This window comes from Raphanus sativus, chromosome 9, assembly GCF_000801105.2.
Source record: "Raphanus sativus cultivar WK10039 chromosome 9, ASM80110v3, whole genome shotgun sequence".
Lineage (NCBI taxonomy): Eukaryota > Viridiplantae > Streptophyta > Magnoliopsida > Brassicales > Brassicaceae > Raphanus > Raphanus sativus.
Window position 1 is genome coordinate 10783986 of NC_079519.1, and position 64233 is coordinate 10848218.

At 34.1% G+C, this 64233-nt stretch overlaps 7 protein-coding genes and 1 long non-coding RNA gene across 11 annotated transcripts; 2 read left to right on the forward strand and 6 right to left on the reverse strand.

Moving 5' to 3' along the window:
- Nucleotides 1–4475: 4475 nt before the first annotated feature.
- On the reverse strand, nucleotides 4476–8069 carry LOC108824235 (probable copper-transporting ATPase HMA5). Its single transcript, XM_018597608.2, has 4 exons — nucleotides 6122–8069; nucleotides 5894–6016; nucleotides 5296–5775; nucleotides 4476–5116 (listed from the first exon to the last, which is right to left on the reverse strand). Exons 1-4 carry the CDS (start codon nucleotides 8015–8017, stop codon nucleotides 4694–4696), a joined length of 2922 nt encoding a protein of 973 aa, XP_018453110.1. The 5' UTR covers nucleotides 8018–8069; the 3' UTR covers nucleotides 4476–4693.
- A 10625-nt stretch (nucleotides 8070–18694) lies between these two features.
- Nucleotides 18695–20332, reverse strand: LOC108825991 (notchless protein homolog). 3 transcript variants are annotated; one of them, XM_018599354.2, is made up of 7 exons: nucleotides 20210–20332; nucleotides 20023–20104; nucleotides 19850–19939; nucleotides 19645–19770; nucleotides 19530–19571; nucleotides 18992–19384; nucleotides 18695–18890 (listed from the first exon to the last, which is right to left on the reverse strand). In XM_018599354.2, exons 1-6 carry the CDS (start codon nucleotides 20273–20275, stop codon nucleotides 19335–19337), a joined length of 456 nt encoding a protein of 151 aa, XP_018454856.2. In that variant the 5' UTR covers nucleotides 20276–20332; the 3' UTR covers nucleotides 18695–18890; nucleotides 18992–19334. The 3 variants fall into 3 exon arrangements, with proteins under 3 accessions (XP_018454856.2, XP_018454855.2, XP_018454854.2); XM_018599353.2 differs by having other exon boundaries at nucleotides 19500–19571; XM_018599352.2 differs by having other exon boundaries at nucleotides 18992–19571.
- A 12111-nt stretch (nucleotides 20333–32443) lies between these two features.
- LOC108826230 (DUF21 domain-containing protein At5g52790) lies at nucleotides 32444–35424 on the forward strand. Its single transcript, XM_056993590.1, has 13 exons — nucleotides 32444–32651; nucleotides 32789–32865; nucleotides 32968–33051; nucleotides 33293–33406; nucleotides 33519–33605; nucleotides 33694–33833; nucleotides 33920–34007; nucleotides 34087–34160; nucleotides 34238–34368; nucleotides 34483–34640; nucleotides 34711–34757; nucleotides 34866–35142; nucleotides 35243–35424. The coding sequence occupies exons 1-13, from the start codon at nucleotides 32471–32473 to the stop codon at nucleotides 35285–35287; spliced, it is 1503 nt and encodes a 500-aa protein (XP_056849570.1). The 5' UTR covers nucleotides 32444–32470; the 3' UTR covers nucleotides 35288–35424.
- Nucleotides 35425–40952: 5528 nt separating this feature from the next.
- On the forward strand, nucleotides 40953–43677 carry LOC130500040 (uncharacterized). Its single transcript, XM_056994737.1, has 2 exons — nucleotides 40953–41461; nucleotides 42637–43677. Exon 2 carries the CDS (start codon nucleotides 42640–42642, stop codon nucleotides 43675–43677), a length of 1038 nt encoding a protein of 345 aa, XP_056850717.1. The 5' UTR covers nucleotides 40953–41461; nucleotides 42637–42639.
- Nucleotides 43674–45070, reverse strand: LOC130500041 (uncharacterized). Its single transcript, XM_056994738.1, has 5 exons — nucleotides 44988–45070; nucleotides 44578–44629; nucleotides 44424–44505; nucleotides 43725–44344; nucleotides 43674–43680 (listed from the first exon to the last, which is right to left on the reverse strand). The coding sequence occupies exons 4-5, from the start codon at nucleotides 44339–44341 to the stop codon at nucleotides 43674–43676; spliced, it is 624 nt and encodes a 207-aa protein (XP_056850718.1). The 5' UTR covers nucleotides 44342–44344; nucleotides 44424–44505; nucleotides 44578–44629; nucleotides 44988–45070.
- On the reverse strand, nucleotides 44988–46907 carry LOC130499479 (uncharacterized). The gene is made up of 2 exons (XM_056993592.1): nucleotides 46065–46907; nucleotides 44988–45972 (listed from the first exon to the last, which is right to left on the reverse strand). Exons 1-2 carry the CDS (start codon nucleotides 46701–46703, stop codon nucleotides 45121–45123), a joined length of 1491 nt encoding a protein of 496 aa, XP_056849572.1. The 5' UTR covers nucleotides 46704–46907; the 3' UTR covers nucleotides 44988–45120.
- Nucleotides 46908–46915: 8 nt separating this feature from the next.
- Nucleotides 46916–48642, reverse strand: LOC130499480 (uncharacterized). The gene is made up of 4 exons (XR_008938342.1): nucleotides 47529–48642; nucleotides 47297–47435; nucleotides 47159–47217; nucleotides 46916–46930 (listed from the first exon to the last, which is right to left on the reverse strand). It is a non-coding gene; the product is annotated as an uncharacterized LOC130499480 (long non-coding RNA).
- Nucleotides 48643–55886: 7244 nt separating this feature from the next.
- LOC108828745 (heavy metal-associated isoprenylated plant protein 13) lies at nucleotides 55887–59060 on the reverse strand. Of its 2 annotated transcripts, XM_018602519.2 has the most exons (3): nucleotides 58435–59060; nucleotides 56631–57065; nucleotides 55887–56480 (listed from the first exon to the last, which is right to left on the reverse strand). In XM_018602519.2, the coding sequence occupies exons 2-3, from the start codon at nucleotides 56640–56642 to the stop codon at nucleotides 56076–56078; spliced, it is 417 nt and encodes a 138-aa protein (XP_018458021.1). In that variant the 5' UTR covers nucleotides 56643–57065; nucleotides 58435–59060; the 3' UTR covers nucleotides 55887–56075. The 2 variants fall into 2 exon arrangements, with proteins under 2 accessions (XP_018458021.1, XP_056851389.1); XM_056995409.1 differs by lacking the exon at nucleotides 58435–59060 and having other exon boundaries at nucleotides 56631–57772.
- Between the last annotated feature and the right edge of the window lie 5173 nt (nucleotides 59061–64233).

A 64233-nucleotide genomic window follows, 5' to 3' on the forward strand; every position in this document is an offset into this window, starting at 1 on the left:
ATAATTATTTTATTTCTAATTCACCAAATATATATATTAGATCTAACAATATATATAAACTAATAAAGGATAATTTTAAAAGTATAAGCCGCGCGTAGCGCGGTAAAAAGATCTAGTTACAGTAATTTGGTTAGTGAAAGCTCACTAATATAAAATATATATTATGTATTTTTTAAAAAAACCTGTATTATACGTATAAAGATACATAAATTATTCTCCGCGTACTCCCTGATTTTTTCCGCTTTTTCAATAAATCGCTAGGCCCGGATACACCGCACGCGTAGCGCCTAACGAGTTTTCGAACAAGAGTTTTTAGTCAATTTTCTAACAAGATAATTGGCATGATGTATGCCTCCACGCGCTACTGATAGTTGGCAAGATAATTTTCTTAACCCGACTCTAGTTGTGTCATTATCTCTGCCACCACCATATCCAGCTATCTCATAGATAACACCACCCAAAGTATTTTTCCTTTTTATAATTTTTTTTTTCAATTTATTTACTCTCTTAAAAGACAAATGAAACATTGCTTTTACAGAGATACAATCTCCATTTCTAACCAATGTTCTGTAGATGATGATTGATTCATGTGAGTATATTTCCACTTTTTATGCCATTTTGATCTTGTTTGTGATAGCTTCTCAATTTGTTCTAATAATTTTCTTCTCTCCAAATCCTCAATCTATTTTTTTTTAATTTTCTAAACATGGATAAGATAAGTAGTTTCAGATCTTCAACGCATATCTGAATGATGAGAATGAAGAAAAAAGACAGAGATCTATTTCTTTTTTGTTTGGGGTTATTATTTCTAACTGAGAAAAACAAAGAAGTTCATTTGAAATAAGGGAAAATTGTTTTATTGGGCCAAAAAAACAGTAACTATGTCCCATTAGTCTAATCTTATATTGGTTATGTCTTATTAGACTAATTTTTTTTTAAATGGCACTACTGCCCCTAATTTCAATTAAAATACGAAATAATAATGAAAAAAAATATTAAGTATTAAATTATATTTTCAAACGAAAATGATTAAAAGAATATATTAAAATCCAAGAAAAAAAGAAAAACGACGAAGACATTTTTGCATCAGGACCGATCGATCCCATAATCATCCGATCGATCTGAATCAGTCGATCCCGATAAATGTCCAGAACAAAAAAAATTGCGGACCATATTCTGATCGAGTGAAGCCCAGGTTAGCCGATCTGCTACAGCTCGATTGACAGTAGATCGATCGGTCGTATATTGGAGACCGATCGATTCCGTGTCCAGGTTAGTCGAAAAATAATTTTTTGGTTTTACTCGGTTAAGTCCGGTTGGATTCCCACTTGATTTGAACCGAACAAGCACGAATCTACACTATTAAAACTCGATTTCTAATCTATCAAACCTATTTTTCTCTGCTCCTTGGAGAACAAGGGGTAGAATATCATATTCCCAAGTTTATAAACCCTAACTCATTCAATTTCACTCTGATTTTGACGATTCTTGAACCTAGCTGAGAAGATTTTGTAATCTCTTTCTGAATTTATCACTATTTCAGTCGATTTACAAAGGTATGAAATTCTATCACCAGTATTAGAATTCAAAAATATATCTATAAAAGAGGCAATTTTTGAATTTGTTAAATTGTTTGTTAGGATGATGATTAACGAAGATTTCACACACAATCTATTATTTTAATGATTCATATTAGTTATTGATAGCTATTATATTTTAACTATGTTTAATTTTCAGGTATGGAGTTGGAATTGCCGAGTCGTCAATACGGTGAAGGCTTGGAACCTCAGGTTAAAAAGATTAATAACAGCTGCCGTTTGAAACTGCTCGAGTTGCTGAGAAAAAAAATGGAACCAGAATATGATGAAGTGATGAAAGATCCCCTTTTCTCGCATATTATGAATATCGAGAAAAATAATCTGAAGTTTTCGGCGAGGCTAGTACACTCTTTCTTGTGTTCTTTCTTGGACATTCTGATGAATTGATCAATCCAATATGTAGATAACGCAATTCCAAATCTGCATCCGTTACCTTTAAACCAAAATCCTCAATTACAATTTTCTGAAACTCTTCAATAGAGGAGCTCAATTGGAAACCATGTAACCTTCCTCCTATCTTTGCATCAACAGAAAAACTCCAACCTGAAGGTACAACCAATTCCCAAACACCACATGAACCATAGACATGAATCATGGTAGAATGAATGTGAAATTTTTGTGAAAATTTGGTGATCAATCAGTGGAATATAGAAGATGACGTGAGATGTTTTTATTTGGGTAATCACGTTTTTTTTTATTAAAACGATTTTACTTTTTTTTTTTTTTTTACGATTTTGTTTTTTAAAAAATATTATTTCTATTTTTTTGTAAATCGATTTTAATAAATAAATAAGGAAACAGAATATTCTCAAAATATTCTCTTCTAATATTATCCTTATCCGTAGAACCTGTATTCTAAAATAGGTAGAATAGAGTAAATATGTTAGAAATCGATTTCTACTAGTTTTAGATTTATAGCAATATGTAGATTCTGATTTCTACAGGTTTTAGAATTTTAGTAAAGTGTAGATTTCGATTTCTACGGATTTTAGAACTATATGTTAAGCGTAGAATGTGTTTTCTAAAGATTTTTAGATTACTATTATTTAAGTAGAACACGTATTCTAAACAAAGTAGATTCAATGAAAAAAGTAGAATACGTTTTCTACTATGTAGAATGTCAATTCTACTTTTTTAGAACAAAATATGAATTTATGATTTAAACATTTTTTGAACTTAAAAAATATATCTATAAGTTGATATAAGTATTTCATCAGCATTTACTATTTTCTGAATTTTTTTTGTTTGCTAAACTATTTATTTAATTTATTTTAGAAAATATTAAAGGGTGTTAGAGGAAAAAATGGTACAAAAAAGAAATTAGACTAATGAGACATAGTTGCTGTTTTTTTGGCCAAAAAAAACAATTTTCCCTTGAAATAATTTCTAAAAAGACGGTGGATTTCATGGTGAGTGCGTTTCAATCTCTTACACAATAAAATAATTTTTTTTTGTCATCAACTTAAAACAGATTCAATCGGACACTGTTTTATAAAATATACAAATCAAATCATTCGCTTAAACAAATTTATAGGTTTTCATGTCATGTAAAAAAAGAAAAAGCCAACGTGATAATCAGGGTTCTTCTATTTAATATTCAAAATAAAACAAAATAAACACATACGTGAATACATCATATTGGAACTTACTTGGTCCTGGTAGATGATGACTTCACGGAAAAATGCAAATTTTGTAGAGAATATACAATATGAATTGTTTATATAAATTTTTAACAAATATATAAAGTTAACAAAATAAATTAAAATCTATATAAACTTCATGATAAAGTCAACAAAGCTTATAATGTATTTATTTTATAATACATTTTATTGTAAATTTTTAAATAATAACATATTTATTTTAAAACACATATTTATCTTTAACATAAATTATTATAATATTCTTCTTAGTTTTGAATTTATATCTTAATTATTAAAATATCTAATTTGGTTAAAAAAATATAGAGAAATTCTCTAGGATAACAATAAAAAGGTTTTTGTCACAAATATAGCATACAAGGAAAAAAATGACCAAAATATTTTATTAAAGAGATTAATTTACACTTGTACCCATATGGTTAACTAATTCAAACCTTAGGGCTTAGAGTTAAGAGGTAGAATTTTGGGATTAAAATTTAAAATTTTATAAATAAAAAATAAATACTAAAAATTTGAAAAATAGTTTTAAAAAGTATTTTTGAATTATAAAAGAAAATTTGAAAAACAATTTCCAAAAACAAATTCCCAAAAAAAGTTTATAAAAAAATTTCGAACTGAAAACATATAATCTCTGAAACTATTTAAAAATAATAATTTATTTTTTATTTTTTATTATTTTTATTTTTATTTATATATCTAGGACATAAAAGTCTTTTGCCTTCTTAAATGAAACATTTTGGTTATTTTCTTCTTTGTTTGCTATTTTGTGACAAAAACATAGAAAATGTTTATTTAGGAGAATTGCCCAAAAATATATTCACATTAAAGAAAGTGTAGTTTTCAAAAACATTAAAGACAATATATTTTTTCAAATATCAAATCCTAAATAGAGTATTTTGCAAATTATCTTCCAATACGTTTAATCACCAGTTCAACAAAAAAATATAACCAATTTAAAATAAAATATATAAACCAATTTGGCTTATATTTTAAATCAAATCCAACATATATACAAATATTAGTAAACTAAATGTCAGTTACTTTTTCATCTATCTAAATCTTACATTTTCAATTTTCACCAGAAAAATAGTTTTGGTCAGTTTAAAAGTGTATTTACTTCTTTTATTTAAAATCGCAAATTTTTTGTTTTAACGTAAAATCACAAAATATATTTTGTCAAAACTACAAAATAGCATATGCTTACCAAAACAGTAAAAACTTTGTTTTCTCTAAAATCAAGAACAACACAATTTAGACAAATGATATCTTGAAAATGGTTTTAGTGGCAATTTTCCAATATTAAGACTGCTAGAAACTTGATATGTTCTACTACAGGTATTTCTTATCTTGTTTTCCTTAGCTACAGACCAATAACAAATAAAATTATAAAAGTTTTGTTGGGTCGAAGTTTTCCAGTGATTGGTTAGTTTTGATCTTCTAAACTCGCTCAACCAGAACCTCAGAGATCTCCAGATTATCGAGCATCTTAGGCCGCTTGTAGTTCTTCAACAAGAGGGAGGAACATACAACACTAACAGAAGAAGCCGCCATTGCAGCACCAGCAAACCAAGGAGGCAACCTGAGATGAGTCCATGGGAAAAGCACTCCAGCAGCAATGGGTATCCCAATGAGGTTATACCCGAGAGCCCATACATAGTTGAGACGGATTCTTGAAAAGGTTTTCCTTGAAAGATCAATGGCTGTGATCACGTCTTCTAGATTGCTCTTCATCAGAACTATGTCAGCAGCTTCTATGGCTATATCGGTCCCTGCACCGATAGCCATCCCAACGTCAGCTGCCACAAGGGCTGGGGCATCATTGATTCCATCACCCACCATCGCCACAACATGACCCCCTTCCTGCAAAACATGAATGTTGAGCAAACATACCAAACATAAATGTTAAGTTAAACTGACTTCCAACTTAAAACTAATAGGTAATAAAGAGAATGGTCAATATCTTCTATATACTAATTAATATCCTTTCTAACTCACATATCATTTTCCAAAATGTCAGATTAGGTATGTAGCTTATGTACCTGTAGCTCCTTCACTTTCTCTGCTTTCTGTTTGGGTTTGGCTTCTGCCATAACAAAGTCAATACCAACTTCACGAGCAATGGAGTTTGCAGTTCCCCAGTTGTCACCAGTCACCATGATGCTTACGATATTCATGGATTTTAAAATGGATATGACTGCTCGAGCACTTGGTTTTAGAGGATCCGAGACAGCCAAGACTCCTGTTAGTTCTCTGTTGACAGAGACAAGAATCCCTGTCTGAGCCATCTTTTCAGCTTCTGCTAGCATCTCTTCAGCATCCTTTGGAATATTAACTCCGTGTTCAGACATAAGGTTCTTGTTTCCAACCATAATCTCTCTTCCCTTAACGGTCGCTTTTACTCCGTTTCCAGTGATAGACAAGAAATCATGGACTTGCGGCCATGCAGGGTTCTCTTCATCATCTCTGAATTTCTTGGCATGGTTGACGATGGCCTTTGCTAGAGGATGCTCACTGTTTACCTGGCAAAAGAATTGTGATACACATTGTTTTTTTTTTTGACCCAAGATGACTAATTGATTTTAGCTTAATAAATTTAAGGAACTCAGGCATGTGTGTTCAATGGTTACAAGAAACTACCTCAGTTGCGGCAACAAGTTCATAGAACTCTCCTAGTGTCATGTTTTTTAGCAATTTGGTTTTAACAACCACGGGTTTCCCCATTGTGAGAGTTCCTGTCTTGTCAAAGACAATGCAGTTCACCTACACCGACACTGAAACCGTTAGGTGCCTTTGTTTCAAGAAAAAAATATGTTTTCAAATCAAGAGAAAGACGTCTACAAGCTTAACAAGTTATTAAGCACTAACCATGTGTGCCCTTTCAAGGGCTTGACCACCCTTTATTAACACACCTTGGGATGCACCAACCCCAGTACCAACCATAACAGCAGTTGGAGTAGCCAGCCCAAGAGCACATGGGCAGGCTACGACCATGACTGATATCCCAAACTGAAGAGCTAGTTCAAAGCTATCCATAGAAGCAGGTATCCAAGATTCAGAGTACCAGTGGAGCTTACCAGCAAAGAACCACGCAAGCCAAGTTGAGAGTGAGATGGAGATCACCACAGGAACAAAGAATCTGGAGATCTTATCAGCCAACTTCTGTACTGGAGCCTTGGCTAGCTGAGCAGACTCAACAAGCCGAACAATCTGCGCAAGTGCACTCTCTGAACCAACCCTTGTAACCTTAACGTGCAACACTCCGTTTGCGTTCAAAGTGCCTCCTATAACTGCATCACCCTTTCTCTTCGCCACTAGCTTTGCCTCTCCAGTCATCATGCTCTCATCCACATGACTTTTCCCCCATATGACATAACCATCTGAAGCTACTTTGACACCAGGAAGGACCTTGATAACATCGTTCTTCTGTATCAACCGACCATCAATCTCTTCTTCGCCAGTCACCTTTCCTTCACTGTCCAAACTCAACAATATCGCCGTATCCGGTGTTAAGTTCATAAGCTTTGAGATTGCATCAGAAGTTTTCCCTTTAGCCATAACCTCCAGATACTTGCCTAGCAAGATGAAAGTGATGAGCATGGAACTAGTTTCAAAGAAATCTTCCCCCTTGAAATCATGAGAGGTTGCAGCTCTCAAGACTGAATACAATGAGTAGAAGTAGGCAGCGTTTGTTCCCAGAGCAATCAAGACATCCATGTTAGCCGATCCACGGCGTAAGGCTTTGTAAGAGCCATAATAAAACTTCCAACCTATGAAAAACTGGACAGGAGTAGCGAAAGCACACCTTATGATCTCTCCGGTGTTGAGCATATTGATGACCTTGAACATCAGCAAATGATTAATCCAAGGGATGTACATAAACACCATGGCTGTCAAGAACACTGGCACCGTGCAAACCAGACTCCAAATAAACGACTTATAGTACTGATTAATCTCCCCTTGCCTCTGAGACTCTCTTCCTTCCTCTCCCACAGAGAATATTGTCGCTTTGAGTTTGGTCTGACCAAAGACCCTAACGAAGTTCCTTGGCCCTGTAACATCATGCTTGTACAACACGGAAATGATCTTGTCTGTTCCCTGATGGAACTCAACACTTTGAACCCCAGGAAGAGCTTCAAGTAATGTTTTGATGGATTCATCAACACACTCACCAACAATCTTTAAATCAATCTTGCTCAAGTCCTCGCCTGTGCTTATGAGTAGTGCTTCAAACCCAGCGCTCTCTACCTCGTCAAGTAGCTTTTCATGGCCAACTAGTCTCCGATCATAATGAACTTCGGCTTCTTCAAGTGCTAAGGAAACATGGGCTCTTTCTACACCGTTAGTTTCTCGCAGAACTCGTTCTATGGTTGAAGAACATGAGGTACAAGTCATACCGTTTATTCTTATACGGCATACTTGTATGGACGTCTCATTAGCCTCGTTTTCTATCAGTGATGCCTCGAGTCCAGCACCTTCAATAGTCTCACGAATTTTCTCCACGTTGATAAAGCTAGGGTTGAAAAGGACCTGAGCTTGATTGTTCAGCACGTCAATGATGGCTTCATGAATCCCCTGAAGCTGCTTAATAGCCTCCTCGACAGGTCCAGCGCAAGCAGCACAAGTCATCCCGACGACGCGGAACACTGCCCTGGAAGTGGCCTCCTCTTCTGACGATGATCTGCATCCGCCGCCGAACTTGTTTTTTTGCAGCAAAGGATGACGTGTACTGTACGTTTCTTCCCCCATGGATGTGATCGCCATTTGGTTCGTCACTATGAGAAGGGTTTTATGAATATATTTTGATGCAGCTTCTGTTACTCTCCTCGTTCTATTTATAAACAAGGTAAGCAAGCGTTGGTAACAAAACCAAAAATGTCACCATCTTATTTATTATTTTTAAAAAATGTGAAAGTTGCCAAAAATAATATTATTTCTTTCAAGATATAATGGAAATCAGTACAAAATGAAAAAGAAAAAAAGAAAAAAATAAAGAACTAACATAATTTGTATACTAGCTTTTGGAAAATTAACATAAAATTACTTAATAAAACAAAATATATCGTAAAGAATGCAAGACTTTAAAAGAATCAAAGTTATCTGAATTTTGAACACATAGAATTTTCAAAATTGGGACTATTGACTTTACATATAGAACTTTCATAGTTGAGGCTATATGGTGCCTTCTTTCAAAAGTTATGGTCCTTCACAACAAAGCCAACTACATGGTGACTTCTCAAAAGTTATGGTCTTCCACAACAAAGTTAACTACATGGTGACTTTTCAAAAGTTTTCTAATCCATTCAACCAATACAATTTATAGGATCCACGCTTACGCCAAAATTTAATGAAGAAAATCAACATAAATATATAAAGTTAAAGATTATCTCAAACGAATTCTATCAAAAAAGATATTTAGATAACAATGTTGATAAGAGAAACAAAAATAAAGAGTATAAAGAGACTATTCAAATAAGTTGGAATTTCAAATAAAATTTACAAGAAACATGAAAATAACACATTGTCTGAAAGACAACAAAATAATGATAAAAAGAATAGAATATGCATTCATCAATATGAGAATATACTATCTAAATATATATAAAATATCTATTGCATAACATATTCATTTGAATTTTAAATTATTTTATATCGTTAACTATTAAAAGTTTGTCGGAATTTTGATTTTTATATTTTGTTTTTGTTTTTTTTTCCTTTGTTTCAAAAATTTTTTTAAAAAAATTTAAATGAAATTTTGACAAACCTTTTTAATAGTTAAAGATATAAAAATGCAAATGAATGTGTTTATGCAATCCTCTATATATTATTTGAGGAGCATTATTTAAGTTGTAACATTTTGTACTATGCCGAGGTATCATCGTCACAGCTCTTCTCAGCCCTTCTAATAAATATCTAAATTTCCTAGAAAAATTGTATGGACCGTTGCCAATAAATTATTTGACCATTTCTTTTATATCTAAATTTAAAATTACAATATCTATCTTATTAAAGTAGAAGTACTTTAAGCTTTTTTTTGGTAACATGGATAATATTCTTTAAAAAAATTAAATTTTGTTTGGTAACAAAGATAGTAGAGAATTTTGTCTTTTCCTTATTTAAATGATAGATTTAAGTATTTAATGTCTTTTCCTAATTTAAATAATAGATTTTTTAATAGAATGAATCTTAACCAAAACAAATTTCCTAATATATTTTTGTTAACATTTCATAGTTTTCAATATTTATTAATAAAAATAATAAAATAAAAATCACACATCAAAATCAATTTATATATCATATAGATAAAATATAAAATATTTTATTTATAAATTGTTAGTATAACACTTTTATAATATAAGTCCAATTAGTTATAAATATTAGATTTTATATGATACACTGTGATATAATAGACAATTAAAATCACATAATATAATTATTTAAAGTAATATATAAAACTTTTGTTTTAAAATGTTATACCAACAATTATGTAATACATATTAATTTACACACACACACACACACACATATATATATATATATGTATATATTATCATTAGAACAAAGAAAAAAATTGAAGTGAAAGCAAATATTTATACGGCCACGGATAAAACTATAGAAATAAACAAAAATGGCGTAAGATTTTTTTTTAACAAATTTATTTTAATTTCAAATATGTTTATATATTTTATGTATTTATAAATTATTTTATTTGTTATTAAGAATGCTAAGATTTTGGAATTGGAAAAAATTATGACCCATCTCTATGTTATTTTAATTAGGAATTTAAAATTTATATCAAAATATTTTTTTAAACTTTTAATTTTTATTATAACTACAAATGTTAATTTTCAATCTAAATTTATGTTTAAATATTACAAATGTATCATTTATAAATAAAAAACTAAAAACATAAAATAAATACCCGCCCGGTTGGGCGGATCAAGATCTAGTTTCATATTAATTTCGGTACCATTTATGCACACCCGATTCTTCTGTGCATGTGAGTTAAATATATGCACACAATATATTGGCGTTATATTTATATGGTAAATATATATTATGTTTTCCTAATTTAAAGTTGTACACATAAATTATCATTATTGCAGATTAATGACTATATATTCACTTAAGTAGGATGAAATATCATTCTAATTATAATATTTATGTTTTAACTAGATAGTTTCAAATAAGTCAATAAATTATAAATGATTTTCATGTATTAATGATTGTGACATTAAAAAAAATAGTTTTTCAAACGAAGCGAATTTTCGTTATTATTCCATATTTTTCAAACGAAGCGAATTTTCATATTTATAAATACACATAAAGAGAGAAGTAGATGGTAATTAATTTAAATGTATAATTTTATAAATATACCTAAGCAGGAAAAAATAACGATCATATTTTACTAATTTACATAAATAAAAAAATTTGTAAATACATTTTATTATTATTAAATATAAAATATTATGAAAATTAAACTTAATAGTGTAATTACAAATACAAATTAGCAATTAATGAAGATAAAAAGACTTTGCATAAGCTGCCAAATTCTAAATCACCTACTATGTGGTTTCCTATGTCATACATATAAATAATAACTTTTAATTAAATTTGTTAATTTAGTTTTAGTTTTCAGTTTTATCGATTAAAAAATTAGAATATAAGATTGTTTTTTAAGAAGTCTTTTAATTCACGTTCAAATTTCATTGAAAATTTTAATTTCTTTTCTGATGAGGACATAGAACCAGATATCAACATTCTCACACTTAGACAAGCTCCAAGAACAAGATCAGGAACTAGAGGTGTTGCTGCCAGCTTTAACAAAGCCATAGAAGTTCTTCTCATCAAGAGCAACATCAACACCAAGCTAGAAGCCATCACAAACCGCATGGATCAATTCACTATAACCGGAGGAGAAGCTAATAAAGATGAAGTTTATGTTATACAAGTTGGTCCAAAGGATGATGATAACATATGGTCCATTCTTCCTCACAAAGGAATGGTTTCCTTATCTGTCATCACGCCTAAGTGAAACGGTGAGCATTGGGAAGAGAAGAGTAAGCCTTCAAACGACATCACTTCACAAGATCAAATAAGGCTCCTCTCCAACGGCTACTTTCTTTTCAAACCTCATCCGCATCAAGGTAAGTAAGGTAAGTCCATTTACATTATAATTTATATCCTATGGTTTATCTTGCAGGGTCTTGTTCCATTTATTTCTTTTATTTCATTTCGTTGAGTCAGGCCTTGTTTAGCCTATGCTTTCTTAAGTCTAAGATCGAGTCTATGTATTGTTTTTGCTTCAAGACCCCTAGAAGGGCACAACTGCATTGGCGAGTATATAAGCCCCTATAAGCAGTCATGTATCTTCAACATTTATAAAATATATGAGTCAGTTTGCCCCTAGCAAATACAAGTCTTTTGAGAGTTTGTGAGAAGCAATCTTGAAAGCAATATTGTGATTTATCAAACTCCCATTCATAGAGTTTGTGGTTTCACTTCGATCCATCTTGATTGTGTGAATCAATCATCTCCACTCCATCCATCCATTACTTTGTTCTTGTGGGGTTGTTTATACGAATAAACCACTTGAATCCATCATCCATCTACATGCCATCTCTCACCCATAGATCCATCAAGTTGGTTATACGACCAAGTGGTGAATCCCATCCTCCATTGTGGTTTCCTAGTCTCCATTCAACCGGATCCATCCATCTACTCATCATCAACACTAGATCCTTCCATCTCAAACCATATCTCATCAAAACAGTTCTTGGATTCACTCTTCTATCCCACTAGCTTGAGAAGGCTCCCCTGGTGCCTATATCATTTTGGTATCAGAGCTTAAACGCTCCAAATCAGGTTGTTTCTTTTCTCTTTAGATAGATCATTTAGTTTTATTAAAGAAAAACCCATAAAATTTTATTTTTGCTTTAGTTCTTGTGTTTCACCATTGTTGTTCTTGAAGTTTCTCTAGTTTATAAGCCGAAAAGAAAAAGAAAGAAGTCGAGTTTGTTGTTGTTTGATCCGCTTTTGATTTGAAAACCCAAAGAGATTTGTGTTTTTCGATTGATAGCATTGCTCTTTCCTATTATAGTTGTTTGTGCATCAATCATAATATCATCCAGCATTTAGTTTCCCTTTTTAGAAATTGTTTGTTTCTTGTCGAAAAGTTTCAAAAAAAAATATATAAAAGGTTTTCTTATTTTATTTATACATTCGTATTTCATATTTTATAAAAAAAAAGGATTTCGTTTCATATCATTGTTCTTTCCATATTTGAATCATATTGTTGCATTCATATCACATTGTTGGTCCATCTTTCATTTGTTTTATATCATTGCCGAGTTTCAATTGTTTCATTTGCAATAGTAGTATCATCTTTGCAAATTGTATTCTTTGAACTTGTTTCTTTGATATCTTTCACTTGATCTTGAGATTCTTTTCAGGTTAAGACATGGGAGACACTAGCTCAACTTCAGCTGATACCGCAACTACTATGGCTCAACTCCTAGTTGCAATGCAATCCATCAGTGAAAGGATGACTCGCCTAGAGCAAGGACAACAAGCTCAAGCCAACCATCCGGCTCAAGGAGCAAACAACAATCCTCAAGGCCAGCAACAACCACAACAGCAACAACAAAACAATCCCCAAGCTGAGGATGATTCGGATAGTGACATGCCGAGTCTAGAAGAAGAAGAACAGAGGCCCCCTCCTAGAAGAAATGCTAGAGATAGAGGAAGAAACCGAGGAAGAGGTCATGATCAAGAGCATGATCAATGGCAAGGAGGCAAGGACTTGAAGCTCACGCCACCAACCTTTGCTGGAAAGGTTAACCCTGACGCCTACATTGATTGGGAGACACGCATGGAGTACATATTTGACTATTACCACTACTCCGAGCTAAGGAAGATCTCTCTAGCTGCTGCTCAGCTCACTGAAACCGCCTTGACATGGTGGGATCGAGAGCTATCCGAGAGGAGAAGGCTAAGGCGTGCACCCATTGCTCTTTGGGATGACATGAGAGCCATGCTGAGGAGGAGATATGTGCCAAGTTACTACTACCGTGACTTGCAAAAGAGGTTCAGAAAGCTCACTCAAGGTTCCAAGTCAGTTGAGGAGTACTATGAAGAGTTTGATGCTATGAGGAACCGCTTAGAAGTTCAAGATTCTGAGGAAACCTTGATGGCACAATTCTTGGATGGACTCCAAGATAGGATAACAAGAAAGGTGGAGGGACAGAACTATGAGCACTTCCATGATCTAATCCACTTTGCTATCCAAGCAGAGCAACACATCAAGCGCAAAACCGCAGCTACAAGTAGGAGTAAGAACACTTGGACTCCACCAGCTCAAAGAAATGACAAGGGCAAGTCCATTGAGGTTGAGAGCCGGTTCAAGAGGAACTCCACTACTGATGCATCTAAGGGCAACAAGGCTGAACAAAGCAAGCCTAGTGCACCTAGAAACCGAGACATCACTTGCTACAAGTGCCAAGGTAAGGGACATTATGCAAGGGATTGCCCTAATCAAAGAGTCATGATCCTTAGAGAAGATGGGGGATATGAGACTCAAGAAGAGGAAGCAGAATCGGATGCTACTGATGAGGAGATCACTGATTATCCAGATGAGGGAGAGATACTTGTGACAAGAAGAGTACTTAGTGCAATGTTCGAACCAGAAACTATTCAAAGGGAGAACATCTTTCATACAAGATGCACCATTGAATCTAAGGTATGTAGCTTGATCATTGATGGTGGTTCATGTACTAATGTTGCTAGCAAGTATTTGGTTGATAAGCTAGGTCTCAAGACAACCACACATCCAAGACCTTATAGATTGAAGTGGTTAAATGATGAAACCGAGCTAAAGATTGGTGAACAAGTGGAAGTCTCTTTCAGCATAGGCCGATATGCTGATAAGGTAATTTGTGATGTGGTTCCTATGCAAGCTGGTCATCTTTTGCTTGGCAGGCCTTGGCAATTTGACAAGGAGACCATACACAATGGACGCACCAACTACTATAGTTTCACTCACAACAACCGCAAGCACAACCTAGCTCCTTTAACTCCACAACAAGTCTTTGACTTGCAAAAGGATATGAGCAAAGGAAACAAGGTAAGTAAGACTAATCTTTATATTAGTCCATCTAAAGTTTTAAAATCTTTAGAGAACAAAACACAGGTGCTACTAATGATCTTTAAGGAATGTGTTTTGACAGATTATAAAGATCAAGAACTTCCACCAGAAATTGTGCAACTACTTGAGAAGTTCCCTGACCTTTTTCCAGAAGATATTCCTGCTGGTTTACCACCAATAAGAGGGATAGAACACCAGATTGACTTAGTACCTGGAGCTCCATTGCCAAACCGACCAGCCTATAGAGTCAGTCCGGAGGAAGCCAAAGAATTGGAGAGACAAGTGCAAGACTTGATGGACAAGGGATACATAAGAGAAAGCCTAAGTCCTTGTGCAGTTCCAGTTCTTCTAGTGCCAAAGAAAGATGGGACTTGGAGGATGTGTGTTGATTGCCGAGCCATAAACAACATCACCATCAAGTATAGGCATCCAATCCCACGGTTAGATGACATGCTAGATGAACTCAGTGGTGCCACTATCTTCTCAAAGATAGATTTGAAGAGTGGTTATCACCAAGTAATAATGAAAGAAGGAGATGAGTGGAAGACTGCTTTCAAAACCAAGAGAGGTCTTTATGAATGGCTAGTCATGCCATTTGGTCTTACCAATGCTCCAAGCACTTTCATGCGCCTCATGAACCATGTTCTAAGGGAGTACATCTGTAAGTTTGTAGTTGTATACTTTGATGATATCTTAGTCTATAGCAACAGCTTAGAAGATCATCTTATCCATCTTGAAAAGGTTTTAGAAACCTTGCGCCAAGAGCATCTTTATGCTAACCTCAAGAAATGTACTTTTTGCACTGATCAACTAGTTTTCCTAGGCTTTGTTGTTAGTTCACAGGGTCTAAAGGTGGATGAAGAAAAGATCAAAGCAGTGCAAGAGTGGCCCACGCCAACTACAATAGGCCATGTGAGGAGTTTCCATGGACTAGCAAGCTTCTATAGAAGATTTGTCCGAGACTTCAGCACCATAGCCGCCCCATTAACTTCAGTAATCAAGAAAGATGTGGGTTTCAAATGGGGAAGTGAACAGGATGAGGCCTTTCAAAACCTCAAAGATAGTTTAACTAATGCTCCTGTTTTAGTTTTACCTGATTTTAGCAAAACTTTTGAGATTGAATGTGATGCATCAGGAACAGGTATTGGAGCAGTGTTAACTCAAGAGGGAAAGCCAGTAGCATTCTTCAGTGAGAAGTTACATGGAGCTACACTCAACTATCCTACCTATGATAAGGAGTTATATGCACTAGTGAGGTCATTGGAGACTTGGCAGCACTATCTACTCTCTAAGGAGTTTGTGATCCACACTGACCACGAGACACTCAAGTACTTGAGAGGACAAACTACCTTGAAGAAGAGGCACGCAAGGTGGCTAGAGTTTGTGGAATCTTTTCCTTATATCATCAAGTACAAGAAAGGAAGGGAGAACATTGTAGCTGATGCTTTATCAAGAAGGCATGCGCTTATATCTTTGATGGAAGCCAAAGTAATGGGGTTTGAGCACATCAAAGAGCAGTACCAAGAAGATCCAGACTTTGGAGACATCTACAAGCAATGCAAGCAAGCCGCATTTGGATCTTTCTATCAGCATGATGAGTTTCTATTTAAAGATAAGAGGTTGTGTATTCCACAAGGTTCCATGCGAGACTTGATCTTGAGAGAAGCACATGGTGGTGGACTTATGGGACACTTTGGACGTGACAAAACCTTGAGTATAGTGGCAGAACACTTCTATTGGCCACACTTGAGAAGAGATGTTGAGAAGCTATGCGCAAGATGCATTGTTTGTCTCAAAGCTAAATCCAGGTTACATCCTCATGGTCTTTACATTCCTTTACCTATTCCTGACCTACCTTGGGTAGATATTTCTATGGACTTTGTTCTAGGATTGCCAAAGATCAGGAACAAGGACTCCATCTTTGTTGTGGTGGACATGTTTTCTAAGATGGCTCATTTTATTCCTTGCAATAAGACTAATGATGCTACTCAAACTGCTGATTTATTCTTTAAGGAAGTGGTTAAGCTTCATGGTATTCCTAGAACTATTGTTTCTGACAGGGACACAAAGTTCTTGAGCCACATTTGGAGGAAGTTAGGTACCAAGCTATTGTTCTCTACCACTTGCCATCCTCAAACTGATGGACAAACTGAGGTTGTTAACCGCACTCTATCCACTCTCTTGAGAGCCACGGTTGGTAAGAACTTGAGGAATTGGCTTGATTGTTTACCTTTCATTGAATTTGCTTATAATAGAGTTCCTCATTCAGCTACTAAGCTTTCACCTTTTGAGATTGTGTATGGTTTTAAGCCCATGACTCCTTTAGATCTCTCTCCTATCCTACCACAAAAGGATCAAATGGTGAGTACTGATGGTGAGACTAAGGCTGAGCTTATGAACCCTAAACAATAATCAATAAATTTTAAACCCAAATGTTAATATATTTTCGATTGAAAATATTTTTGAAAAGTGGTACTTAACTTGTGGTACTTTAGACAACCAAATCACAAAATGTTTAATATATACAAAACTAAAACTTTATTTGTCAAATTTTAATTTACAAAAATAAAATCTAACTCTAAAAATACCAACATTACTTAAACATATATTACCATACCTTAACCAATCGACAATCATGATTTACAATATATATTCACTCATCTATATAGAAAACAATTCAATTTTATAAAATTTAAATTCACATGACTTATAATTTTTATATTTACTTGATTTCAATTTATTTTTTTCATCAAAATAATTTTTAAAATTTTCTTATAAGTTAATTTAAAATTAATTACATGAGTGAATTTTTTGAGAAGTCTTCTAATACAAGAATTTATTTTATTTAAAAGATTTCTCAGGGTTATAATTATAAAAGTGTGTATTTTTTTGTTTAGTCGTACAAATATAGTTGTAATTCTATTTTAGGTACTTTTGTATGTGATTGAATTTGAAGCATATATTGTATATTAATCAAAAACATGAATAACTAGATTTTGTTAAACATTAAAATATATATATATATATATATATATATATATATATATATATATATAAATAGAAGCGATCATCTGGGGCAATGCAATGTTATGAGAAATTTAAGACAGTTGCACGTCACATTTTCAACAAATTATTTTCAATTGGTGAAGATAATTTTAGAGTTAGAAGAATGTACTACCTTTGCAAGTTACTTGAAAGATACATGATTCTGAAAGAAAGTTTCAATCACTCAGATTTTATTTATGTACCCCAAACGCATAATGCAAAGACATACATTCTTGCATATAGTGCCATGAAAAAACCGTCTTTTATTGTTAATATGGATACGGAACTACAAATTTGGTTTGCAAAGTTTAATTGAATCTGTGTATGTTGCTGAAAAAATAAATAAATATAGATTAACAATAAAAGAATTAGACATAAAAAAAATGGTAGTTCGAGTGGGCAAGCCCACTACCATCCCCGGAGTGGAATGTCAAGGTCCCGGTGGCCCGTGTAATTGTTTGCAGCCGCAGGGATTCGAAGCCGGATTATTGAGCATCATAGCACTACGCTAGCCCTCAGCCGGACATCGTCCTTACCACTAGCCCACTTACACGGGTTTAAAAGAATTAGACATGCTAATTTTAATTTGTTAAGTTATATTTATAATTCACTTGTACGTTTTAATATGTATATATCTTATTTTATATTTTGTTATTAAATAGAGAGAAAATTAATATTAATAAAGATAACTAGACGTAATAATTTCAGTTCATTAAGTATAATTTTAAATTAATTTAACGTGGTGATTTCTTAAATAATAAAGTATTAGAAATGAAATAAAGCATGCACCTTTCATTTCTAATTACAATCACAATTGTTTTTTTCAATCTAGTTTCTTTTTAAGACCACTTCAATACCAACAAAATAGGATGTGCCAATTGCTTTTCTGAATTTTGTTTATCCTATTTTTAAAGTAGTTGCCTTTCTAAGACCATCTTTTAATACCAACAAAAAAAGGAAGGACCAATTGCTTTAGTGAGATTTCTTTTTCTTTTAACGTCTATCTTTTCATCGCACTGGATTCGGAGATATGTACTGGATCAAATCATATAATGCAATTAGAAGCTGCACCTCACGTTCTGGAGACCTTGTTTCAGATTCCATATTTAGTAAGCCGTCTCACATTTTCAAAACATAGGTCGACTATGCCCTCGACCGCTGAAATCTCCACAGAACCCAAATAAGGCTTGACTGCAGGCAACTTGTGCCAAAATTTCCACGAAATAAGACTCCAACATACAACTTGCACAGTATTTACTAAATTTAAATTTTGCATTAAAATGTGAACATCATAAATTTTAAAACAAAGAAAAATCTCCAAAACATCTTATATTTAAAAATGGTCCATAATGCTCTTTTTTTTCTTTAACCTTTCCATAGCTTCAAAACTCTATCTTTACCACCAGAGACTACTTTCTCACCATCTGGACTCCAATCCACCGCGAAAACCTATACCCAACCAAAGAACCAAAAAGGGTCGTCAGCAAAATCAAAAGAGGAAAGACATTGAGATTCTAGTAAAATTAATAAGTTTCTAAAGGTGTTAATACCTCGTCTGCATGACCAGGAAGATCTTGTTTTAACGTTTTCGTCCTGATCTCCCAAATCTGTGTGTGAGAGTAACAAACTTTCTGATTAAGAATCTGAGGAGCATATCCAGTAAAGAGCAGGAATGCCAAGGGTTTTTTGCCTTGAGAGTAGAGTCTTTACTGCCACTCAAAAGCAATCTACTGTCTGCAGACCAACTGACTTGATAAACAGGCCCAACATGGCCCCGGAAAGCTGTAACGAATTGTCCTGTGACTCCGTTCCATAACCTAACTGACTATCAAACGATCCCAAATCGTTGCATCACCATCTTTGCTAGAAGTCACAAATCGACGGCATGGAGAACTAAGGTGGACTGGTTCCCACGAGATACCAGTGATCCATTTCTTGTGACCCTAAGAAAAAAAAAAGGTAATTAATTTAGTGAGAAACCAAAACATATACGGTACATTCATGTGAGAGGATTGCCGTCTAGTTCTCCTTTCTTAGGATTCCAACAACAGAGTTCACCTGATTTACTACCACTCACGAGATGCTTACCATCCGGAGACCAAGCAATTGAGAGAACCCAATTCTTGTGTCCTGAAAAGATTAGAGGTTAGGATGAACTATTATCACACACATCTGAAGAACGATGGTGAGGAAGTTTTCGAACCTTTGCAAGTAAACAAGGGAGTTTCAGTGTTGAGATCGCAAAAGCCGGACAGTAGTATCACCTGAGCCCTTGCTAACTGCTTACCGACAGGACTAAACGAAACACAAAGAACAGCTTCCGCGTGACCTAAATGTTAAAGAACAAATTGACACACAGTTATATCTTGAGCAATTAATGAGATGTTTCAAAAAAAAAAAGAACATACCAGCAATAGTTTGTGAGCAACGGTTAACCGGACGAATACGGAACACAGCTTGTTGTTGATAGACTGTAGACAAAACCTTCTCCACAGACACTGAAACACACACACACAGAGTTTTGTTGGGATAAGACACACCAAACCAAGATTGATTCAAAGAGTGTGTTTTTCTATAAAACTTTTGTTTTTCTCCAAGTAAGTTCCAACAGGTACAAGAAGCTCTTCGTCTGATACATAGAAACTGTAAGGCAGCATCTCCTCCTGGATGATAATTAGCAAAGAAATCATCATTACAAAACAGAGGTGTTTAAGAGATTCTGCAAAATCATTTCTTTTAAGCGAATTTAGATTTAGAAAAGGTGTTACGTTGTTGAGGAACTTGTTAACGAGCTGAGGAAGCTGCAGAGGACCAGCAGTCTGAGGAATATACATTGAAGAACCTAAGTGAGTCCTTCTGGGTCTGTTAACAGCAGTGCCGTCTTAAAAAATTAAAACAAAGATTTTCTTATAAATTTTTTCTCAACCTTTATTTATTGTAATTTCTTAAATTAAAACAAAAAAAATATGGTATCTAAAGAATTTTTTTTTTAAAATTGGTATTTGTGTAACATTTTTAGAATTGTATATGTCTGCTTTCCATTGCATTACCGGAGAACCAGCAGATACACCTCTAGTTATTTTCTTTCAATTTTTTTAAATTGTTATGTATATATGACATAATGGGACATCACTTCACATTTTCTTGGTTTTGGTCCAAATTTGTACATGATCAAGATGGATCACCTATCTGAATCTGATTCTAATTTTCATAGCATATCATTGGTCAATAGATTTTTTTAGAGTCACATGATCTCATGGATTTTTAGAAATGTTACTATCTTTTCGAGCGTCCAAATCAGTGTTGAGTTTATTATTCTAGATATCAACAATGAGCATGGACTTACTATTCCGGATCCGGATTCGATCTAAGATCCGCTCCGGATCTGATCCGAAAATATGATATCCGGAGTACCCGAATCCAGATTCGGATAATATAATTTTCGATCCATCATAACCGAATCTAAATATCTGAATTTTTAAATCCGGATATCCGGATATGTATTATTTTAAAAATATATTAAGTTTTTATTAATAATTATATTTGATATTTTAATATTTATACATAAATTTAGATTTATAAAATTATATTTTAATTTTAATAATATTATGTACATATATATATATTTATTAATATTGTATGAAAATTTAACTTATGTATTAAATTAAATATACTTTTTGTTTCTTTAATTATTTAGAGTTGTAGTTTGAATACTTTTTGTTTCTTTAATTATTTTAACGAATCTGGATCTGGATATTCACGGGTAATAAAATATCTATACATTGTATATCCAGATTATGGATATCCGGAAGTCACAAATCAGGATCTGGATACTAAATCCACATATCTGACGGATCTGGATCTTGATATTTAGACAGTTCAGTTTCTTCATGAACTTTATAATAGTGCATATTTTATAATGAACTAAATAAATAAAAAATGTAGTTCAGTTGTGTCTGATATTTAGACACATTGTTGATTAGGGGTGGGACGGATCTTGATATTCAGATCCATCGCACCCCTAATCAACAATGTATCTAATATCAGATACAGCTGAACTATATTTTTTCCTCACATATCCAACAAAATTTTGGACCTTGCTATATTAGAGATATCTAGTCCTTCTCAAATTTTGTAATAGTATGTATTTCATACTAAACTACATAAAATTTTAAAAGTAATAAATGAACTTTACACGTTTTTTCTTTTCCTTCATAAACTTTATAATAGTGTATATTTTATAATGAACTAAATAAATAAAAATACTACATGATCTCTCAAAATCGACTCTCAAAAGTGTTAGTCGATCATTAATTTATCAAAATGATGTTGTTTATGATAAATATTACATGTACTCTCAAAATCATACTTATATATTTATTGACTGTCAAATTTTAATATAAAGTTAAATTTTCAAAAAGCATTTTAATTTTAATTTAAATTATTAACTTATTAATATTAAAAATTATATACATAAACAACACAGAATTCTAAATTTTACATTACATTTCAATTTTTAGCAATACTATAAATTAAATATTTAATTTAATAATAATTAGTTAAATTTATAAAATAATGATTTTAAAGTTAAATTAAAAACATTACATATTTATTTTTTTAAACTGAAACACTAAAAATATAATCACATTTATTTGATTAAAAACAACTTAATATCAGTTAATGTTTACAAATCATTACAAGAGAGTTACTTTTGTCTACCAGTTAATATGCTCTTACTTGTCCAGCAGTAAGAATTTATTTGATTAAAAAACAACTTAATATCAGTTAATGTTTACAGATCATTACAAGAGAGTTACTTTGGTCTACCAGTTAATATGCTCTTACTTGTCCAGCAGTAAGAGAGTTCAAACCTTTCAGAAAAAATAATTTTTAATTGTCTAGAAGTTATTCAAAATGACGTTATTTTGATAAATTAATAGACGACTAAATACGATTCTGAGAGTTTAAATTAAAATACTACGTAGTATTTTAAAATTACTAGTTTTACAGAATTTATCAAAACAACATAGTTTGATAAATTAATGGTTGAATAACATCTTTGACAGCCAATATATATAGTTTGTTGAATTGGTAACCATGTGTTTGACAATGTTTATGGTTTAGCAACAAAAAGCTCTAACATGTTATATCTTTAAAGGTTAAATTCTTATTTAGATTGATATTTTGTTTTATTGATTAAAATTTGCATATTAGTGTTGAGTAGTTTATATTTTGCTAATTTAGATATTTGATACAATAATTGAGACTCTTTTGATTATCAAGTTAACAATTAGGGTTTGAGTTTTGTGGTTTAGGGTTTCGTAAACTTAAAAGTAAAACATCTGCCAAGTTCAACTTTTATTCTTTTCGAGTTACATGGTCATTTTCTGGCCATGTTTACAAGTTATAGGGTCAAAAGGGCAATATAGTCATGAATTGTTTCTCTCACATAGTAGATATGCAAATGGCAAATAAAAACTTCAGCCGACCCATTTCTACGTTTTAAAACTATTCGACTCTCTTTAAAAACAGACTCTAAAATTCAGTCTACTTAATGAGTGTACAAAAATCATTATTATTTTTTGTTTAAACTGAATTATCTATGATAAAATGTGAAATCACATACTATAACTATTAATAAATAAAAAAGAAATTTAATATTTCATATATAAATTACTAAAACAATAAAGAAAATAAGAAAATAAAATTGTAGAGAAAGAAGTTTACTCTCATCGAATTTAACCTAATTGAATTTAACCAAGTAAATTCTAACCTAATCAATTTTAAACCAAACCTTTTCCTTGTTAGACAATATTTATAGTTTAGTAACAAATGTTCTATCGTTTTTTGTCTTTAAATGTTAGATTCTTAGGGTTAGATTTTAGAAATTGAGTTTTTTTTTGTTTTATTGATTTAAATTTGTATATTAGTGTTGAGAACTTTATAGTTTGTATATTTGGAAATTTGATACAATAATCGAAATTTTTTATTATCAAGAAAATATTTAGAATTTGAGTTTTGTGGTTTAGGGTTTTATAGACTTAAAATTCAGTCTGCTTCATTGTAGACGTCTTTTCAGTCTACTTTAGTTGGTGTTTACAAAAAAAAAATTAAAATTAATTTGAATTTTATCAATAAAATGTAAAATAAATACTAAGTATATTAAAATAACAAAAAATTAGAATCATATATTAAAATTATTAAAATAATATAGAGATAAAAAATTGTCTACTTAACTGAAATCAATTTAATTTAGACCAAATTTTAACCAAAATCATTTTAGCCTAACCAAATTTAAATCAAAAATGTTTTAACCTAACTGGAAAAGTGATTTGACATATATACACTTGTGAAAATTGGTAAAAAAGAAAAAAAAAAGAAACACTAACCGACATTGTCTCTCTTTCTCTCTCCCACGTGTGGGCGATTTCCGGTGATTTCTTCAAGCATGTGGTTTCTACACTGGTCTTTGTTGTTGTCTGTTTCGTCATTTTTGTTATGTAATCTTTTGATTTTTTCTTTGTTTCAGATCTGAGCCGGCGCAGTTGAATCTGCTCTCGTCCATTTCTATGCTTCTGCTAGGACTCAGGGTGAATGTAAAGTTGTCCTTGACTTTTTGCTGGTTCTGAATAAGATGCGGTTTGTCCGAGAGAGAGATATAGATATTGAATGTGATGATTTATTAGATATGAGTTGAGTACAATATATACATGATACAAGAGTGGAGAGCAAGGAAGAAGTTAATGCAGAGTATATACACTTTACATATATAGAACAATATGATTGTGTTGCCTTATCACGCCCCCTCAAGCTGGAGGAACTCAAGTTACACCAAGCTTGATTCTTGTATGTTGAAAGTGTTGTCGTGACAGAGGTTTGGTAAGGGCATCTGCAAGTTGATCTTTTGTTGATACGTGGGCGACTCTGAGAATGCCTGCTTGTATCTGATTGCGAACGAAGTGGTAATCCAACGCGATGTGTTTCATCCGAGAGTGGAAAACCGGATTTGCACACAGGTAGGTAGCACCTATATTGTCACAGTAGACAACGGGAACAGCTGGTGGTCGGAAGCCAAGCTCAGTGAGGAGTGATGTGAGCCAGTTGAGTTCAGCGGTGATGTTTGCGACTGCGCGGTACTCAGCTTCAGTTGATGATCGAGCTACACCTTTCTGTTTTCTTGATGACCATGAAATAGGATTGCTTCCAAGGTAGACAACGTAAGCGTTTGTTGAGACGTAGTCGTGAGTGTCGCCAGCCCAATCTGCATCTGAGAAGCCATGAAGAGTAGCAGGGGAATTGGCGTTGATGAATAAGCCATGTGCAGAGGTGCCAGCGAGATAGCGGAGCACACGCTTTGCTCCCTGCCAATGATCATCGGTGGGCTTGTGCATGAACTGCGAGAGTCTGTTAACAGCATACATGATATCGGGCCTCGTGAAAGCTAAATATTGGAGGCTTCCAACCACTGATCGATATTGACTCGGATCCTTGAGAGGAGAACCACTGCTGAGGGTGAGCTTAGGAGACGATGGAAGAGGAGTAGCCACTGGTTTTGCATCTGTCATATTCTGTTTGGCAAGAAGATCAAGTATGTACCGACGCTGCATTAGATGGAGACCCTTAGCTGTTCGTCTTGCTTCGATTCCAAGGAAGTAATGAAGATCTGTCGGGTCTTTGATGGAGAAGCGTTCAGCCAGGGATCGCAGGACTTGGGATATAATGTGACGATCATTTCCAGTGACCAAAATATCATCTACATAAACGAGAACATAGGTCATTGAAGCACCTGAACGACGAATGAACAGAGAGTTATCCGCAGCAGAGTTGGTGAAACCACTGTTGAGAAGATGTTGTTTCAACGAGTGGTACCAAGCACGGGGAGCCTGCTTTAAACCATAGATTGGTTTGTTGAGTTTACAGACATGGTGTGGTCTGTCTTTGTCTACGAACCCCGGAGGCTGCGTCATGTATACTTCTTTAGTCAAGTGACCTTGCAAGAACGCATTGTTTACATCCAATTGCTTGATACTCCAGTTTTTCTTCACAGCGATGTCAAGAACGGTTCAAATGGTTGTGGACTTGATTACCGGACTAAAGGTTTCTGCATAATCCACTCCATACCTCTGATTAAATCCGCGAGCTACAAGCCTCCCTTTGCGGCGTTCTTCTTTTCCATTCGGGAGATACTTAGTTGTGAAGAGCCAACGACACGTTACCAAGTTCTGGTGAGGACTCGGTGGAACCAAATCCCAAGTATGATTGCGAATCATAGCATCAAACTCTGTTGAGGCAGCTCGCCCCCATCGTTCATCTTTTAGAGCTTGGTGAATGGTTCTGGGTTCAGTAGATGGTGATTTGAGGAGAGTTGCGTTGAGGGTAAGCTTCTTTATGGGTTTGATTATATTGTTTTTGGACCGAGTTTGCATTCGGTGAGCGTTATTTGGAACTGTGGTTTCAGTGTTTGTCGTGGAAGAGGAGGGAAGGTTGGTATTTTGGATTTGAGAAGAAGATGGATTATTTGTGGGCTGAGGTTGCTGTTGGGTTATCTGATCACGGTTTGGGCTTGAAGTTAGTGGATTTGGAATAGGTGAAGTGGGAGTTGGGCTTTGGGTAGGCAAATTTTGTGGTGGGTTTGGCTGGGCCGTGGGTTGCGGCCCATTTTGAGGTGGAGCAGTGGGCTCAGAGTTAGAGGAGGAAGAAGAAGAAGATGACGATTGAGAGATAGAAGGCAATACCTGAGTGTTTGGCGTTGGCGATGTCGGAAGCACTTGATGATCCAGGTGAAGTTCCAAGCACGGGGGGTGAACCGGAATTGCATGTGAACTCGGGCCAGAGGTTGTAGTTGTCGGTTCAGCGTTTGAAGAAGGAGAGGCGAGATCGGGTTCTGAGAATGGGTATGTCGATTCATCAAATTGGACGTGTCTGGAGGTGTAGATCCTACCAGTGTCCTTAAGAAGGCAGTAGTAGGCGCTTTGTGTGAGGGAATAACCCAGAAACACACATCTCTGAGATCGAACATCAAGCTTATGGCGGTTATACGGGCGCAACCATGGATAGCAAGAGCATCCAAAAACTCAGAGACGATCAAGATTGGGTTTGTCACCGAACAACTTTTCATATGGAGAGTGAAGCTCAAGTACCGGTGTCGGGAGTCTATTGATGGTGTAGACAGCAGCAGCGAAGGCAAACGGCCAGTAGGACTTCGGCATGGAGGCTTTGGAGAGCATAGTGAGACCAGTTTCGACAATGTGTCGGTGTTTTCTCTCTGCCAAGCCGTTGTGCTCGGGTGTGTGTGGTGGGGATGTGAGGTGCGAGATGCCATGTTCTGAAAGGTAAGACCTCAATGCCAAGAACTCTCCTCCATTGTCGCTAAATAGTGTAACGATTTGTTGCTGAAAACGTTTCTCAACAAGGCTTTTAAACGCAATGAACACTTCTTTAACTTGAGATTTGCGTTGTAGGGGATACATCCATGTGTATCTAGAGTAGTGATCGACAAGAACAAGGTAGTACTTAAAGTTGTCTTTAGAGAGAATAGGACTTGTCCAGACATCACTGAATATGAGTTGTAAGGGTCGATTTGAGGTTAGACTTGATTTAGAGAAGGGTAGTTTATGGCTTTTGTTGGTTAGGCAATGAGAACAAGGCGGTAAAGGATTTTGATTGATAGATAAAATAGGTAACTTGAATTGAGAAACAGCAGTGTTTAAAATAGGTAAAGAGGGATGGCCTAGTCTAGAGTGCCAAGAAGATAGAGTAGCCTTAGGACTTGGGTAGGTAAGCATGGCCGTAGGTTGAGTAGAGGAGATCGGCCATTCATAGAGTTCATTCTTAGTTCTGCCTTGGAGCAATGGGACCCCCGTGCTGAGATCCTTCACCTGAAAGGAGGCAGGGAAAAATTCCACAGAAACTTGGTTAGAATTGCATAACCGGTAGACAGAGATTAGGTTCTTTTTAACATTAGGAACACAAAGAACTTTATGTAGTGCTAAAGCTCTAGCATTTGAGGGTAAGAGAGTTGAACCAATATGAGAAATTGATAAACTTGTACCATCTGCTATCATCACATCATCATTTCCCTGATATGGTTGATGTAATGACAGGTTCTGCAGGTCGGAGGTGAGATGGTGGGTGGCGCCACTGTCAAGGAGCCAAGATTCTGGGGAGTAGGACGAGCTTGAAGCAAGGTTAGCCCGTGGCTGGTGTGGCTTGAATGGCGTAGCTTGAGGCAAGCTTGCAGACTGATAGGAGTGGAGCTGAGAGCATCGCTTGGCTGAGTGACCGTGAACCCCACAGATCTGACACCTTCCAAGATATGGCTTGGGAGATCGGTTCTCTGCTCTTGGCTGGTAAGTGTTGTTGCGCTGGTAGTTATTGTTGCGCTGGTAACTGTTGTTGTTGGGCTGTCGGTTCTGATAGTTGTTGCGCTGCTGCACAACGTTGGCAGTAACCGGAGTGGAGACAGGGGCAACATCAGTCACAGCAAGCAACTTAGCTTCATGATTTAGTAGCTTTTCATGGAGCTCTGTGATCGTCGGAGGTGTGTCACGTCCTTCGATCTGATCGACTACGGTCTTGTACTCATCAGGGAGGCCTTCAAGGATGTAGTCAATCTGGTCTTCATGATCAACAGCCTTGCCTAAGATCGACAGTTGATCCATGCGGGTGGTGTGTCCTTGCAGGTAAACATCAATTGACTTGGTCTCTTTCTTCCAGTTCTTGATCTGAGTTTTGAGTTGTTTGATGTGACCTCTGCTTGGTTTAGCATAGGTCGACGACAACGTTGTCCATACTTGACAGGCGGTTGTTGCACGAGAGACAAGAGGTTGGATGTTGACGGAGAGGGCACCGATGAGAGCGCTATAGATCAGTTGATCTTGACGCTTCCAAATGGTGTAGGCAGGTTGACAGACACCTCTTCATTAACAGTGAGAGTCGGATCAGGGACAACAGAAGAGCCATCGAGATGACCCACGAAGCCATAACCATCGAGGAGAGCCCTGACCTGAAGGCTCCACATCAGGTAATTAGTGGCTGTTAGTTTCGAAACATTAGCCATGTTGATGTTAAGGAGGTTTTGAGGGTTTTGGGCGGGGATAGTTTCATGAAGGTGGTGTAGGTTGGTTTGGTTGGTCTCAGTAGACATGGCGGCACACTTGTTTGGAGAAGAAAAATAGGATTTTTAGGTTTAGGTATCGTAGTGCTATGATACCATATAGATATTGAATGTGATGATTTATTAGATATGAGTTGAGTACAATATATACATGATACAAGAGTGGCAAGAGTGGAGAGCAAGGAAGAAGTTAATGTAGAGTATATACACTTTACATATATAGAACAATATGATTGTGTTGCCTTATCAAGAGAGAGAGAGAGAGAGAGAGAGAGAGAGAGAGAGAGAGAGAGAGAGAGAGAGAGAGAGAGAGAGAGAGAGAGAGAGAGAGAGAGAGAGAGAGAGAGAGAGAGAGAGAGAGAGAGAGATGATGGCAACTTCCTTACCATCCTCTTCAGGTTACTTCAAATCTTCCCACTTTTTCTTATTTTATATGAGATTTCTTTGGAGGGTCTTGATTATTGAGTTGAAATTTTGAAACTTTCTTGTTAGGTGGTAGTTGTTGACATACACTTCTTTTTCCGTCAACAAAATAATAGATGTTTTTTATCAGTTTATGATTGTAGGCTGTCATGTAGGTTTACTGTTTGATTAGTTTTTGCAATTGGCATAATTCACGGGTTATTATATGTATTTAAAAAGAAGTTGTGATTTTATAAGTGTAGACTTTCTATTTAGTCTACATTTTGAAAATATTAGTTTTTGCAATTGACCATAATTCACCCCGGGTTTGACTTTCAAAAGTAGACTTTATATACAATCTACATTTTTTTGGGAATGTGTTAGTTTTTGCAATTGACCAAGTTTTACTTTCCACAGACAGACTAAGAAGAATGTCTAAAAATGTGTAGACGTCAGCTGAAGTCTACTCACAAATCCGATGGATTAGTTTTGCATTTGACCAAAATAAAATAGTAGACTTCATATGCAGTCTACTTTTTTTTCCTCATAATAGTAAACTGAATAAGATGCCTACACTTTTTTTCTTTTTGGTTTTTTTGACATTTTAGTCAAATACAAAAGTAACCTATTAACAGAGTCAAAGTTTGGGTCAAATGCAAAACTGACATTTGATATCTTGCATATTTACATGATTTTAGCCATTCATTCTGGTACATTTTGATCATATAGATTAGGAATTAAGCATCTTTAGGTTCCACATTGCATTCATAAGTCTTTATTAGGTGTTGGAGTGTGCTATGAAATTATTGATGGTGTTTGGGAGCTTTGTGATGAAAAGGGTGAGAGATGAACATTGATGAAGACCTTAAAGACATATTTTGAAGCCCATCTTTTGGGAAGACATGGGAAATTGAGTTAGCTTTCTAGTGGAAATAGTTTCAAGTCATTTGGAGCTGGAATGGAGGAGTTATGGTCAATTTACTAGAGACATATCCATCCTGGCCGAGCATCGCAAAGCAACTCCCTGGAGCGACCTGAAGAACCCGCTGTGAACCCGCTGTGAACCAGAGCGACCAGCCACAGAGAGGCCACTTACCCGCTCGGCTTATTTCACGAGTTGAAGCTCGAAAATGAGCTCAGAGCGACCCCTTGGAGCGTGGCATAGAGGTCTCTGCGTGTCCATTTTCTGGTTGAATCTCATGAAGTCTCAAGGGATGTTTAGTCATTTCTCTTGTTGTTTTTAGGTTTTCCAAACTTAGTATAAATACTTTTCTAAGCCCAAAGTTGGGACTGGTTTTGTTTTCTCTGAAGAACACATTGAAATCTTGAAGAAATATTAAATCTTTAGTCTCTTTTCTTTTTATTTTTTTTGTGATTGTTAGATTAAACTTGCTTCTCAACATGATTTCTCTTAAATCAACCATGGGTTTAAGGTTAATCATGAAGATTAGTGAGTAGACTCTTTTGGATTCATGGGTTGGGAGATTAAGGGTGATTAAGCTAGATGTAAGGTGTTTTAGTATAGATCTCTCTTGTTCCTTGCTAGTAGAGTGTTCTCAATGCATCTTTTGAGTTGGCCTCTCAAAAGTTGAGTTTTAGGTATTTTCCACACACAAGTATTTTATGAAATGCCTGAACCAACTCTCCTAAGCTTTTAACATACTTTACTAAAAATATTTGTTGTTAAAGGTGTTAAGATGAATAGTAGACTTGTTCTCCATGATTGCTTTAATAACATTTTTCACCAAAGAGATTTGATGTTTGAATTATTTTAGCAAATGATCATTCATCTTGAAAAATAGTTTGTTTAGGATTATGTTTAGGCTTAAGGTTGATAGATTTATAGAAAAGCTGTCACCTTTAGATTGAAACTTGATCACCCAAGGTCAATTCCTTAATCCCATGAGTTCTCCCATCTCATTAAGAAAGAACGCTTGTTCTTTTATTGCATTTCTAGCATAGTTGCATTATTATAAAGTTCAGAAAGAAAAAAGCAGAACACCTGAAGTTCATGTAGTATTATTGAGTTTGTACGTATTTCGGTATGGAATATGCACTTTTCCCCGGCATGTTGCTAATTTTCTGTTTACTATAGGATTGATTAGGAAAGACTGTAGAAATTGTAGACATCTATTATTTATTTCTAGAAGTTTTTTATAAGAAAATCATGTTTTAGTTTTAAAAATGAATCTACAGTCCAAAATTTAGAAGAAGTAAACATGTTAACTCTTTTTTTAACACAAACATGTTAACTCAAAAAATCAAATTTCTACCATTTTATTCAGGGGTTTTAATATTTTTGGAAAGTCTCAGCGGTCACGGTGGTAACCAATAAAGCTATATGTGTTTTACAAAAAGTGACAACTGAATAGATTAATTGCTAGTGGATTGGTTAGCAGAAATCTTAAGAAGATAATGATTGTGCTTAGCTTACTTGTATAAGGCAGCATTTGTGTCTTCCATTTCTTGGTGTAATTGGACAATTTTTAATTAGCTTCTCTTACTTTTGTTCTCCTGGACTATTTTATAGCTTATTTAGTCTCATTTTTGAGGTCATTTCTTATATCTGGCCCTTACAGATATTATTATGTTGTAGTCGTCCCTAGAATTGTTTGTTTGTTTCTTTAGTGAATCGGTCACTTTTTTGTCGTTATCATCAAGTTTTTAATACTTCTCCACCTGCTCCTTTGGAACTTGCTCTCTTGTTCTGAAGATCCTTGAATTAACAAATATATATTTTCCTGAAACCAATCATTTTGTGCAAATGAATAAGCACATTTGGTCTTATTTGGTGAATCCGATTGACAATGCGGGCTGTTTCATGTTGTTCTCCTCACTGAATCGTTTCCACTTGCTATGAATTGACAATTCGGGTTGTGTCATGTTGTTCTCCTCACACCTTTTGTTTAAGAATTGTACCACAAAGTTGATTTATAATAGAAACTAAATGAGTGTGACATGCCATGCCCCTGTCCTTGTTCTACCAATCCCTATACTTCTTGTCTTCGCCAACATCACTTCATAAGACTTGCGATATTAGGTCAGAGGAAAATGGTACAATGACAATGATTAGAGATAAAATTGTGTTTTGTGTCGACTAATATGTTGATTGATTGAAACCACGCGTCTGTGGTTGGATGGTTAAGGCGTTCCGTAGATCTCTAAAGGATACGAGTTCGAATCCGCACCACACCAGATTTCAACGCGCGTAGCCACCATGGTTTTCACATTCTCTCTCCGGAGAATAGTTTACCATTTTTTTTAATATGTTGATTGTGAGTTGCAAAGGTTCTTAGGAAAGAGATTGTTTTCACCTTATATAATGGCTGATCAAAGAATAAGATAACTTCTTTACTATAAAATTTTGGATTGTGGTTCTTGGATCTATTTAAATCCTTGTGTAGCAGTTGGTATTACCATGTCATCCCTGGCTACTATTTAAGCTACTATGATACCCAAACTCATTCTCCCCCACTCTCAACATTCATAGTCTTTCTAAAAAACTTCAGAAATGGCAGCAAATGATGTCCCTTGCTGTGAACCTATGTTCTGGTTTTACCTTACTGCATGTTTTGCTCTAGTTGCTTTCGCAGGTTTAATGTCAGGACTGACCCTTGGTCTCATGTCCCTTAGTCTCGTCGAACTTGAGGTCATAGTCAAGGCTGGTGAACCCAACGACCGCAAAAACGCTGGTCAGTGTCATGAACCCATTGACTGTATTCATACTTTTTTGCTTAATAGTTTCTTTTTCTTTTTGGTAAAATTTTTTTGCTTAATAGCTCATAACTTCAAACTAACACCATTAAAAAAATTGCAACGAAATGGCCAGAAAAGATCCTCCCACTCGTTAAGAACCAGCATCTTCTGCTCTGTACACTCCTCATAGGCAATGCTTTGGCGATGGAGGTATCATGCTCATGCACATATCTTTATATACAACTCAACTTTATCTTTTCAACTTTTTATTTCGTATTTACTGACAGTGTTTCTATTGCTAAAATCTAAAAGGCTCTACCAGTCTTTGTCGATTCCCTGCTTCCAGCTTGGGGCTCTGTTCTGATATCTGTGACTCTCATACTTGCATTTGGCGAGGTAAGTGGAGTTTGAACTAGCTTTCTGTGCTGATCTGATTCTTTTAAGGTTGCCCACAAACTCTTACGTTATCAGGACTAGCTTTGAGATTTTGGAGACCATACACATTTACTATAAATTTTAAAGTTAATTTAAAAGCCTATGTATACTAAAGTATTAATTTTAAAAAAGTTTGGAGTACTACGCCAATGTTCGGGTTGTGACAGAACCGGCCATGACTGTTCCTTTTTCATTGTTGTAGATTATACCTCAAGCTGTATGCTCTCGATACGGGCTGAGCATCGGAGCAAAGCTATCGATTTTGGTTAGATTTATTGTCATAGTCTTCTTTCCGTTAGCTTATCCAATCAGCAAGGTAACTCAATCAGCTTAAAATCAATGGGATTTTATTAGAATGAAGCAGAAATTGCTTTAAGTCAAAACAATGCTTCAAACTTTTCCTCTTCCTTCAATGTTTTTGTTTTTAGCTACTCGATTTATTGCTTGGAAGAAGACATTCTACACTTTTCAGACGAGCAGAGCTCAAGTCATTTGTGTTTATGCATGGAAATGAGGTTTGTTTCATAAACTTGAGATGTTTTTTAAATTGTTTTGTCAATATGTAAGTTAAACCTATGTCTTTCTCGGTGTCCTTTCTTCTAGGCAGGAAAAGGCGGGGAACTAACTCACGAAGAAACAACAATCATATCAGGAGCTCTCGACATGTCTCACAAGAGTGCCAAAGACGCAATGACACCAGTCTCCAAGATATTCTCACTTGATATAAACTCTAGGCTCGACGAGTATGTTCATCATTCTGTTTTTTTTTTTTTCAACAATACATTTTCAGTTAGTTCGTTATTCGTATCCTCCTCTTTGGGCTTCACAGAAAGACAATGGGACTAATAGCGAGGGAAGGCCATAGCCGAATCCCTATATACTCGGTGGATCCTACTATTATCATCGGATATATTCTGGTGAGTAAGCAACAAAATCTATTACACAGTAAGTAATCTTGAGAAACACTTTGCCTTCTGACATGAGTTTTGATTATAGGTCAAGAACTTGATCAAAGTCCGTCCTGAAGATGAGACACCGATCAGAGATCTCCCCATCAGAAGAATGCCTAGGTATATTGATTTACTAACCAAACTGCTTTCTAAGCTGGAACGATCCAAAACGTTTAATTATTGTTTTCTGCAAGCAGGGTTCATTTGAATCTACCTCTCTACGACATCCTTAACATCTTCCAAACAGGTCGAAGCCACATGGCTGCTGTCGTTGGGACCAAGAACTGTACCAATACCAACACTCATGTCCTTGACAAGAGCAACAATGGTTAAGAGACTTGTTTTTTTTTTTTTTTTTCTGTCAACAAGAGACTTGTATATATGATAAATCATAAAATCTGAAATAATTATTGAGATGCGAAGTATATTTTTGTTATTTCAGGAACGGATAATAAAGATGGGAACGTTGTTCTGACCATTCCTGTGATGAACTCAAGTGAAGTTAATCATCAGAGTCCAATCCGATACATTGATAGCATTGCTGATGAAGAAGTCATCGGCATAATAACTCTAGAAGATGTCATGGAGGAACTCATACAGGTAACTAATCATTATAGATGGTTAGACTACTAACATTATATTCTAGCTAACCATCTTATGAACCTTTTAGGAAGAAATATTTGATGAGACAGACCGGTATGTCGAAGTTCATAAGAGGTATCATTGATCATCATTTATCAATCATTAATTATGGATAGAGTGCAATTTACAGTATTTTTCACTAGACTTGGAATCTCTTTTTTCTTTCGTTGGTTACCTCCGTAGGATAACAATAAACATGCCAATATCTGGGAACTCGAAGCCACAATCGCCGGAAACTGCCACGTGGCATTCGGAGCTAGCATCTCCAATCTCGCCGTATCGCTCAAGTCCACTGTCGCCTAACATCATGATCTCTACGCTGCTCCGGTCACCGATAAATTCACCTTACCGTCAGTCTCCGTTTCTCAGGCCTACACTCTATGCTTCTCCACCGTCACAGCCTCCTTCGGTGCTCTCTCCAGACAGAAATGATCGTGGCTACTATTTGTCTCCTAGTAGGGTACGTAACTTGGGTATCTAGAAATCGTTTGCAATGTATTTCTTGCGCAGGAAGTTAAGTTCCTACTCTACTATTTGTTTGTGTGTTGTTACCTTTGTAGGTGGGGAAAACGTACGTGAAGCTACCAAGATCAAATGATTCGTAAAACGAAACGGTTGTTCTGGTTAAAAATGTATTTAAGTGAAGCAAAATATATTAATAACAAGAGTCAAAAGACTTTCTCGTCGATCATTTTTCAAGATTCAGGTGAATCTTACATATGCATGTGAATTGAAGTGAAGAAAGATGAACTGTTAAGTTATTAAAAAAAAAGAAAGATGAACTGTTTGTTTTTTTTTTTTTTGCCTATTATTTTCTTGGAAAAAGATAAATAGTAGGAAATGTTGACTAACAATATAACATCTCAAAGATAGAGGATGAATTAGGAAATTATATCCAACAGAGGCCCAAATTAGAGTTATGGTCATGATTGACATAAAGAACTTAATACCCACCATTTAGGTTTAAATAAGATCCAAAAGCCCTTGATTCCTTTGGCACCTTAAACGGCGGTATTTGTACTCCACTCAACAGATAAGAGAAAAAATGGATTTGACACACAGTATTTCTACTCCACTCATTTCCTCCACTCTCTTATACGCTTTTTCTTCTCACCTCATTCATTTTTTACATTTTTTTTTTCTACTATCTAATCTATTAAAATTGAAGTACAATTAGGAATTAATGCTAACTTTTCCTAAATATTTACAAGTTTATGCCACTGATCTAAACCATAATTAATAACATTATCAAACCACCTCAATTTAATTGATTTATCTAACCATTCATTACCTCTTCCCTTAGCCAATCATAACTCTTTTAAAAATTTGGAAATACACCAAAATCCAATATATCATTCTTATCGTATATTAACTCTATTGTACTCATTTATTGCAACCCTAAACTATAAATTTAGACAAAGAAAATTTAACACAAATTGAGCATGTTTCATTATATGCTAGGAAAAAATTCCTCCACTTTGAAAAAGCCATATTTTTATTCTTCAGATTAGATAACAATATAAAAACTAACAAATAACTCTTTACCATGTTAAAATGTATATCACTAAATAAAATGCCATGTCTTGAATATGAATCCACTTTTCTGTGAAAAAAATCATGTCAAACTATATACCGAAACCATGGTTTTGTATAACCATAATTATTATTATATTAATAACTTTTACAAAATATAACTAAAATACAATATTTGAAATGTTATATTCAACTAATTTATAGATACCTACAATCAAGGACATTTGAAATATAATTCCTATTTTTATATATGAAATTAACTAAATGATATTAATCTAACGAACACAATCTCCATACTTTCAATTTCTTAAATACAATCTATTAATAACTACATACGAATGTTCATATTTTAAAACATCCCAATTGTTTTGAATTACCTTATTGTAACATAGTTAAATATCTTATCTTAACTAACAGATCTAAAATCCTTTTTGTTCTAATCTGTATTCTTTAACTAATCATCTAATCTATTAAAATTGAAGTACAATTAGAACTTAACTCTAATTTTTCTTTAATATTTACAGTTGAATGTCACTAGCTTTAAAACAACTTTTTCCCTACATGATTAAGAGGTTTTCGTTCATTCAATAACAGCCCATAACCATAAACAACTCTTAATCTATTTATTATTTCGTACAGATTACAATAGCCACGAGTTTTATGAGTATGATCCAACATATAATACAAGTTATTCATTTTGGATACAAATTAACTTTAGAAAGTTTTGAAAATTCTTTCTTGGAGTCAAAGTCTATTAAGTTGATTAATTAATGTTAGTATGTATCAATACTATAAAAACTGAAACATAACTATTGATATACGTGTGTTCCAACTATTTTAGTATAATTATTAAAACTTCTTATTAATCATTTAAAAAAAATTATACAAACCAAAACACAAATATAATTAAAACACAATTGATTTTTTAAAAATATAAAACAAAAAATATACCCGCCCTTAAAAGGGCGGGTGAGAATCTAGTTTTCTATAAAAGCATTTCATCCTTTCTTCTTCATCACTTTCTCTGGTTTTTGAATCATCTTTATAATTTTTTCTTTTTATCTTACTAGAAATTTGGTGTTCATCCTCACCTTTTTCATTTCACAATCGAATTTTTAGAGAGAAAAAAAACAAATTAAAATTTTTTTCAATGTTTTTTTTCTAAGAACCAGAGAAACTTTAATGAATTCTTCCAATTTCGACAAAGACTCAAAAAAATTGGTGAAAATCCATACTTCATGTAGTGGTGCATTGAAAGTTCAAGAATTATCCGTTTTTGAAAACCTATGTGTTAGTTGATATTTGTTTAGTTAACTGATATTATATTCTATTAGCTGTTAAACACCGGTTGCAATTACTTAATAAATAATCGGTAAGTTATTACACAATAGTTATCTTTCGCTGATACAAAGTTTGTTAGTAGGCACATTGTTTTGGAGAAGATAACTTCCAATATATCAACTTATGACAGCACTTTTAATATTTTTGGTGTAAAAGAATGAGTAAAGTATTATGTATGTTTTCCCATTTTAGCACACTAAATTTTTCGATATAAATTCTCAATCATTTACATAGTCAACAAAATTTATAATATAGTGTCATGGCAGATATAAGAACAACCAAACCATGCATCGTGTAATAAATCATGAATCCTAAAATAATAAACTATTTATCAGCTAACAAAACATATATCGAATAACATATTATGTATCATATAACAAACCATTTATCAAACAAGATTCTTAGACACAAATAATGTATCAGTCCATTTAGAAGCTAACAAACCAATTATCAAACAATATACAAGTTGGCAGAGAATTTATCAAACCATTTATCAGAAACACAAATCAAATATCAATTATGGAAAATTCTTTTGTAACAACTTAGTGTATAAAGTGTACCCGATAACATATTATGTATCTTATAACAAACCATTTATCAAACAAGATTCTAACTCACGAATGATGTATCAGTTCATTTAGTAGATAACAAACCAATTATCAAACAATATACAAGCTGACATAGAATTTATCAAACCATTTATCAAAAACACAAACCAAATATCAATTATGGACAACTCTTTTCCAGTACATAGTGTAGCGGTTAGTGAAGTTTTTAACGACATCACGAATACATGGAAGCTAATTTATATGCGGAAATTGATTAATATTGGAGTAACCAAAACATTTAGCGGTTAACAAAACAGTGATAAGTAGATTACCCACAAATGAGGTTCAAACTGGAGACTTATACTCTGAGTGACAGTTAAGACATAATGAATCATCAGAAGGATAAACTAAAATTACTATAACTATACAAAGTTGTTGTTGCGAATTGACGTTAACTAGTAATATATTAGTTAGTTGCTACTATGCAACCATACATGTTAATAAATAATTTAAAGTTTATAAAGGAAAATGCCAACATCTCAACTCGAGAGTGTATAGATTCTAGAATATAACCAGAGGCTGTCCGATTGGTTAGTATCTGGTGCATCAAATACTTCAACATCTAGGATCAGCATCATTGTCTCTTTCTTTATTTCATTTAGCTTCTTTACTTTTTTTATTTTCTTCAGTTTTTATTGGGATGAAATTACTTTTTGTGAGACTTTTAGAAAAATCAAGTTCTGAAAGACACATATAACCAAATATTTAGCAATTAACGACAGTCAATTTCATAGCAGTTAACAAACCATGTTTAAACTAACAATAAATATTTCATTACATCTGAACAATTAAAGAAACACTTTTTTGTTGCAATAGCTAACTTAGCATGTATCAGCTGATGACAACATATTTCATAGCAACTAACAAACTATGTATCAGCTATCAACAATTATCTTATAACATCATTCATTTTATTGATCAGACATCAGCAGTCAGGATTTTAAAAATTAACAAAACATGTTTCCGATAATAAATAATGTAACCAAAACAATGTATCATCTAACAAGTCATGTATTCAAACCATGTAACATCTGAAAAATAATGTAACATTTACATGTTTTGTTAACAAGTTATAACTGTTAGTCTAATGTTACAGGAATTAATAACATACATAACAGTGAATACTCATCCTTTATTTTTAAGTTGTGTATCAAATAACAAAATATATATCAGATAATAACTCACATATCAACTAACAAATCATGTCTCCGACAATGTATCAACTAACAAACTATGTATATAAACATTTGATAACTTGTTAATCGTTGTATACATGTCTATAACATGTAATAATGAAATAAAATTAAAAATTGGCTAATTTAAATAATATCAGATAATTTAAAAGTTATTCACTTGGGAAAAGAACTTCGAGAACACAACTTAAAAGAACTTCACTCTTTAGCAGCTTACAAATCTTGAAAAATACTTTGTAAGTTGTTCCAACTCAAAACCCGATACAATTTTCACCGACGCCGCAAACGACATCTCTTCTCTGATTTTCACACAAACTAAAGGATCAAAACCAAGAAATATTTCATCAAAGATAAAATCTTTAAAGAGAAGAATCAAACCATATTTTAAATTCTTTGGTAAAAGTTATATCACAAAATCAGATCAAAATAGAATAAGAAAGAACTGGTAAAATATTTTAAGTGTACCTAAGATAGATTTTCATCCAATTTTTCAATTACCAAGATCTTCAGATTCGAAAAACAAGCCATAAACAGAAAAAAATAAACAGAAAGTAGAGATGTTGAGAGGAAAAGAGTAGATCGAAAGGTTGGAAGAATATCCTCTCTGTTTTTGGTTTGGGAATTGTAAGCGTCAGATTTATTTTTAATACAATTAAAAAGAGTGAGTTTGGGAGAAGAAGATGCATCGATTGAAATGAAAGGCTGCTAATGCTTGCAATTTGCCTGACAAATGTCAGAGCCTATTAATATCTACTCGGAAGGACAGTAAGGACTAAACAGGAAAACAAACAGTGTTTTTAAGATGGAGGGTAAGTCCTTAATTATTGTGCTGAATGGAGGTATGCGATCCAATTATCTCAAAGATACAAGCAAAATATGCATGCCACGTCATCTACATGTATCATAAGCTAAATAATCAAATTAACAAAAAAATACTTAAGAAAATGAACATTAAGAGCACATCTAGATAGGGGCGGGAAAAATATCCGTAAAATTTGATTCTCATTCGTTTCGATCGGATATACATAACTTTACGAATCAAATCAAATAATAAAATTCAAATCCGTCAAAGACAGAGTAAATCACAAATACTCGTATATTTAAAAACGGATATCCGATCCGTAATATACATATGCATATACATGTATATAAAAATATATATAATTTTATATCTCTATATAACTTTTAAGTATTTTTATTCACTAATTAATTATTTGGTTATTAAAACTAAAAAGTATTTAATTCTAAATAATTTGTAATGAAATATTATTATTTTAACTAAAATAATTAAAAATATTTTTTAATGAAAAGATATTGGTTTTTCCAAATATCCATTTCACCGAATATCCAGAAGGTTATGGATCAAATCGATTAGAAAAATTGATTATCTGTACGGAGCGGATCAGATCACGGATAACTTTAAAATTTTAGATATTTTTTTTTGTGTCCACCCCTATCTCGAGAGTATTTGAACATTAAATTGTAGTCTTATATAATAAAAATATGTTCTTCTCTTCTGAGCATACCACATCATTAAATCGTGCGTCCTGGGAACGACACATGTTCCCTCCACTAAAACTATGCGTTTCATTTAAGGGCTTCTTTCAAAAACAACCTACAAATTCAATTCAACCCCAAAACCAACCTCTTTTTTTTTGTCATTACTATTCACCATGAAAAGTTCCAAACTATCCTTATGTTTTTAAATTATTTACAAAATTGCCATTATTATTTAATTATTTAATAATTTCGAAAATCATAAAAAACCTATTACACCCTAAACATTTCTTCTTATTTACAATAATGCCATTATCATCAATTTTTCAACCACCATTAACAACCATTTTTGAGCTCATTAAACCTCAAGAATTCAATATACAACCACTTTGTTGTGATTCTAAGCAAAAAAACTCTCATTTCCTCTCATTTCCTCTCATTTCCTCTCCATTTCAATCTAAAAATCTCCCATAACTTTCATTTTCATAACTATAATTTCATATTTTCGAGTTTACACTGTTGTGAGTAGGCAAAGTTGGATCCTTTTACTCATATTTGGAGCTTGGACGGTGGAAAAGGGTGGAAACAAGCTTTACATCGGAAAAAGGTTACTGTTTTCATGGTTTTCATCATTTTTTCAGATCTGTGTCGCGACAGTAGACTGTTTTGTACGTCTACGGGAAGGAGTAGACTTACATTGCGGTCTACAAGTCAACGCACAGGTTAGTTTTGCAATTGACCAAAATGCTAAAAAACACATAAAATAGACTTTGTTGGAAGTCTACGACTTTTCCTTTGATAACAAAAAAAAATAGTATGTAAACTTACAAAGAAGTCTACGTAAAGAGGTTAGTTTTTGCATTTGACCGAACTTTTGACTTTTCAAAGTAGACTTCCGAAACAGTCTACGAAATGTAGACTGCTAGTAAAGTCTACAGAAGGTCAGTTTTGCATTTGACCCAAACTTTGACTATGTTGATTAAGTTAGTTTTGTATTTGACTAAAATTTTTAAAAGTTGACCAGGATGGAAAAAAGTTGTAGATTTCTTATTCCGTCTACCGAACTCTGAAAAAAAAAAGTAGACTGCCTCTGAAGTCTACTATTTTATTTTGGTCAAATGCAAAAGTAACCCATCGGATTATCGCGTAGACTTCAGATACCGTCTACAAAGATGTAGACGTTTGTGTCAGTCTATGTTTAGAAAGTCAACTTGGTCAATTGCAAAAACTAACCTGTTCAGAAAAATAAAATAAATGTAGACGGTTCTTGAAGTCTACTTTTCGTCTGTAGACTGTTGTTGAAGTCTACTTTTCAAAGTCAAATTTGGGATGAGTTCTGGTCAATCGCAAAAACTAACCTTTTCAAAATGTAGACTGAAAACAAAGTCTACTTGTGTAAAATCACAACATTTTTTTTAAATAAAGATAGTAACCCGTGAATTTTGCAATTGCAAAAACTAACCCAAACTTGTAGACCTATATAATAGTCTACATTTCTGTTGACAGAAACGAAAGTCTACTGTTGAAAATATATAAAAAGTGAATTTGTGTATTATTCATAATGTATTTTCAAGATTTTTTGTTTCAAATTGTGTATTAGTTAATACTAATTGTTCTTAACTATTTTTAAAAGATAATATTTTATAATTAGGAAACTATCGAATTTTTTGTTTGAGTATGTAGTTTGGTAACATGTGTAGACGTCTCTGGAAGTCTACATTTATAATTTTATCAAACATAAAATTATTGTTCGCTAATTTTGTAAATGTATTATTTTTGCAGGTAATGGTTAATTTGCCTGTTGTGTATGGAGAATGGGTGGTGAAAGGCTCTTTGTGGGAGTTTGTGGTTGATAAATGGAAAAAAGGGAGAATGTTCTTTGTGCATGATGGTTGTACATATGGTGAACTTCTTGAAATGGCACAAGAAGATTATGATCTGAACAAGAAAACCGAGAAGGTGGAGCTGACATATTCCTTACCAGACGTACTTTTAGAGCAAATGGGTCCAGATACTCCTCCTATGCATGTCACGAGTGATAGACAAGTACGGAACTTGATCGAGTTATGTAAGACCCACATTGTACGCCTTTGTGTATCAAGCCAGTGTCAAGTAGAAGCTGGAGGTGACGACGATGCTCAAGAAACTGCTGATGTTGCTGTTGATGCTGATGTGTCTGATAGTGGTGATGAAGGGTTTGATAAAGATTGGAATGAGGCTGATGATGCTCAAGAAACTGATGATGATGCTCAAGAAACTGCTGATGTTTCTGTTGATGCTGATGATGCGGTTGATGCTGTTGATGCTGTAAACTACAGTGATTATGGGAAATTGAAAGATGAGGATTCTGATGATCAAGGGTTTTATGATGGACAACAAGCGGAGTATGCTGGTACTGGAGGAAGATTGATGTCTTTTAATGAAGATATATATGTCGGTCAGAGTTTTGCTAGTAAGGCTGAGCTCGTTGCAAAGCTGAAGTTGGTTGCTGTGAAAGGTAAATTTACGTTCACAGCTTACAAGACAACGAAAACTTTGTACGTGGCTAAGTGTCGTGTTGAAGGATGTGGTTGGAAGCTCAGAGCGAGTGTGAAGCATGGACCAAAGACATTTTGGGTGACAAAATATTTGAAAACTCATACATGTTCAGTGGGGGATCGGATGGCTCAACGGAAACAGTATACTCCGAAATATGTTGCTAGACTGTTTATTGAGTCTATTGGGATTATAGATGGGATTACACCGAAGCATATCGAAGATTCGATGCGGAACATGTTTGGTCTGAACCTTACTCATAAACAAGTGCAGTTTTGTACTCTCTAGTTTCTGTGCCGTTTATGTTGGTCTCGTCAAATATCTCTGCCGCTAGCTTCGCCCTAATTTGTTTCACATTCTTATCACAGAAGTCATGAAACGGGAATGCCAAGCCAAGTGCATGACATTCTATGTACTTCAAACAGTACACTCCACAATCACCACTTTGTACATTCTGTGGTGTCTCGGTTGCTGGGACCCTCTCATGTGTGAAATCAACCGTGTACAACTCCCTGTCCTCACCGCGAGATAGCATATGCAGCATGTACGGCAGCATGTGCGCAATAGGCTTCACAGCCTCGGCAATTTCCTTATCGTCGGTGTGACCAACAAAACTGTCCCAAATCACTATGTGTCTCCTCGGGATTGATATCCAACAAGCTACCCAATGATCCTCGTTGATAAACAATGGCACATATATATCATCAATCTCTAGCACCCATGTTTTGTCTGATCTGCAATAAGCTGGGTGCTCGCCAGTGTAGTAGTATAAGGCCCCGGACGGGAGCAGTTTACCTGAGCCGTCGGGATTGGCAGGAGAGTTCAAAAACTCTTTGTACTTTGCTGACCAAATTTGAGTGAACGCAGTATCCAGCAGGCAAATTCTGTCCGACCTAAACCATTCTGGGTGCTTCGTGTACCGGAGTCTTAAGAGATTAATCCCAGCATCCATGTGCTGCATTTACAAAATTAGACTTCCATCAGAAACAAGTCTACATCAGAGAGAAGTCTACATCAGAGAGAAGTCTACATACCGTGTCAATCAGCCATTTTTGAGGAGTTAGTAGTATGTAGTACCAGTGACATGAAGAACCCTTCACCTTCTTTCGCCAGTTGCTGTCAATAATCAAAAAACCATCAAACACTACCAGTTCCTATATATAGCAGTTATGTGATTGAATGACTTACGGGTCGAGTTGCACCCAATCAATAAGAACAGAGAGCTTTTTGGGGTCAACAGGACCAAATGGGTAATATCCATGTCCTCGCTTTGGCTTGTTAGGTATGATGGACTTGGCCGTGCTATCTCCTTGAAAGGGGGATTGCTGAGAAGCAGCAAGCCTACGAATTCTGTCACTCTTAGCACGTGCCAAGATGCGAGCAGCTTTTAACTTGACGACCTGTTTCAGATTTCTCACCGAATCATAATCAATGCTTGATTGTTCTTTCTCTATTATAACAACACTCTCATCTATGCCTCCATTCTCACTCTGCATTTTTTTCAATTGAAAGAACATATTAATAACATAATTTAGAAAGTGAAACCAACAAAATGAATTCATTACACACGCAAAAGGTTCAAACATTCATATGCACACGAAGTCTGCTGCATGCAGAAAAACCAAACAAGCCAACATGAAATGAAAACAAGCTGAAACGAGAAGGAGAAAAGGTCAAACATTCCAAGTGAAAACAAGCAAAAAAACGTTCAAACATTCCAAAATAAACAAGTTACTTCTTTTTCCCTGTTTTACGGCCTCTTTTCTTTTGGGGAGTTGATTTGTTACTAACCACAGTGGCTTTGTCAGTGGCTTGCTTAGCTTGGCCTCTCTTTGGTCTGTTTAGTTGAGGAGAGGCTTCCACAGCTTTAGATCCTTTCTTAGCTTGCGCTTTTCTCGGTCTGCCTCTTTTGGGAGTGGCTTGCTCGGGAATGGCTTCCTTGGGAGTGGCTTGCTCGGGAATGGCTTCCTTGGGAGTGGCTTCATCGGCTTCAGAACTGCTTTCCTCATCGTTCCTTTCTTCCTCATCTTTGCCACCTTCTTCATCATCTCTGCCACCTTCTTCATCATCACTGCCACCATTTTCCTCATCTTTGCCACCATCTTCCTCATCTTTGTTTTCCTCAGTTTTTTTATCCTCATAATTCTCTCCACCCACAATCTTCTCCATATCTTCTACCTTTTTTGCAAGGCTCTCAATCATGCGGCCCTGTGTGGTCAACAAACTCTCACATCTCCCCAATCCTTCAACCATACTAGAAGCCATGGCAGTGAGCCAAACTTTTATCTCTGCATTCAAGGTATCCTGGCCAGGGGACACACGAGCCTTCTTGCGTGGTGATTCTTCCTCAGACTCGGTGGGAGCAGAGCACAGTGACCTCTTGCTTGTCTTCACCTTTTTGTACTCAACCTTCACACTTGTCCACAGTTTGGTTCCAGTGTCAGGCCAGTGAGCTTGGTTCCATGACCATCCACTGGAAAAAATAGCCTCGATAATGTTATCAGCCTTTTTATCTTCCACTTCATCATCCCAGAGAGGAAACATTTCAGAATAATCCTTCACAGTACATGTGTTAATGGTAGTCTGCAAAAAAAATTACACATTAAAGGTTAGTATGTAACCATTTTAAACACAAAATAATACATCAAATAATACATACATATATTTAAGCATACCTGTTTCTGTAACTTTTCCTTGCCATGTTTCCGGCCTTTGCCACCTAAGAAGGCAAGCAGAGGTGGAGTCGGGGTGCCTGCCAAAGGATCTGCTTCCACAGGATCTCCGTAACCAGCTGCGAATTCAGGGAGAGCGTGGTAGATCCAGACTTGAAGAACCTCAACAAAGCCATCAAGGTAGTATGACGTCTTTGTAAGGTCAGCCTTCTTCACTGAATCCATCAAGCCTTTAAATGCTACTCTTCCCCACGGATAATCTTCAAAAACCTCAAGATCCATCACTAACCTAGCCAGGGCAGCCCGTGTGGGTGTCGTGGTTCTTTGTGCCTCAATGAAGCCAGCGTAGATGGCTAGATAACCTAAGCGCTTTCGATCATCTGTAGACCATGTTTCGCACCTAGCACACGCTGTAGTTAAATCATCAATGCTTGGCCCACGCTCGAAATTCACTCCCAGCAGCTCCCAAAATGCCTTCATTTCATCAGTTACCTCAACCAAAGGATGCTCAAGATTCTTCACATACTCACAGTTCAGACCAGTGATCTCTCCAAATTCATTCAGAGAAAACCTAACTGGTTTAACACCTATAAGACTCCACAACTCATACTTCTTCTTGCAGTCAAGCTGAAATGTGAGCATATAGTGTACCAGCCTAGACGCCCATGAAAACTCCAATTCGTAGAACTTTAAAAACACTCCCAGTTTCGACTCTTTGAGCTCCTCCCATTCTTTTTCATTGAGTGCTTCACGAAGAGCAGAGAAGAGCCTTGTGTTACTACTGTAGTAGCCAATGCTTTTAGCCGGCACTGGCTCCTGCCCTACAGTAAATTGCCTTGGTGGGAAATCAAGTTGTTCCATTTTAAATCCTGCAGGAAAAACAACAACAAAATTATCAAATAATTCTGCAAATCAAACAAACAAATAAGTATGCAGGACAAAGAAGTCTACACGAGTCAAAAGAAGTCTACACGAGTCAAAAGAAGTCTACACGAGTCAAAAGAAGTCTACACGAGTCAAAAGAAGTCTACACGAGTCAAAAGAAGTCTACACGAGTCAAAAGAAGTCTACACTAACTAGAAACAGAGATGAATCACCTTTCGTTCGCCGGAGATATGAAACGCCACTAACGTGAGAAGAAGTCACCGTCTAAAATCTAAAACAAAAAGAAGTAAAGGTGGTTACTTTATACCAAGAATCGCCCACAGACACTAAATGGAAGATATTTAACTTACCAGAGAGAAGATATGGGACTGACGAAGTGGATGGTGACTAGTTTGGGGGCGGAGATATGAAACAGCGAGAGTAGAAGCCGTGCGACTGATTGGAGGCAGAGACACCGTTCGTTCGCCAACAAGAGTAGAGAATCGCCGCCTGAGATATTCAACGAAACGAGGTAAAGGTGGTTACTTTATAGCCTTAAACCTGGACAGACACTAAACCAGAGAGTAAAAGAGATTTACTTACCGGAGAGAAACGGCTGCCTGGTTAGGGTTCGCCGGAAATCTCCCAGGAGCAGACGGAGCAGCCGATGACGAGGTTGAGAGAAGATACAGACCGACGGAACAGACGGTGAGGAGGTTGAGCGCCGGAAACGGCGTGGTTAGGGTTCGCGAAGCGGCGTGGTTAGGGTTCGCCGGAAATCTCCCCGGAAATCGCCTTCATCGATGGCGGCAGGATTAGGGTTTTCTTAATAGAAAAAAGCTTAGGAAATCGTATTTATATGCTGGGTAACTTTTCTGGTTAGGTTAAAAATGTTTGGTTTGAAGTAGATTTGGTTAAAATTAAAATTGGTTGACTCCGGTTTGGCTAAAATCGTAGAGAGTAGACTTCTTTGTTTGTCTACCTTTTTGTCAGTCTACAATATTTTAATTTCCTATTTTATTTTGTTGTTTTAGTAAATTTATATATGAAATACTAAATTTTTTTCTTTATTTATTAATAGTTATAATGTGTGATTTTACTTTTTTATTCATAAACTCAATTTATAGAAGAAAAAATGACTTTTTGTACACTTATTACAGTAGACTGAATTGTAAGTCTACAAAACCCTAAACCACAAAACCCAAACCCTAAACCACGAAACTCAAACCCTATATGTTAGTTTGATAGGAAATTATTGTATCAAAAATCAAATTTACAAAATCTAAACTACTCAGTAATAATATGTTAATTAAACAAAAAAAACAATCAAAATCTAACTCTAAAGATCTAACCTCTAAAGATATAACATGTTATGTTATGTAACCTTTGTTACTAAACCACAAACATTGTCTCACATGGTTACCAAATCAACATATATTTTTTTTAGCTGTTCACTTATATACAAATTTAGTTTATAAACTTCATATTAACATTTACATTGATGATTAATTAATAATTTCATAAAAAATAATTTTATATATTTTTAAATGTAATTAACTAGATTAAATTACATTGTAGACTACAAATTAAGTCGACAATGTAGACCGTGTATGACATCTACGGATATGTAGACTATGTTTGTTATGTGTAGACTTACGAAGGACAGAACAGTAAAATGACTTTATGTTTTTTTGTTTGGTCACAAGGGCTAAATAGTAGTTTTAACACTCTTTTAAGTTGGGTTTGCAATTGATTGAATATGGGGTCTACTTTTAGGGTTGCAATCAACTTTTGGGTTGGTTTTAGCAATTCTCCCTTCATTTAAATATGGGAAGAATCTTTACAACTCTCTGTAACTGATATACAATTCATATGCATGTTGGTTATTCCTGAACGCAACTTCTGGCACCTATTTCTACTTTGACAAGGTGGCAGCAGCTGGCAACAGTTATTTTCAGAGGTATGTATACTTCCATAATCCATTCTGCAGTTTATATGCTACACCAGATCATAACCTGAACTCAATGACACAGTGCATTAGGTTGGAGTCTGATGCCGGCACAAACCCAATAACTGCTCCGTCTGTTTTTTTTTTTAATTTCTGGACAGTCATTACTTCCCATTTTTCAGCCCTATGATTGATTTCTTTCTCTTATCTTTTCAGGTCAAACTTGGAGAATTAGAAGTTGGACTTTCTGAAATCAATGCTAATCGTGACAAGCTGCAGCACTTTTACATTGAACTTGTGGAGTACAAGCTCCTTCTTGACAATTTAATATGTTATCATTTTACTCAGTCTTTGTAGTGCTGCCCCTTAATATTGCACAGAGAAAGTCCTGAATTGGTTTGTAACTAATTTTACAGCTTTTGTGGTTCTGTAAATATACTATTATAGATGATCTTTGGTTAACCTAATTAATGACTGTTATCTTAAATTGTTGGTATGTGTCTCATGCATTCATGTCTCTGTTGTGTGTCTTTTTAGGCTGGTGATTTTTGCTTCAGCCAGAAATCTTACCGTTGAACAGAGTGAGATAGAATCGCAACAAGAGGGTGAAGACGCACTCAAGGCTTTTTTCTGCAGCAAGTACGAAATCTGCAACTGTTTTACTTCTTCCAGTTGTGTTTTCCGCAATTGCTTTACAAACTGCCTTTTTATAGGAGCAGTCTCTTGATCCAACAAAGCAAGTAAAGATTGGATTCCTCATTGGGCTGGTGCCACACGGAAGTATATGGTGTTAGAGAGGATCCTATTTCGCGCAAATAGGAGTAACATCTTTATACGAAGTCGATAATGTATCATTGAGGAGTTCGTTGTTGATATCCCAACTCTGTGGAGAAGGCTAGCTTCTTATTTTCCACTCTTAACTTCTCGTAGACATTAAAAGTGCAGTATTTTTCTATTGCAGGAGTTTGCATGCTTTCTTAACGTATATTTTTCCCTCATTGTCTCATGCAATTTAGAGTATATTCCATATTTAGTTTCTACGTTCCCATATGCATATGCTTATGACATTTTTTTCTGTCTCTATTATTTTTATTTCTATTTTGTTGATCTACCTAGCCAATAATTATTTGACATGGAATGTTGACTTTTTGCTAAAACAATATATTTATTCTGTTTTTCTCTACTAATGACTGATTCATGATCTAAAATACTGCTCGAGACGAAGAAAAATGTATTTTATTCTGAGGAAAGAGCATAAAGTTTTTTTAGAAAAAGATATTCAAAGCTTTTGGGGCCAATGACTATTATTTCAGTGAGCTTGGTAGATGACCTCAGCTGATGATTGAAGTATATATAACATCTTGATATGTGAGTGATGAATTCTCTGTATTTTTTATGTGTAGAACTATTAGTTTTGTCACGAGTTACAGATCATATGAAGCTGTAATCTGTTCTTTTGAACAATAACCAACGACAAATGTATCATTTATGGATGTCCTATCTCAACCAAATGCAATCCTCTACAGCCCAAACTACTCATATAAATGTTAATCATAAGACTCACATATCCATTCCTCTGAGCCCAAAATATACAGCAAACCACATTTAACAAATTGATTTGTTTTCTTTTAACACTGGGATTTTACTTTGATTAGCTTTGATTCTTTTCATTCAATATAACATTCTACTTTTAATAAGTAATACAACTTTAAATAATCACCACTTCAATTCCAATAGCATGTCGAAAGATTATGATTTTAACATAAAAATAAATAATCTTATAACATATACAAAAAATTACCCACAACCAATCCTACTGAACCAAAATATCATGAACATATCTCTTGCAAATACAAACCTAAAAGACAAACCACAAAATCATACAAATCATAATAATCTAAATCATAATATCACCTAGTAAAAAAATAAAACAGTGATGAAAGAGAAATATACATCTTTTAATCAAAAGGATGAAGTTAACCAATGATAACCCATATATTTCGCTGTAGCTAACCATAATTGGTTTTTATTTTCTTTTTATTTAAAAAGTAATTTCAAAATAATAGGTTGATTAAAATATTAATATAAAAATTATAAGAAACCTTAAAGACGGTTTCAATCAATTAAGGTAAGTTTATTTTCTTATTTCCTTTGTAATAAGAGATCTCGCCACTCATAGTATCTGTTTTGAAATGTTCTGCACTATTTTCGAGAAATCTCACGTTGCGACTGATAACACAATTCTCAGTAGGTCTGGGTATAAAATTCGGAACCCGAAATCCGAACCGAATCCGAACCGAAAAACCCGACCTGTTATCCAACCCAAAATGTAAAAATATCCGAACGGATTTTGTAAGATAGTATAAAAAATATCTGAACCCGAAGTGTTATTAACCGAACCCGAACGGGTAACCCGAAAAACCCGAAACTAATAGTTAACATAAATATTTTGAAATATATATATATATATAAGTATTTTAGTTATTAAATTTAATATTCATGGTAATATGATATATAATAATAAATATTAATAATATTAAAAATGTTTTAAGTACACAATTAATTATAAATTTTCATTGGAATAACAAGTCTACTCTCTATAATATAATGTATATTATTTACAAATAATGTTCATTTTCATGTTTGATTTAATATTTATTGTTATTTTAGCAATTTTATGTGTGATAGATTAATTTTTATTAATTTAGTTGTTTTTCTTTAAGTTTTTATTTTTTTTTACTTTGGTTATATCCGAACCGAACTGATATAACCCGAACCCGAATGATATATGGTTACTTTATGGGTTTTAGGATACAATATAGTTTTTAACCGAATCCGAAATGTTATTATCCGAACCCGACCCGTACTAGTGAAATTTTACTATAGGACCTAGGAGCGTAAACCCGAAAATCCGAAAATCCAAAAAACCCGATCCGAACGCCAACGGGTATCCGAACATCCATACCTAATTCTCAGTATCAAGTAGCCATATCTTGTATCCTTTAGTGCCTTGAGGATAACCAAGAAACACACCCTTTAAGGCTCGAGGCTTTAACTTCCCTTGATCCTGATGCACAAAGGCCAGTGAACCAAACCGCTTCATGTGCTGATAACCAGGTTTCCTTCCTAGCCAGACCTCTTCTGGAACATTATGGTCAATGGCTGCACATGGAGAACGATTCACAATGTAAGCAGCTGTTGCAGCAGCCTCTGCCCAAAACTCTTCACCCAAGCCGGACTCACTCAACATACATCGCACTTTTTCCATAACTGTTCTATTATTCTCTCCGCAACTCCATTTTGCTGAGGAGTATAGGTACAAGTTCGATGCCTCTCAATACCCTGCTTCCTGCAATACTCATCAAACTTCCGATTGCAAATTTCCAAGCCATTGTCAATTCTCAAAACCTTAACCTTCTTGTCAACTTGATTCTCCACAAGTTCTTTCCATCCACAGAAAAGATCAAAAGTCTCATCTTTTGTCTTCAGAAACATAAGCTACACCTTCCTGGACTTATCATCAATTACTGATAAGAAGTACTATTTGCCTGAGAGAGATGGCGTGACATTAGGTGATCCCCACAAGTCTGCATGAACACAACCAAGAACATCTTATGTATCATGCTTTCCTACATTAAAGCTCAGCTTCTTTGACTTTCCAAGTACACAATGCTCACACAAGCTTAAGTCTGAGATCTCCTTTTCGCAATGAGACCATTTCCAACTAATGTCTTCAGGCTGTTCAAGTTCATATGACCAAGCCGACTATGCCACAACTCTGTTTTAGTCAACTGAGTTTCTACATTGCAGTTTTCACTTGTCTTAGTTTCACCATCAAGCAGATACAACCCATTCTTCAGGATCCCACGCAATGCTAACTTCTCATTCTTGTAGAAACTCACTGCACCATCTCCACCTCGATGAGAATACCACAGCTTATCAAGGATTCCAGTTGAAATCAGATTTCTTCTGAGATTTGGCACATATCTGACATGCTTTAGCACCTTGATAGTACCACCATTCGTGTTGATTCTAAATGTGCCATAACCATTTGACTCCACAGCGTGATCATCTCCGAGTAAAATCATCATAGGATCCTTCTCACAAAAGTCTAACAGCCATTCCTTATGTGAAGTCATATGAAATGTGCACCCTGAATCAATAACCCATTGATTCTTAGCCTCCTGATGATCCACGTTTAAATCTTCTGTGAAAACCAACTTCTCTGTTATGACACCTGCTTCTCCCTGACCATCACTCTCCATACTTCTCTTCCTAGCATAGCAATCTTTCTTGATATGCCATTCTTTCTTGCAAAACCAGCAAGTCACACGTGACTTGGAGTTAGATCTTCCTCGTCCCTTTCCATTCTTTTAGTCTTTATAACCCCTAGAATTTGATCTTCCTCACTCATTTGTATATAACACTGCCTCTGAGTCACCGCGTTCAGTCTTCAAATCAGAGACCTCACGTTCCCTGGATCTTGCTGCTGAAATGACTTCTTCAAGAATTAACGACTCTCTCCCATACTTCAAGGTATGCTTCAGTTGATCAAAATTTGCTGGCAATGAGGTAAGCAGCAGTATTGCTTGAACCTAATCAGACACATCCACCTGCAAACTCCCCAACTCTGCAACAATCTTCAAGAAATCATTCACATTCTGATCGATGCTCTTAGACTCAGCCATCTTGAAGGTGTAAAACTTCAGTTGTTGATGTATATGATTTGGCAGAGAACTCTACATATACAGATGATTCAGTAGAGTCCAGATCTCAGCAGCAGAAGCCTCTACGTTTATCTTTCGAAGAACCTTATCACCAAGATTCATTATCATAAGATTCTTAGCCTTCTCCGATTTCTCAATCTTTATTGGATCAGGAACAGTCTTTGTCAGAGGTTCCGATGACGATTTGTCATCATCATCATCATCATCAGTCTGCACTTGCTTCTCTTCGCTCTTTGTCAACGGAACCTGCATCTCCATCTTCGAGTCCGTAAGAGCATCCTTCAAACCAAAGTAACCGAGATGCGCCATCATCCTTATCTTCCATAAGGAGAAATCTCCGGTACCGTCAAAGATCCCGATGATCGGCGTCTTCATCGGATTGATCATCGAGCCATGCTCTGATACCACTTTGTTAGAAACGATTCACCAAACGATCAACGAATCACCTCACACCTCTCTCGATCTTTGTCACTCGTTTGAAAGCAAAAATAAAGCGTAAAACAGAGACACAAGATTTGTTCACCCAGTGTTCGTCCTCTATATGAGGAGTTACTCACTGGAGCCAGATCAATCCTGGCAATACACTATGAAGAAGAATCCAAGCTCAAATACGAGCTACAATGGCGATAAGTGTTCTCCCTCTCTATCTCTATCGCTTTTTCTCTCTCTATTCTGTTACAAGAAGACTAAGTCAAACATTGACTATATACAAGCCGTTAGGATAAGATCAAACCCTCTATCGCGATTAGAGAGTCTTCACTTGGTTTAACGCTTCCCGGTTTGAATCAAGCAACTAAACCTGTCTTCATCTTCTTATTTCAAAACTTCGAACCAGACGTAGTAGACTTGAATCACAAAGCATTACTTCTTCAACAGAGTAGGACTGTAGGGGTTACGATGATAGCCCATGGTTTAGTGAATTACGGTGAGTCTGATAAGTTTCAGTTTTTGACTTTCTACTCCTTGCGGCGAGGTTTGTCGGCAGCGGATTTTCTCCGGTGAGCAGGAGGCAGCCTCCGATGGTGTTTGGCCATGCCTCGTGGGTCATGGCAGAGGGAAGCAGCTCTAGCGGTTTGAGATTGAAGCCTCTCGGCTTGCTTCCTAGCTCTTCTTGTCTCAGTTGAGGCGACGTGATGGATGGACATGGGGGTTCAAGGAGGTGTCGGCAGCGATAAGGTTTCTAGCTAAATTTAGGCTTTTGTTTTGTCTCTTGGCTTTGGAGAAGTGATCATATCTATTTATACACGTCTAAGCCTTTAGAAGAAAGGAAAAAATATTAGGTAATAGATAGACTTGACTAAAACAAACCGGTTCAGAAGAAAACTAAGTGACGTAGGAGGGAGGGAGGAGATGGGAATCGAGATAGTTGTTTTAGAGAATGACACTCTACCCCCATGAGTACTCTATGAAATATTCAATATCAAAAATAATCACATCGTGTACGCCAGTGTGGGTGGGTTTCATATATCAATAACATTCGCGATCATAAACATCACATCTTTAGAGAAGAAAAGTTCAAACACATAATGTACTTTTCGTTGTTTTTTTTTTGTTTTAACCCTCCAGCTCCACCCTAGTGTTGGAATATATTTTGGTGCAGAAATTATACAAGACCTTGCTGTGGGAATTTGAAAAGAATTATTTTTGGGCTCACTCCATAGGGTTTGAATATGTAAATTCACCAACCAATATGATTTAGTTATTTCATATTCAATATTAAAAAAAAAAAAATATTGCCAAATTATATTATGTTTTTAGAATAAAAAACTACATTTTGAGAATTCTCCACCTTCAAAATAGAGTTTTTTCTTGGAAATGTTCTTATTGTAAAACCCCATATTAACGATTTATCAGTAGTAGTAGTATTTTTGACCAGAGGGGTTTAATTAACTAGTAAATTTAGTTTATGGGTTTTTCATTAAATATGTTTTTTGATAACCGAAATGGTCCAAACTAGTTTAAGAGTTTTTATCTGAAACAAACTTAGTTAGAAGGGTTTTCACGTTAATTTTTTTTATATAAAACATCTCTACGACATAGCAAAGATAGTTACCTAGCTTCTAACAATTAGTATAACTTCTGTATGTAGCAGTCCAAATATAAGAAAATGATCATCCAAATATTTTACATAAATGCAACAGTCACCCGCAGAGATGAGAGATCCCAACATATTTGATTAAGTACTAATCAGAAACAAAGTATATAAACATTAGTATATGAGAGAAGTCTACACGAATGAAACTACGAAGAAAAAGACTAATTATTTTAAAGTAAAAAGTTAACATAGACTATAAAGCTCAACTTTATCAAAAAAAAAGAAGCTCAACTTTATCATACATAAATGATTTGTTAACATAGACTATAGAGCTCAGACGAGTAATATATTACACAGAACCACAGAAAAAATACACTCTCCCATCAAAACAAATTATTACGTAACTAACATTATTTTAAAAACAATTCTAGCTAATTAAATCACATAAGCACACAAGTATTTGGTTCCTCTACAACTCTAGAATTCCCGTATGGCTGATAGTACGAATTTGCATAGGAAGAATGATACTGGTACGGGTAGTTCATATGCGTAACTGGAAAGGCAACAATTTCAGCTGGTTTAGCCGGAGCAGGTTTTGCTGGATCCGGTTTTGCCGGTTCAGGCTTTTTCTCAGGTGGTTTAACAACTTCAACCGAAACGATTTCTGCATTACACAGTTTCCTTAGCTTCATCACGAGAACTGGTGTATCAACTTCTCCAACTACTGTCATTTTCCCGGTTTTGTCATCCATTGTTATCGAAGAGACCCCTGGAGATCGAGAAACGGTCACAAACGCTTTCTTCCTGATTTTCTCATCGTGAACACTCAATTGCAACACAGCTTTCTGTAATTTTAAACTTGAGATCAGTATGGCTATAATTTTATATTTATGAAATAAATTTGACTAAATGGTTTCTATATATAACGATTAATCAAAGATCACCAAGTTAAATATAATTATTTTCAGATAAAAATATATGAAAGAAAGGGATACCTTAGCGGTCATGGCTGAAGACAACAAGCAAAAAGCTTCAGAAATTTCCGATATATTTATTAAAGTAAGAACAAGATGAGGTCTGGTTTGAGATGTTGAACCTTCTTGATGAAGATATCTATTATATAGAAATTGCGTAGGAAACTACCAGGAATCTAATATTATGACCCCACATATTTTTTTTTCTATTTCTAAATAACAAAAGCATTGCGACGCGACGACCATATACCAAAAGCATTGCGACGACCATTAAAAGAGTAACGGGGTCAATCTTTATTTAACTTACAATACTTACTTATAGCTAGTATTGTTTGGTATGTGGTTAAAAAGTAAAACAAATGTAACGACGCAACGACGAAAGCAACGGGAGAAATGCTGACTGCTCTTTTGTCCGCGTAGACGACCTGCCCTACGTTGATTTGTGATCTTGTTGACCTATTTGGTCACGTAAGAACTTGTCAGGCAAGTTCTCTAGATTTTTTTCTAGATATAAGTTATATAACATCTAAACGAACACTGGATACTGGAATCAAACTGAGAATGAAGTCACAAAGATTTTTTTAATTTTTATTTTAATGCTCTTGGATTTTAATTTCTGTTTGGTTACTTGATATTTTTCTTATTGATTTTGAGAATATATAAATCCAGGATATACTATAAAGTAAGATTATTGTTTGTTTTATTTATTTTTTATAACTGTATAGATCCTAAAATTTTTCTATTACCAAAAACTAATCTCACGAAACGTAGAATCAGATACATAACTAATCGATCAAAATAGCACGATCTCGAACCCAATATGGAAATTCCGGTTGAAACCCATTTATCACAAGTGAAGACGACTTGGTTATGTATTTTTTTACTTTGATAAAAAGTTATAATGAACTATTACATATATGATATATCTTATTAAAACAAAATCAACATATAAAAATAATTTTAGAGTTACGTGGTATATTATGAAAATGGCACTGATTTATATTATGGCTAGAGTTTTCATTAATAGTAGTTTGGTCTTTATTTAGAAAGTACATCATTTTAATACAATGCACCATTACACATTAGATTGTTCTACCATTAAATGATATAGTATTATTATTTGTATTTCTATTTTACTATACCAAATCTTAGATTTCGAAATTTTTATTTTTTGAATAATTAACTATATTCATAACTATTATCAAAATATTTATTAATAAATATTATTTCATTTTTATTTTCAGAAAATAAACGAAATTAAAATAAAAATAATAATATTTTAAATCATCTAATAGATAAAAAGAATATTTTCAATAATCAATTTAGTAAAATTTAACAGGTATTATAAATTTTTAAATTTGAGCATACTATATATTTTAAATACAACAACTTTACCTTAAACGAAGATGAACACTTCGATCACCAAAAACAAAAATCAAACTGGCATACACATAAACAAAAGTAAAATTAAATATTTTAATTTTTATTAAATTAAATTTGATAAGAGTTCGATTTAAAAACGCATGTAAAATCTAGTTATTAAAAAAAATTGGTGACATTCGAAACACCGAGAGGAAAGATCGTGAAATGGGCACTATTGGACTCTATAGAACAACATATTTAATACGATTTAAGAGTTCATTCGAGTAAAACAGTGTAACAAGCATACTTGTCTTTGTTTATATATATAGGATCCCCATTTATATATATATAAACCACATTCAAATTAAAATCGACTTATATAGCTCGTACCGTAGGTACCTCGGTTTAACCTTAAACTCGACGAATGAAGAAATAACAAATCGTCATGGAAAAAGGTCCTCACCTTGGCTTAAGACACGAATTATAAGATGGAGAATATAAAAATGGAGAAGACGAGGAGTGCTGTCCCATCAACAATGATGGCTGATTAGAGGTATGGCATGGTGGTTCAGGATGGGAGTGAAGCAATGATTTCAGGATTGAGTAGCGTGACACGCAAGAGGCGGCCCAAGGCTTGATTCACTTCTTTGTAGCTAGTCCATGGCAATGATCGGGGTTTACCAAAGGCAACCGAGGTGAAGCCCAATGACCTAACGAGTAGAGCTGTAGGGGTTACGATGATAGCCCATGGTTTAGTGACTTACGGTGAGTCTGATAAGTTTCAGTTTTTGACTGTTGACTCCTTGCGGCGAGGTTTGTCGGCAGCGGATTTTGCTCCGGTGAACAGGAGGCAGCTTCCGATGATGCTTGGCCATGCCTCGTGGGTCGTGGCTTGCTTCCTCTTCTTGTCTCAGTTGAGGCGACGTGATGGATGGACATGGGGGTTCAAGGAGGTGTCGGCAGCGATAAGGTTTCTAGCTAGATTTAGGTTTTTGTTTTGTTTCTTGGCTTTGGAGAAGTGATCATGTATTTTATACACGTCTAAGCCTTTAGAAGAAAGAAAAAAAATATTAGGCAATAGATATAGACTTGACTAAAACAAACCGGTTCAAAAGAAAACTAAGTGACTTAAGAGGGAGGGAGGAGATGGGAATATAGTTGTTTTAGAGAATGACACTCTACCCCCATGAGTACTCTATGAAATATTCAACATCACAATATTAATCACATCGTGTACGCCGGTGTGGGTGGGTTTCATATATCAATAACATTCGCGATCATTAACATCACATCTTTAGAGAAGAAAAGTTCAACCCATAATGTACTGCTCGTTGTTTTTTTGTTTTAGCCCTCCAGCATCTACCCTAGTGTTGGAATATATTTTGGTGCAGTAATTACGCAAGACCTTTATGTGGGAATTTGAAAAATGTCCCAAACTGGGAAGAGCAAACAGTTTGCATCACTAATATCTTTATTATCTTGCCAATAATATCTATATTATTAAAGTTGAAGTACATAATTGGATTGTTTGAAAAAAAAATAATAGAATAAATGAGATATGTTTGGAAACATAGATAGTAGAGATGTTTACTTTCTTTTATTTACACATTTAACCATTGTATTTTTAATAAATTAATAACAAATGAGAATAGTTTAGAAACATGAATAACACATTTAATACTTCTTTTATTTAAGTATTTAACCATTGTTTTTACAATAAATTAAACAACCTTCTTTTTATATTTCTTTTTATTTACAATTCTGTCACTATATTTACAATTCTTTATGGTGAAAATAAAAACACAAACTGAAATATAAATATTATATTATATAAAACAGATTTTAAAAACACTATTATTACATTATTTAGTTTAGTCAAATATAAAAATTTCAAGAGTTCCATTTTCAAAAAAAAGTATCATAAATTAATAATAACTCATAGAAAACTAATGCAAAAAAATTAAAATTTTGAAACATGGATAAAAGTATGCCAAGAAGAAAAAAAGTAATGGCTTATGTTATTAATAAAAATTGGAAATCCATTGTATTATTTTTAAAATATACAAAATGGACTAATCTAATTACCTAAAAACATTTTTTTGTCTAAAATAATCATAAAATAAAATTTAAATTTTATATACATATTTCAAATCAAAATAATAATTTAAAGTTGATGTATATCAAAAATTGATTTAAAATATGCATATATTCAAAAAATAAAATTACTAAAATTTTTTCCAATAACCATTATTAAAAAATGTTTTCAATATATATAAGAAAAATACAACAAAATATTAATTTCATATACCAATTTAAATTATGGTTTTTATATTTCACATTAAACTTTAAGAATATATGATTATTTATAAGATGGTATATATAAAATACTATTAATTATATGATGGACCAATACAATTAATTATATGATGAAATATATATGATACATAATAGTGACTAGGGCTGGGCATTCAGGTATTCATTCCGGTTCGTTTCGGATCTGTTTGGGTTTCGGGTATTCGGGGTCAAAGATTTCAGTCATATTCATATATTTCAAAATATCAGTTCGAATTATGACTAGAGCTGGGCATTCAGGTATCCATTCGGGTTCGTTTCGGATCTGCTTGGCTTTTGGGTTTCCGGTCAATGATTTCAGCCCCATTCAGATATTTCTAAATTTCACTTTGAATTATATTCGAATCTTTGCGGGTTCAGTTCAGGTTCGGATAACCCATTTAAAATCTTTTTAAAAAATTATTATATATTTTGAATTTCTTAAAATCTATAAATAAAATAATATATTGTATATACATCTGAATAACATATGTCAAAATACCTAAACTTAACATATAAATTTGTTTGGTTTAAATTTTGGATCAAAAATCAATAATTGTTTTTGGTGTTTTGAGTGTATTTCCACTATGTTAGATATTTATATTTGACTATTTTATATATTTTAAAGTATTTAAATCAACCTACAAGTATCATATTTATTCTGGATGTTTTTACATACATTAAACTAAAAATAATTAATATATATAAGTATATAAATCTTTTTCGGATACATTTTGATATCCAAAATATTTGGTTCGAATAGGTATTACTCTTTTAGATCGTGATCGGTTCGATTCTTCAGATTTGAATTTTTTTATCCATCTTTGATATTGATATGAAAAATAAATAACAATATTTTTGAAATGTATATCCGCATGGATGTTCAGATCAAAATCTAGTTTTCTGTATGAAAAGAATATTTGCCTCAATGAGTTTCTTTCTATATTTATCTTATTCTCTTCTAATTTTTCTTTTGTCTAAGTTTCATTCATATTATATAAGTGAGATGACCTGGGAGGAAACCGACATGAAAAGCAGAGTAAACAAAGTATTGCAAAGGCAGGCCTGGTCCGAAAAAATAATGGGCTGTAATCATGTAATAGATGAATCAACTCGAAGAAAACAAACAAAAAACTTAAGAGAAAAAATATATTGAGATGAAGTGATAATTTTTAAAATGTTAGTCACTAATGTTTTAGATAATTAGTTTATCGCTAGTGCCGGTCAAAAGAATCACTAGTACTTGCAAATATTTAGATTATTTTAATTTTAGTTTTTGGTTTTTTACATTTTTAGTTTATACATATATAATGTTGATTTTTAAACAAATCAAACTCATTTTTGTCATCTATTAACTCATCTATTTGCATACGTTTTTTAAATTCTAATTTTGAAAATTTAAGTTACTAATTTCAGATAATATTATTTTATTTTAATGTTTTCACATATTTTAATTTTATTATTTTTTAGATTTTTAGTGGTAAACTCCTCAACTATGTTTTGTTAGAGCATCTTCAATAAACCCTCAAACTCTCAAATTTTGAAGTTTGACTTTCCAAAAGACCCTCAGACTTTCAAATTTTGAGAGTTTGAATAGTGAAACCTCAAAAATTCAAGGTTTCACTATTCAAGTTCTCAAAACACTGTTACTTTTCAATTTAGTCTCTATTATTTGTAACTTACATATAACTGTATTAGTATTATTTTATTTACCACTTTAATCCTTATAACTATATTGCACTTAAGTATTAAACTAAATCTTATATATATACATAAAATATAATATGTTAAATAAAAATAAAAACTAATATAAAATATAGAATTATTTTTTCTCACATATGTTATATTACATTGATCAATATCTTACAAACATAAAGATTAAAAATACAAGAACAAATATTTTACAAGAGAGATTACATATCCCCTATATATTATTTGGGAAGCATTTAAAAAATATGAACCTTAATTTTGTAAGAATTAGAAAAGTACCCCATTTTACGTGTCAATCAATTAGGACCTTAATTAATCATATGTGGTATCACTACATTCAATTGGAAAATTGGTTGGTCCACATTAGAATTTCATTTGTCGCTAGATACATTCAATATTAAACTATATGATATTACGTAATGCAATGTATTATATTATAGGGGATAAGAGCGTATGATTCTCTTTTATGTGTAAGAGATAAAAACACAAACTATTGACCATGATAGAAAAACGAAGCATTAAGAGATGATCGTCAATAGGGGATGTTGCAGTTTTATAACTGAAAATATATGTTAACTGTTAATATGAGTTTTGCTTTTCTAAAAAGACCATTATCGCCATATGTATCTTTAGTTGGTATGTTAACAATTCAGTATCAACATTAGTTGGAACGTAGCCATTCAAAACCATCAAAGAACATGTAAACCAAATTACATATCGATGTACATAAGAATGTAGATGAAAGTGTCTGGTTTGTTTATTGTGTTCCGTTTGGTTTGATAATAAGTCATGGGTTTCAATTGAACCGAACGAATTGACCGTTGAATATGTTCGGTTTAAGGAGTAGTTAATGTCGATGATAGTGATTTAATTCATAAATGAGAGTTACCCAAATACGCATAAGAAGATTTACATTCATGGATATTTATGTTATGTGTTCCTTTTATTAGTAGAAAAGATATTCGTACTTGAAAAATAATTTGAAATAATTGTATCACGGTAGGTCCATATGTAAAATGGAAAAACGTGGTCACCAAGGTAAACAATTATAATATTTATATGTGAATTAAGGTAAGTTTTAATAAGTGCAAATATCCCTTATATATTAATTGAAAAACTTTACAACATTATTTTGTAGTCACGTGTCACCATGAAAATGAAATTCAGAATTCTTAGAAAATAGGTTCGTCCATCTTAATTTATGGTATACTTTTTATTAAACTAATTATCAAATTGATAAATAGTGTACAAAATAATATTTTTACACTTTCCTTAAATAAAAGCTACTGAATCACCTAATATGATTAACGTATATATGACAATTAATGATTATGAATGATAAATATTTGATAACAATTTTTGTATTCTTCTTCATTTTTGTCTAATTTTACATTATTAAAAAATTAAACAATCACATTAACCATATAATAATAAAATATTATATTTTGAATTTTTTAAAACAACTATATTTACAAATTTTAAAATCTCACTTTAAAAAATTTGTGACCCTTAATTTGTTTTGTCGTAGCAAGATACAAATGATCATAAATCGTATTAATATGGATTTTTATTTAATAAATATTCAAATTATATATATATATATATTCAGCTAACAATTTAAAGTAAGAAAATGAGCTGCATCAATTTAGTCGTTCCGTTGAAACCCTTCAAAAAAATTTGCGGAAGACTAAGGTTAAAATAATTTGATTCTGGAGACAATACTAAGTTGATGGCTCTAAAACCATTAAAATGCTTCTTAGTGATGCTAAAGTAAAGTATTAAAAAATTATAGAATCTGTTTTTGTAATAAAAATTCACTTGATAACTACATTGTGGTTTTTATAGGTATTAACAAGGTGATAAAAGATTTAAACCCAAATCGATCAAACTCATTATAAATTCAAAATAGATTTCGGTCCACAATTACAATTACAAATGCGGTCAAACATATAGATGATTATATAAAAACATAATTGTACGCATATTAAAAAAATTTCAAACATATATACATATTTAATTTGTCAATACTATATATTTAAAATTTTTATTATATAAACTCACCATGCGGAAAGCGCAGGTCTTATGCTAGTATAAATATTACACATATTTTAATCCATAAATCAATATCAATAATCATGTAGATTTTATCCTCAGCCTCTAAGATCACCAAAAAAATGTCCATAAAAATTTGGCGGGGGATCGTCACGTTATTGGAAAAAAG

Excerpts from the sequence above, each read along its gene's own strand:
- LOC108824235 (XM_018597608.2), bottom strand. The coding sequence starts at position 8,017 with ATGGCGATCACATCCATGGGGGAAGAAACGTACAGTACACGTCATCCT. Across the intron at positions 5,776-5,893 it reads AACTTGTTGCCGCAACTGAG|GTAAACAGTGAGCATCCTCT; the intron begins GTAGTTTCTTGT and ends TTCTTTTGCCAG. Across the intron at positions 5,117-5,295 it reads AGAAAGTGAAGGAGCTACAG|GAAGGGGGTCATGTTGTGGC; the intron begins GTACATAAGCTA and ends CATGTTTTGCAG.
- LOC108825991 (XM_018599352.2), bottom strand. The coding sequence starts at position 20,275 with ATGTATATTCCTCAGACTGCTGGTCCTCTGCAGCTTCCTCAGCTCGTT. Across the intron at positions 20,105-20,209 it reads TTAACAAGTTCCTCAACAAC|GAGGAGATGCTGCCTTACAG; the intron begins GTAACACCTTTT and ends ATTATCATCCAG. Across the intron at positions 19,572-19,644 it reads TCCCTTGTTTACTTGCAAAG|GACACAAGAATTGGGTTCTC; the intron begins GTTCGAAAACTT and ends TAATCTTTTCAG.
- LOC108826230 (XM_056993590.1), top strand. The coding sequence starts at position 32,471 with ATGGCAGCAAATGATGTCCCTTGCTGTGAACCTATGTTCTGGTTTTAC. Across the intron at positions 32,652-32,788 it reads CAACGACCGCAAAAACGCTG|AAAAGATCCTCCCACTCGTT; the intron begins GTCAGTGTCATG and ends CGAAATGGCCAG. Across the intron at positions 33,052-33,292 it reads TCATACTTGCATTTGGCGAG|ATTATACCTCAAGCTGTATG; the intron begins GTAAGTGGAGTT and ends TCATTGTTGTAG.
- LOC130500040 (XM_056994737.1), top strand. The coding sequence starts at position 42,640 with ATGGTTAATTTGCCTGTTGTGTATGGAGAATGGGTGGTGAAAGGCTCT.
- LOC130500041 (XM_056994738.1), bottom strand. The coding sequence starts at position 44,341 with ATGGATGCTGGGATTAATCTCTTAAGACTCCGGTACACGAAGCACCCA.
- LOC130499479 (XM_056993592.1), bottom strand. The coding sequence starts at position 46,703 with ATGCTCACATTTCAGCTTGACTGCAAGAAGAAGTATGAGTTGTGGAGT. Across the intron at positions 45,973-46,064 it reads AGGAAAAGTTACAGAAACAG|ACTACCATTAACACATGTAC; the intron begins GTATGCTTAAAT and ends TTTTTTTTGCAG.